This window comes from Lactuca serriola, chromosome 5, assembly GCF_051521515.1.
Source record: "Lactuca serriola cultivar US96UC23 chromosome 5, Lser_US96UC23_V15, whole genome shotgun sequence".
NCBI lineage: Eukaryota > Viridiplantae > Streptophyta > Magnoliopsida > Asterales > Asteraceae > Lactuca > Lactuca serriola.
Window position 1 is genome coordinate 238501660 of NC_136412.1, and position 72089 is coordinate 238573748.

The window sequence follows — 72089 nt, forward strand, 5'->3', positions numbered from 1 at the left end:
GCCTAGGCTCTGAAACTACTGTAGGGTTTTAAGAATTCTAACACTCCTATGGTGTGCATGCAACCTTAGAAACCTTGGATCTAAGTTCTCTCTATTATACATGCAAACATTCATTTTTCCAAGGTTTCATCCTAACTAGCATATCATGGGGTATATGTAATACAAAACTCTAGTAGAGTGACATACCTTTCTTGTAGCTTTGATTCCTTAAGACTTTGTGAGCCTAGCACCCCAAATATGATGCCTCAAATGCTTGACACAACACCACAAACAATTGGAATAACTTGAGAGAAGAACACTTGCTTCACAAATCGGCTAGTTCTCACTTCTTATCACTTAAAGGTGTCATTTCATGAGCTATGAGGCTTCTTATATAGTGTGCACATTAGGGTTACACCATGTAACTCATGACTTTCCAAATTCCTCATGATCCATAGGTTTTAACCTCCATGGAGTATCCATGGGTCACCATATGGGTTAAGCCCAACATGAAGAACTATGGATCATAAGCCCACGTTATAAGAATGAATGATTTACCAAATCAATCCCCATTTATTTAATTAGTCCCTTTTGATCGAAAAAAATTAATTGCAAACTAATTCTTGATCAATACTAATTAAATAATTCATATTAATATATTATAACTTATAATATATTAATAAATCATAAATATCCTCTTCTCACAAAAGTCTATCTAAATTGTTCTGATGCCATGCAACCCAAATGGACCATGCTAAATCGAGTCAATTACATACCAAATATAGTTATGGACTTAGACACCTTATCCAACACCTGGTTCATGTAAAGGATGACCAGGTTCTGCTGACGATAATTGGAATGAATTTGTTGACAGAGTTCATACGAGACATCTGGAGTTGACTTGAGCTCAAGTTGAATCCACTCTCATCTCCATGCAAAAATGGGCCATTCACAGCAACTTGTCGTTCATTGCTCCCATATATGAAGAAACAGACCAAGAGTTTATCTCTTCGGATCCAACCCAGACCATTGCCACAGGAAAAGCTCGTGCCTTCCAAACGCCCTCGGATGAAGAACACTCAATCGAGGTGAAACATAAACAAATCCCTCTCATTTTGAACCTCAAGGGGATAAAGGTGGTGATGATGATGATTCTACGAGTTCCACCTCGGACACTGGCTCATCAGATGACAATATTGCTGATCCATTTTCCCTTCTGGAACTCTGAGACAATGTAGCAATAGTTTTCTCAAAGTTCGACTCACTTGATAAATCCGTGGCACAACTAGACTCTAAGCTTGATGAAAAAGTCTCAAGCCTCGACTCAAAGCTCGATCTCATACTCAAATCTGTTTCCGAGATTAAACAAAGTTGGTCCATCGGAAGCTGAAAGAGCGGATCAACTTGATCATCTCATCTCCATACGTTTCAAGCATACATTGGAAGAAGTAGAGCAATAGAACAATGACAACCTGGATCACCACATCTCTACCACCACTACCATGTTAAAAATCCATGACGACATGATTAGCCCAGCAAATGAGCTGATCAAGCAAACTTATGTGTGTCATGAGAAACTAATCCAAAGGTTAGAAAAAGAAATCAGGAAGATGGATGAACTCAACCACATCATGCAACATGTCCTAATCAAGTTACTCTGAGCTTGTTGGAACATCGTTGACGTTCCTAACAACAAGTTCGGCGAAATGCTCTCCATCTTGGGAACCTTGTTTGATCATTCAAAAGTCCAAGCCCCCACAGCTGAAGCATATGATGCTCACTCTAAGCAAATCAATATGAGCTTTCAAAAAGTATTCGAAAGATTGTCTGAAGTTCAAGCCACTTTTAGACTTGCCTCAGATACAGAGCCTTTCGAAGCAAGAGAGGGAGAAGGACCTAGTCGCAAGTGTCAAACTATTCAATGGAAACCTGCCTCAGAATTCACGCCCCGAGATAAATCTGATGATGAAGACTTAATACAGGTTGAATCCATGGACCCTCAAACAAAAGATGAAGAAGAAGAGGAAGAAAAAGATGACGACTTAATCACAAATGCTTTTGTAGGACTTCAAGCTCCTTGGAAATATTTGAAAAAGGTTCTATCAGCGGAAAAAAGAAGGATATGGTCTTCTGTCACTTGGCCATCATCCTTGGTAGACGTACTTCAAAGAAGCCATGAAATGGATAAAATCAAGACTAAGCTCACCGTTGATGGATTCATAGCTACTCAGTCTATGCTGCCTCCTATTCCATCTCCGAGAATCGTCCCACTTGATGAAGGTTCTCCTGCCTAGAAACCAAACGATACTCTAAAAGAGTCGCTGATCACACCTCCTCGAAGAACCAGAACTCAGATACATCTATCTAAGAAAGAAGACGAAGAAGAAAGAATTCATCTGATTCTTGGATAAGAATATCATTCCTTCATCCATTCTGCAAAAGTTCAACTCCAATGCTCCCAAGATTGATTCTCATGGGCATGTGAAGAATAATTTTATCAATCACCTCAAGTGGTATTTAGAAGTTCAAAGTTGTCTCTAACGTGCTTACCTCTTCATATCCGAAGAAGTCAACTAAGTTGATTGATTGCCAAGTTTACTTAAGGGGAGATTGTTAATACATGAAAAGTGAACCTCTAGCAATCCGAAGCAATCAAGATCCAAATTCACCGTGTTTCCGAGATGTGAAATGTTCCGAAACAAGAGGAATTCCGAGATCAAGTACTCAGAAGTCAGAAGTTTGTACTAGTATTAAATGCTTTTTGTCTTTATATTGATGTAATAGTTCTTAGGACTATATCGTGTGAATCTTTTAAGTGTTAGATTGTTAAACACTTTGTTATAACCAGTCCTTAGAATGTGTCAGCTGTTTGTAACAAGTTCCTCATTTTCTATTTAAGGAGTGAGTGTTTCATGAGTTAAACACAAAGAACCAAGAATAGAACTATCGATATTCTCTTCACATCAATCTATTATCTCTTGCAAGTAAAACTTCTTTCATTTACATTCTTTTTGTCTTAAATTGTCTTTGCATTGATTATACTCAAGTTTACTTCATTTATTACTTTAGTACTTTGTTGATTAATTATCTTCAAGTCTTGACTGCTTTACCATAATTAACTGAAACTATTTATTAAGAGCAGAAATTAATCTTAAAGATTAACTCAAGGTTTGAGTTTTCAAACCTTGTCCTTGCACATTGATTCTTGTTCTCACACATTGATTCTTGTTCTCACACTAATTCTTTTTAAAGGGCATATTTCATATATTAGGGTTTATAACCTTATAGTTTTGACTAAATCATTGTTCGTTAGATTTACTCGCAATCTCACTAACGGGTCTGTAATAGCGCCATATCACGAACACTCGTAACATATACTCAGGTATATCAAGTCTAAATATCTATCACATATCATAATTAGAATTTAATGGGTAAAAGATACCTCAAGGTATCTTGTAACTCGACCTCATATCTCCCATACAATCGTATAATTTCACCTAGTAATCTCATGTAAATGACTCCTAAGCAACATCTCCAATCCCGCATGCCAAAACCTCTCAAAATGACACACGACTCACGTATTTATACTCTGCAATGCGCCATGTTGTGGCCATAAACATACCACATCATGGTGATTAAGTAAATTTCAATTTTGCCACGTGTCTCAGTGACTTGCCACATACCACATCATGGTGAATCTACTACCACGTCTTGGTCATCAGATAGACTCCATCTCGCCATGTGTATTCATGACTCATGCATGTCTATTTCATGGCAAGTATACCACCACATCATGGTAATCAAAAGTTGACCGTTAACTTCACTTATGTTGACTTTCTCAAAATAGCAAAATTTACTTTCGTCTAAATCTTAAAAATGATCATAACGTTTTCATACAAACTTCATTTTTGACGATTTTTATTTCTACACGTTTGTCTCAAAAAGATTTATCACTTTCTCAACTACATTTTGCTAAAAAAAAATATCCAATTTAAGCAAATCTAAGTTTTATTTCACATACTCGTCTCACACCAATTTACATCTTTTGAAATAATACATGTTACGAAAACAAGTGTTATATTATTTTAACATTAATGTCTAATAATAATATTTATTAAAATATTTTCTATTAAAAATATGATGTTTGTTTAAAAATGACTAATTAAAATGGAGGGGTGTCAGATCCCCAAACCAAAACGGCGGAAACGTCTGCAGGTGGATGACTTCATGTACAGTATCATAACACTTGAATAATAGCAATAAAAGCATCAATACCATTGTATTGAATATTTAATAAGTTACATTGTACTCAAAAACATCATTTACATGATATCAAATATATATGAAAAAAATAGATAACGAGATGCGGTGAGGTCTCATCCACCCAAAAACTCTTGTAGTTACCTATTTACTGATTTCCTGAGAATACAAGTGATTTTGAAAAGTGTCAACAATTAAGTTGGTGAGTTCATAAGCATTTTGTATGAGAAGGATTTGAAACTATTTCTTATAAAATGATAGTGTATAGTTCTAGAAAATCCAATATTTTCTTATTAAAATGAACTGTAAGTCTTAATCTAAAAACTAAAAATGTAAGTAATGTTGTACTGGGAAAATTAGTGTTATGAAGTTTTATCTCTATATAAAACTACTTGAAGGTATGTTGAACTCGTAAACCAATTGTTTTTTTTCAAATGATATGTGAGTTATTATAACCATACTAATGCGACTAGTTGCCTGAATGACGTTCTTCAGGCGTCGGAACTGTTTACAACATTTGTCACCCCAGAACTGTCAGTCTAACTATAGCTAACAGTTTAGGTACAAGGTTTTCAATCCCATATATATATATATATATATATATATATATATATATATATATATATATATACACACACACACACAAGTGTCACGCTCTCCTTCCAAGAGACTCGAGTTATAATGCAGGTCTTAGTTGTGTACTCTGGTAGGTACGATGAAGCTACATGTCTCACAACCCGTATCAACCAATTTACGTGAACTGAAAACTCCTTTTTCTTATAAGTGAAATAATTATACTTTTAAATAACTATATGTTTCTTTCGAATGACAATAAAATGTTTGTGACTCTTAAACTATACCAATTATGGTTTATCTTGTTTGTTTGTTGAAACTATTTATATAATCTTTCATAGAAATACAAAGTTGTTATCTTGTCTAGTTTCCAAAATTTAAGGTGAAACACCATATTTTTGGGTTGTAACCCACAAAATAGTGAAATAACTAAAATATACTAATTTTTGTTAGAAAACTATATTATGGTAAAAAGTTTCCAAGAAAAACTTATAGTTTTGCAAATCATAAATTTTCTCATGATTTTTATAACATAGATCATGTTTTATTTTTGTTAGTTTTGCATTTGAAACTAATATATCACAAATATTTGTATCAAAGCTATTAATAATCACATCTTATGCAAATAATGACTTATACTTTAACATAAAGATAATACATGCAAGTATTTGTTGGGTTTTGAGCAATACATCATTCTTATGGTGTACATGCAAACCCTAATAGCTTTTGGATCTAGTTTGTCTAATGAACATGCAATTGAATATCCAAAGCTATAAACCCTAGATCTAGCATACCATTAATCATATTAACATAAAATAGGGTTTAGATCTTACCTTGATTGTTATGTAGCAATAACAATCTCAAATCCTCCTTTGTAATGGCTTTAGAAAGCTTAGAGTCACAAGTGTCACTCCTCTAATGGCTCACAAACACCAAGAGCAAGAGGATGAAGAATTATAAGAGAGGAGGCACCCAAAAACGTGTAGAAACCCTAAGGAAACTCTTGGCCATGTTTTGGTGCTCTAGGGGTCCTTAAACAGTGAGGCTATTAAGGTTATCTAACAAGGAAACCCTAATTTAATTGAAAAGGCCCTAAGCAACCCATGGACTCCCTCCTTAGAGGCCTTGGACGATTTCTAATGGGTTTCCCCATAGAATTCGTCCACTCCATCCTTTATGGAGTCCATTAGCCCAATATTTAACTATCATACAATTGACAGTTCTAGTCCCCTTTATTTAATTAATATATTTTAGCCACAAAATTAATTTTTATTAGTTCTTGACTAATATTAATTAAACAATATGATTTCTCCTTTAATATATTATTCTCATAATATATTAATAAATCAGAATTAATCCTCTCTCTCCATAATTCATCCTATCAAGTTGCTTTGGTGAAGGCAACCCAAAAGGACCATGCACCATCGGGTCAAGTACATACCAAAATAGTTATGGACTTAGACACCAATCCAACAATATTTGTGTGATAAACAATTTTTGACTTGTATTCCCCCCTAAAACATGAAAATCTCGAAAATATGGGGGTATGAACTCACCTTGAGTGGATTTTGTGGGTTGTTTGAGGAGATGGTGTGAAGATATCCAAGCCTAAACTCTTGAATGGGTTGATGAACTTCCTTGGAATTTTATTATCCTAAGGGTTTTAACACATAATAATATGTGTAAATAGGAAGAAACTTACATAAAAATGTATAAGCACACTAGATTTTGAAGGAATGCTTACCAAAATACTAAGAACAAACTTGGGAAATTCTGAACTTGGAAGATATCTTGGTCTTGGTTCTTGAGAGGATTTGGTGTAACAGGAAGTAGAAATGAAAGTGGTGGGATGATTTTATGGTGAACTCGTTCTAAGATAAGAAAGTACTGTGTGTTGATATTTTCTTGGTAAACTGGTGGTTAGTTGCTTGGATAAACATTGGGTATTGTTTTTCATGGGAAAATAGTGAAACATCACTTGTTAAAGTCAACTATCCTTATCTCTTTCCTTCCTTAAACCGAAATCCCATAGAAAACTCACTAGAAGACACCCAAAACACATGTGATTTCGGCCCATGCTCCAACCGAAATCACATGTGATTTCGGTCCTAAGGCAAACCTAAATCACATGTGATTTTGGTCTAAGCATGACTAAAATTCGATGTGTTGGGTCCTAGACTGAAAACACTTAAAGGAAGTGGTCCCGTCTTGACTTATTCTTGCTTGTTGAGTTTTCAAAGGTTAATTACGTATATGGTTTGCAATACACACACACACACACACATATATATATATATATATATATATATATATATATATATACCTGTATATATACAGCTAATGTCCTTTTTATTTTCAAAGTTTATATATATATATATATATATATATATATATACATACACACACACACACACACACACACATATATATATATATATATATATATATATATATATAAACTTATACAACCAATTCCCTTTTTGGCTTCCAAGTTTTATTGTAACAAGGTTACATTGTGAAATCAAATGTACACTATTGTATTCTTGACTCAAAATTTGTAGTTTTCATATCATCCCCCTGTTAGAGGGAATTTCGTCCTGAACTTTTGCATCTTGGATGGGTTCTTGCAACTAGAGGAAAAGTTGTGTGTATTTCATCTGATCTTCTTGCTCCCAAGTGAATTCAGGCCCTCGCTTGGCATTCTAGCAGACCTTCACTATTGGTATACAACTTTGTTGCGTTCTCTTGATCTCCCTACCCATTATTTCCACAGGTTCCTCTAAGAAGTGTAGACTCTCGTTTTCCTCGATCTCGTCGAGTGGGACCACCATAGTTTCATCAGAAAGGCACTTCTTCAGGTTGGACACGTGGAACACGGGATGTACATTGTTGAGTTCTTTTGGTAGTCGAAGCTTTTAAGTCATCGGGCCTATTCTAGCAAGGATCTCGAATGACCCGATATACCTTGGTTTTAGCTTTCCACATTTGCTTAAACGTATCATTCCCTTCCATGATGAGACCTTCAACAGTATGCGGTCGCCAACCTGGAACTCCAAGGGTTTTCGTCGCTTATCAGCGTAGCTCTTTTGCGGATCCCGGGACGCCTTTAATTGTTCGCGGATCTAAACAATCTTCTCCAATAAAGTTTTTTATATGATCTCTGGGCCGGTGAGAGTGCTATTAGGCACTCGTCCTCTTGCTAGTTGTGTGTCACCCAGTTCAGCCCATCACATAGGTGATCTGCACTTACGTCCGTAAAGAGCTTTGAACGATGTGACCTTGATACTAGTGTGATAGTTATTATTGTATGAGAACTCAACAAGTGGTAAATGGTTATCCCAATCCTTACCAAAGTCTATCACACATGCTCTCAACATGTCTTCTAGCGTCTGGATGGTCCTTTCGCTTTGACCGTATGTTTGAGGGTGATAGGATGTACTCATGTCGAGTTTGGTCAAAAATGAGTTTTTTATGGAAGATTATTTAGAAGTAATAATCTTAACCAAGTGTTAGTATATGTTACAAGGGTTCCATACATATAAAGAACGTTGAAATCCGAGTTATAACGAAGAAGTTACGGCCCGTCGAAGTTTTACGGCAAAACCAGCACGGCACCGGGAGACATAAAAAGTGAAATTACGATAGATGGCTTTTTATCCTTAGTGATCTAAACAAAATTTGTAGTATACGTTAAGCCGAGAACATATAAAAAAAGAACGCCCATATCTGACTTCGTATGAGGAGGTTATGAATTTTCTAAGATTTGGCATAACAGTGCACGACCTGAAATTCGAATTTTAGATCGATCGATTTTTGGCCAACGCAACCTAAATGAGAATTAAAGATCTCATTAAAGTAGCGCAACGGTAACAAGACAGACAAAAACGGACGTCGAATGAAGAAGTTATGAATTTTTAACGGACTTTTCCTGTCCCGACCTGTTAAAAATCTAACTTTAAAAATAAATTCAAAATTAGCCGAAGGAGTCTAAATGAAAGTTGTAGAGTACATCTCCACCTACGCGTGGATATAAAGAGCGTCAAAAATGGAGTTCGTATGAACGAGTTACAAATTATCATAGCATATTTACGTATTAAAATAAAGTATAAATCATATATACGAACACACACACACACACACACACACACACATATATATATATATATATACATATGTATATATCATTAGAAAGGTATCGACGATGCGGTCATTATAAGACTAGTGTTGAATACTTTTGATATTAGTTTAGTACAAATATCGTTAAATCTATTTAAAATAGTATATAAAGGGGTGTTTAGTTGTTTATATAACTATAAGGTCATTAAGTAACTATGAGAGTAGTTTTTGAAATTTCAATTACTATAAATAAGAGCCTTGGGCTCTCATATTTCTTGCGGCATTCTCTAGAATCAAGAGTCTTTCTCTTCTTATCCCCGAGCATTTCGGTCCCTCGTGATTCGACTTCTCTTTCTGTAGTTTTAGTATAGTAAGGTGAGTGTTGAAGCGTTGTACGAATCTTTCTTAGAAAGATTCAGCGACGAAGTTCTGCCCCTGCAAAGCCCGACTCCTAGCTAAAATCCCCTTGTAAGTAAGTTATGCTTACCCTATTTTAATATAGCTTATATTTAAAATTAATATTGTTATTATGAACTTATAATAAATATTTGGGCTATTATTATGAATTATATAAGTGTCGTTATAATATATTTTTAACTACTCGCGACACGACGAATCTGGTTTAAAGGGCCGCATAGGGTTGTAGATTTCAGAAGTGCTATATGCCAAAATGGTCATTGCCTCCGGTGTTTTATGTCTGGCCCCTGTCTGTACATAGTGGTTGGAAAATATTTTTTAAATGCTTATATAATAATAATAATAATAATAATAATAATAATAATAATAATAATAATAATAAGACTAATAATTAGTCACGGTAAATATTAGACTAAAATCTAGTGGTAATAATACTAGGTTTCATCGAAGGAAATTATTTTAAAGTAAATGAAGCGTTGTTCAAGTACCGAGACACCACCTCATCAAGTGAGTGCATAGTTACTTTCATGTTACACATAGATATGAAGTAATTTATATAAACTACATGCTATGTGTGCATATTATCTGTATCCTTGCTATTTATGTTGGATGAACTATTTTATACAAGTTTTATATGATTTAAACTGTATATGTATTTATATCTACATAATATGTTGGGTAAAACATAGGTAGATGAAATATGAGTTGGATGATGAGTTGAGAGGTGATATAGACCATGAGGTAAGGGTGAGAGGTGGACGATGTGAGAAGCCTTGTTCCCAAATGTCGGCCCCGTCATCTAGCAGAGTATGGATGACAACCACGGACTATTCTAGATAGTCCAGTGGAACACTAGTAGGCTCGCAACCTATAGGTGTTGTGAACGATTTTGTTCACCGGTGTACTCTAAAACCCCATTGACATGTATTGTGAGTGGACTCTCGAAAACGATACTTTTAATAAACAAGATAAACCCGGGCGACTATGCAGACTTACTGCTCGAATCCTAGTGACTATGTAGACTTAGTGCCTAAACCCTGGTGACTATGTAGACTTAGTACCTAAAGCCTCGTGACTATGCAGACTTAGTGCCTGTTGTATAAACCCTGGCAACTATGCATACTTAGTTCCTAGACTCGGTGATGATGGACTTCGTGCCAATTCCTTAGGATGATCCTTAGGAATGAATGAATGAGGAATAGCTGATTCTTAGGTAAATCCTTAAGAGTAAATACAATAATGGGGATGGGTAAGTGGGTTAACTATTTGATGAATAAACATAATAATTATATTATTTTGGGTTGAAAACCCTATGTACTCAACATGTTTCCCAACCCGACCCACTCCAACTTATTTATATCACAAGTGTTGATATGAAGTCACATTACACTGAGAGATTAAGAAGATATAAATCACTAGTGATAATGAATATAAGTTTTGTTTATGCTTATGTTTCTGTATTGATGATGACATCCCAAATGTTTTAAAATGAATAAAAATACTTTTCTTTGGAAATGCTTTGATAACGTATTTATCATGTTTTACTGGGAACAAATTCCGCAACATTTTTATTAAAAGAGGTACTCGGATTTTTATAAAGCATAAACAAAATCGAACTTTTATGTCCGTGAAAACGGGGATGTCACAGTAGATGATGTATATTGGCACCCCATGTAGTTGTTGGATTAGTGTCTAAGGCTGTAACTATATTTGGTAAGTACTTGACCCGGTTGTGCATGGTCCTTTTAGGTTGCCTTCACCATAGCAACTTGACAGGATGATTTGTAAAGAGAGAAGAGATATTATTGTTAATATATTATGCGAGTAATATATTAAAGGAATAATAATATTATTTGATTAATATAAGTCATATATTAATTGATAATTAATTTGGTGACTTAAAGAGGTTAATTGAATAAAGGGGCATAAACTGTCAACTGTGTGATAGTTGTGTTTTGGGCTATGTATCCTTATGGATATTAGGGTGGATGGATTTTAGGGTTAGGATACCTTAAAATCGTCCAAGCCTCATATCGAGGAGGATCTTTGGATTGCTTAGGGCCTAAGTTATTCAATTAGGGTTAAGGGTGTAACCCTAGTATCTCATAGTATAAATAGAACCCTTGGGTGAGGGAAATCGGCCATACTCTTGCTAGGAAGAACCCTACAGCCGATTTCTCACCTCCTCTCTCTCTCAAGATCATCCTCTTGCTAGTTGGCATTTGTAAGCCATTAGAGGAGTGAAAATTGTGACTCTATGCTCCAAGAACAAGAAGTTTCAAGCAAGAAACTTAAGGTATTCTTCTAGATCTGATTTCATATGATATGATTCAATTGTTTACACTAGATCTAGAACTGTAAACCTTGGATACATTGCATGTTCAATTAGAGAAACCTAGATCCAAGCATTAGGGTTTGCATGCGCACATAGGAAAGTTCTTATGGCTCAAACCCATCAGTGGTATCAGAGCTTTGATTGATTTCTATTGAATCGATGCTTTGGTTAATTGTTTGTTGCTTGAAAAATTCGATTTTTATGCTTCTGACTGGTGAACTTGGCGAGTTCCAATGTGGACTCGGCGAGTAGCTCCAACTCGGCGAGTTCACAGAGGAACTTGGCGAGTTCTAGCGCCAGAAAGAGTCAATTTCGGGATTTCTTGCTGTTTTGCTTGAGGATACTTGCCTTAATTGTTTTGGGTCATTAAAATGCGAATTTTATGATATATTGGAGTATATTCTTGACCAAACAAAAGATAATTACCATTAAATTGAATAATAATTTCCTTATATGATAATAATTGATTATTTGAATTAAATTGGTGAATTGTCTTGCAAGTAATATTGATTAGATCAAATTTAAATAATCTAATTAGTTGATTTGTATTATTTACTATTTGATCCTTATGTTTTGAAAAGTTTAAAACTTGTCCTCAAGTTTTGAAATTTAAGTTTTGTGATTAAAAGTTTAATTTCAATAATTTAAATTTCAAACCCTAGAATTTTACAAGTTTAAAATTCAACTCTATACTAATATATTATTACAAGCTTAATATATATATATATATATATATATATATATATATATATATATATATATATATATATATATAATTTAAAAATGCTAGTCTTACCGTTAGTAGGCCTCATTCACGAAGCCAGTCTATAAGGTAGGTATAATGTTGCTGCCTATAAAATGGCGCTTAATGGGTGTACACTCACACCCACTACTTGCTTGACGGGTGGAGGGTCGTTAGCCGAACGGGTAGGATAGGGCAATCCTCTCCTCATTAATAAGTATAATGTATCTATATAAAGTAACTAAATGTATTTCATAAAATTCCCAATCTTAGTTACTTTAGGAAAAGTGAATTGATGCAATCCCATGAAATTACACTTTGCACCCTTGTTAAGATATTAGTGGAGCATGTGTGGTTAACCGGCACACTAATTGGTTCAAAGCAAAGGTGGCAAAGGGTGATTCATTGTTTGTCATATTTCAATGGAGCGTGTGTGGTTTACCGGCACATCGAATAGATGAATGTAACAATGAAGGCACCATGTAGATTTGCATGGTTATTCACACCCGCTTTGTGATCCTCGGCATCCCAGTCACAAACTAGAGGGGCATATCGAGATTTAAACATGCCATTGAAAAGTTTGATGAATCTCAAAGAAATCTAGGAATTCTCAATACATTTATAACTTAAGCTTGTGTTTTTCATGGTGAAAAATTAGTGAATCGTCATTCACTTACCTCCAAATTATTGCATGTTGGATCACGACATCCCTTTTCTAATGTGTAAATAATGTTGTTGGGTCCTAGCCCTAATTTTTCTTTTGGGTGTTAATTAGGGACTTAAATCTAATCAAACTTTGTTCCTTTCTATTTGTAGATGTCTATCGCGAACAACGTTGTTGCTAGCTCATTCACGTTAATGAGCCTTTGTCAAAAAGTGACTTTTGACGGATCGAACTTTAGCGAATGGATAAGATACATTCGCACGATCGCGCGTTACGAGGACAAAGAGTATGTTCTCGATGAAAAACTCGAGAAGATCAATCCATAAATTGCTACTCCCGAAGAAATGGTTGTCTTTGAGACCCATGAGCGTGATGCAACGAAAGTCCATTGCATCATGCTAGCCACGATGAACTCCGAATTCCAAAAGTCCTATGAGGACATTTATCCTTATGAGATGCGTCTAGACTTGATGGAGAGATACCACCAAAGCGCGAGGCAAGAGCGCTATGAGATCATAACGAATATGATCACTGCTAAAATGGGAAGTGGAGAGTCTCTAACCGTGCACTTGCAAAAGATGCACAGGTATGTTGATCGTCTTCGCAAGTTGAATGTCAACTTTGGGGAAGATTTGGCTATCGACATTGTTATTCACTCCTTGCCCTCATGCTACAACCAATTTAGGATGACCTACCACATGAACAAAGAAGAGGAAACCCTAAGCAAACTCCAAGGGCTCCTAAGGACTGCTGAGAGCAACCTCAAGGACAAGTCTGTTGCGCTAACTCCCAATCCACCCACTGCTCCTGTTTTGGCTGTTGGGCAGGGAAGGGGCAAGAAAAGGAAGGCTTCTTCAAAGAACCATCGCAAGGAAAAGTCCCAAGATGGTTCCTCTTCTAGCGGGACCAAGGTTGATCTTGCTAAGCCCAACCCAAACCCAAAGGAGGCAGAGTGCCATCATTGCCACAACATAGGGCATTGGAAGAGAAGCTGCCCGTAATATCTACAAGCCATCAAGGATGGGAAGATCAAGCCATCTTTTGCAGGTATTTACACAATTAAATCTAGTGATTCATCTCGTGCTATTTCTTGGGTTCTTGATACAGGATGTGGATATCACATTTGTTCTGATTTGAAGGGACTAGGAAGAAATAGGGATGTGGAGCGTGGAAGAATAAATCTAATCATGGGGAACAGAAGATCATCGCCTGTGACCAAGATTGGAGTGTATTCTTTAGTGCTTAGTAATGGATTGAATTTAGATTTAAATAATTGTTGCTACTCGCCAGATATGGAAAGAAACATCATTTCTTTTATTGGTTTATTTAGACAAGGATTTAGATATTCATTTAATAATGAGAATGGTTCAATTTATGCTTATCTAAATGGTGTTTTATATTTTAAAGCAATGCCTTTTAATGGAATTTATGAAACTGTTATGGTTGTAGATAACCTAGGAAATGATGTGTTGTGTATGGATTCTTCCAATAGTATGGATAAAGCATCCTTGTGGCATTGTCGTCTTGGGCATGTCAACAAGAAGCGCATAGCCAAACTCCAAAAGGATGGAGTGTTGGAGTCATTCGACCTTATGGAAGATCACACGTGCGAATCTTGTTTACTTGGAAAGATGACCAAGTCACCCTTCACTGGCACTTGTGAGAGGGGTAAGGGTTTATTGGATCTCATACACACCGACGTGTGTGGGCCCTTTAGATCCACCACAAAGGATGGGAACCACTTCTACATGACTTTCACCGACGATTATAGTAGATATGGGTATATTTACTTAATCAAGAACAAGTCAGAAACGTTTGAAAAGTTCAAAGAGTTCAAACATGAAGTGGAGAATCAATTGGGCAGGAAAATCAAGATGCTTCGATCCGATCGAGGAGGAGAGTACCTAAGTCTTGAATTCCACGACTATCTCAAGGAATGCGGAATAGTTTCGCAATTGACGCCACCTAGGACACCGCAGTTGAATGGTGTGGCAGAAAGGCATAATCGAACCCTGTTAGACATGGTTCATTCTATAATGAGTCGTGCTTCACTACCTATCTCTTTCTGGGGGTATGCCTTAGAGACTGCCGCCCATATCCTTAACCAAGTCCCTACAAAAAGGTTGCCAAAACACCTCATGAGATGTGGACAGGGAAAGCTCCCTCGTTGGAACATATCAAGGTTTGGGGCTGTGATGTTTTCATAAGACGAGAAACTCACGTCAAGCTTGAACCTCGTAGTGAGCGGTGTATTTTCATCCGCTACCCGCAAAAATCCTTTGGATATCTCTTCTATAGACCGAGTGACAATGTTGTCTTCGTTGCGAGGAGAGGGGTTTTCCGAGAGTGAGAACTCATAAGCCAAAGGGACAGTGGGAGGCAAATCGATCTTGAAGAGATTCAAGAGTCGAGTGATGAAGGAACCTCTAACGTTGGCGCTCAACCCGAGGAGGAAACTCCGGTTGAACCAATTAACGAGTCCTTACCTCTTAGACGTTCCGAAAGAATTAGAGTTCAACCCCAGTTTTATGGCTTTCATATTACTACTGAAGGGGACACGTATATTAGTGATGGTACACTAATAAATCTAGATGAACCTAATAGCTATAAGGAAGCCATGGCATGCCAGGGTCTGCAAAATGGAAAGAGGCAACGGACAGCGAGATCCAGTCCATGTATGACAACCAAGTTTGGAATTTGGTTGACAATGTGCCCGGACGTAAGACGATTGGGTGCAAATGGATCTTCAAGAAAAAGATCGACGTGGATGGGAATGTACACACATATAAGGCACAATTGGTTGCGAAGGGCTTTACTCAAACTCCCGAAGTTGACTATGATGACACCTTCTGACCAATTGCTAAGATAAAGTCTATTAGGGTGATGCTAGCCATTGCTGCATTTCATGATTATGAGATATGGCAGATGGATGTCAAGACCGCTTTCCTTAATGGCAAGTTGGATGAGGATGTTTACATGGCTCAGACAGAGGGTTTTGTCGATCCGAAACATCCCAATAGAGTGTGCAAGCTTGAGAAGTCCATTTATGGACTTAAGCAAGCATCTCGCAGATGGAATCTTTGCTTCGATGAGAAATTCAAAGAGGTTGGATTTGTACGAAGTGAAGATGAATCATGTGTATATGTCAAGGCCAGTGGGATTATAGTTAGCTTCCTCGTTTTGTATGTCGATGACATACTGCTCATAGGAAATGACATCCTGACTCTGCAGGAGGTTAAGTCCTGGCTCGAGAAGTGCTTTGCTATGAAGGACTTCGGAGAGGCTTCCTATATTTTGGGAATAAGGATAGTGAGAGAACGAAGTCAGAGACTAATAGGACTTAGTCAGAATACTTACTTGGATAAGGTACTAAAATGTTTTAGTATGGAAAACTCGAAGAAGGGAGAACTACCGATACAGAGTAATGGCAAATTGAGTAAGCCTCAAAGTCCGAGTACAGAAGCTGAGATAGCTGAGATGAGTCGAGTACCCTACACTTCCGCAGTTGGCTCAATCATGTATGCTATGACTTGTACTCGCCCTGATGTGGCCTTTGCTTTGAGCATGGTCAGTAGATATCAAGGGAACCCTGGCAGAGCTCATTGGATTGCGGTCAAGAATATACTTAAGTACCTTCGGAGGACCAAGGAATGGTTTTTAGTCCTCGGAGGGAGTGATGACTTAAAGGTGCGAGGGTATAGTGATGCAAGCTTCTAGATCGACAGGGACAACTACTGTTCGCAGTTGGGCTGGGTCTTTACCCTTAATGGAGGAGCAGTGACTTGGAAAAGTTCCAAGCAAGAGACCGTATCTGATTCAACGTGCGAATACGAGTATATTGCAGCGAGCGAAGCGTCAAAGGAGGCGATGTGGTTGAAGAACTTCATTGGTGACCTTGGAGTTGTGCCTGTAATAAAGGAGCCTATGGACATTTTCTGTGATAATGAAGGATCGGTTGCCTTGACCAAGGAACCAAGGGATCATGGTAGATCTCGGCATATCGACAGAAAATATCACTTTATTAGACATCGAGTAGAAGAAGGACACCTCGTATTAAATAGGGTATCGTTAGAAGATAACCCAACAGATCCGCTTACGAAGGGACTGAGTAGGGTTAAGCATTTGCAGCACGCTAGGAGCATTGGGCTGAAAGACGATATTAGTTTAGATTAGATAGTTTGGAAACATGTAATAGATAAATGTAATTGACATTTGATGATTAATAAAGGAGTATTATTTATAAGTAAAGCTACTGTCTCATGTTAATTGTTTAACTATTGTTTCACTTTGCATGTTTTGACTTCCTGAATAATTGAGTTATTAAGAATAATCGAATTATTCGAATGGTCCACAATCGTTCATATGTTGGAAGTAGGTATGAATGAAGATTGTCATGAATTGGTGTGTAGATTCTCTAAAAGGTATTAGACATAGCAAAGGTTTGCTGCAACGTTCATGAGTGCTTATGAACAAGTTTTGAGCATTGGAATAAACCCGCGCTTGCTGGAGTCACTTTATGGAACGTAATGCAAGTGATCGCAAGACGATAATATCATATGGTATTAAAACCAAGATATATGGTTTATTTTTTATTAATTGGTTGTGCATTGACAGTGCGAAACCGCATCAGTAAATTGATGTCATAAAATGCATTGTTGTATATAGTTGATTAGTAAATAGTAAATGCATATAAGTCGAAGTTTATCTGTTACTTTTATCCTGAGAGGGTAAAAGCGATATCAGGGCCCCTCGATGATTTGATTTGACTTATGTGCCGGGCACGGTCAGGAATGATTGATGTGTTCAATTAAGTTCTATGTCAAATGAATCTGAGATCGAGAAACCAACTGCTGGACAATAAGTTCCATAAGATTGTCCACACAATTTCTAAATAGAGGACTATACGATCCCTTATTTAAAGGATAGGATACTGATAAGATAAGAGTTTGACAGCGTCTTTGAGAGCTACGATTGCTAATCAGATTGTGTTTACATATATATTTACTAGACTTATCCAAGTGGGAGACTTTTGGATTAGTGTCTAAGGCTGTAATTATATTTGGTAAGTACTTGACCCGGTTGTGCATGGTCCTTTTGGGTTGCCTTCACCATAGCAACTTGATAGGATGATTTGTAAAGAGAGAAGAGATATTATTGTTAATATATTATGAGAGTAATATATTAAAGGAATAATAATATTATTTGATTAATATAAGTCATATATTAATTGAGAATTAATTTGGTGACTTAAAGAGGTTAATTGAATAAAGGGGCATAAACTGTCAAATGTGTGATAGTTGTGTTTTGGGCTATGTATCCTTATGGATATTAGGGTGGACGGATTTTAGGGTTAGGATACCTTAAAATCATGCAATCCTCGGATCTAAGAGGATATTTGGATTGCTTAGGGCCTAAGTTATTCAATTAGGGTTAAGGGTGTAACCCTAGTATCTCATAGTATAAATAGAACCCTTGGGTGAGGGAAATTGGCCATACTCTTGCAAGGAAGAACCCTAGAGCCGATTTCTCACCTCCTCTCTCTCTCTCAAGATCATCCTCTTCCTAGTTGGTGTTTGTAAGCCATTAGAGGAGTGCCAATTGTGACTCTAATCTCCAAGAACAAGAAGTTTCAAGCAAGCAACTTAAGGTATTCTTCTAGATCTGATTTCATATGATATGATTTAATTGTTTACATTAGATCTAGAATTGTCAGCCTTGGATATATTGCATGCTCAATTAGAGAAACCTAGATCCAAGCATTATGGTTTGCAAGTGCACATAGGAAAGTTCTTATGGCTCAAACCCATCAGTAGTCGCACGACTTCTTTAATATACGTCCTTGTGAGCTTCTACATCTTGTCGGTCTCCTTTATTGGTAAGAAGTGTGCGGATTTGGTTAACATGTCAACAATCACCCAGATGGTGTCAAGTCCACCCGTTGTCTTGGGTAACTTGGTTGTGAAGTCCATGGTTATCTGCTCTCACTTCCACTCGGGTATGTCCGGTTGTTGAAGCAAACCCAATGGCTTTTGATATTCTACCTTGACTTTGGCACAATTCAGGCACTTTCCCACATAGGTAGCGATCTCTGCTTTCATGTTCGGCCACCAATAAAGTTTTTTGAGGTCCAAATACATCTTGTCTGAACCGGGATGAACGGAGTATTTTGTCTTGTGAGCCTCGTTCAGGACAACATCTCTGTACCTTCCGAATCTCGGTGTCCAAATTCGAGTCATGAAGCAACGAGTTCCATCATCCCAGACCTCGAAGTTTTTTTCCATTCCTCGCAATGTTTCACCTGTGATGTTATTGGGTTTCAAGGCTTCTAACTGTGCCATCTTGATCTGCGCGGATAGGTGTGAATGGATGGTCATGGTTAGTGACTTTACTCGGCGACCCGAGTATTATTTCTGAATCAGGGAGTCTGCTACTATGTTGGCCTTTCCTGGATGATAACGAATTTCACATTCGTAGTCATTTAGTAGTTCAACCCATCGTTGTTGTCTCATGTTGAGCTCCTTTTGATTGAGAATGTGCTGAAGACTCTGATGATCTATGAAGATGGTGAACTTTGTGTCGTAAAGGTAATGCCTCCATATCTTCAGGGCAAATACCACTTCTCCGAGTTTGAGGTAGTGCGTGGTGTAATTGACCTCATGAGTCTTGAGTTACATTGAGGCATAGGCGATGACCTTCCTGTTGGATTTGGTGTCTAAGCCCATAACTATAACTGGTACGTACTTGACCTGATAGTATTATGCTCCTTATGGGTTGCCTTCACCAGTGCAATTTGATAGGATGGTTTTATGAGAATAAGGTTATTAACGATTTATTAATATATTATAAGTATGATATATTAATATGGTTATTTAATTAGTATTGTCCAAGAATTAATTTAGAATTAATTTTGTGGTCAAAAGAGACTAATTAAATATGGAGGGATTGATTATGCAAATCAATAATACTTATAGTATGGGCTAAGTGATCCATGATTATATAAGTGGGCTAAACCAATAATATAACCCATGGATAGTCCATGGAGGTTAAACCCATGGATCATAGGAATGTGGAAAGTCATGGATCATTAGGGTTTACAAAGTGTAACCTTAGCACTTGCCACAACTATAAATAGCCCCCTCGATGAACCAAAATCGGTTGCACCTTCAAAAGAGTCAAGTAACTTATTCTCTTAAAACCTCCTTTGCATATTGGTGTTTATGAACCATTAGAGGCATCAAACTTGAGGTGCTCAAGTTTCCAAAGGTCAAGAACTCTACCCTACTCAAGAGCTATGCATCCTAACTATGTTTTAATTATATATAGCTTCAATTGTATGCTAGCTAGGGTGAATGCTTTGGAAAAAGAAAATGCATGTATAATTAGAGAAAACATAGATCCAAAGCATTTGTGGTTGCATGTGCACTTAGGAAGTCTTATAGTGATGATGAAAATCCAACACTTCCCTCATTGCATAAGCATACATCCTAGGCCCTGCTTCGATGCATCACAGTACACCACAAAGTCTGCGGTCCCTTCTGGGAGAGACAACATTGGAGCACTGCACAAAGCTTGTTTAAGCGTTTGAAAGGCGGCTTCTTGATTATTCCCCCAACTGAATGTCACTCCCTTCTAGTTCAAGGTAGTGAGTGGCTTTACAATCCTGGAGAAGTTTTGTATGAATCTTCGGTACTAGCCAACAAGACCCAAAAACTGGCGGATCTATGTCGGTGTTCTTGGTGTTGCCCAGTTTTTGATCGCCTTGACTTTTGAAGGGTACATGTGTATCCCTTCCTTGCTGACTACGTGCCCCAAGAAGTCGACTTTTCGAATCCAGAACTCACACTTTGAGAACTCGGCGTATAGTTTTTATGCCCTTAACATTTCTAAAACTTGTCGTAGATGCCGATTATGTTCCTCCTTGCTTCGTGAGTAAATTAGTATATCATCGATGAATACTATCAAGAAATTATCGAGATAATTCCGGCACACACGGTTCGTTAATTCCATGAACATCATTGGTGTTAATCAAGCCAAAAGGCATCATCACAAACTCATAATGACTGTAGCAAGTTCTGAATGTCGTCTTTGGAATGTCTTCCTCATGTATCCGCAGTTGATGGTACCCCGACCTCAGATCGATCTTTGTGAAGTAGCTCGATTTTTCCAACTGATAAAATAAGTGGTCTATTCGAGGTAGGGATAATGGTTCTTCATAGTGAGCTTGTTCGGTTCTCGATAATCTATGCACAAGCAGAAAGATCTGTCCTTCTTTTTCATGAACAAGACCAGTGCTCTCCAAGGTGAGAAGTTCGGTCAGATGAATCCTTTGCTTAGCAGCTCGTTTAGCTAACTGGACAGTTCTTGCATTTCTGCCGGTGCTAAGCGGTATGGGGATTTGGCCACGGGGGTGGCTCTTGGTATTAAGTCGATTCTTAACTCGACTTAGCGTATGGGTGGGATTCTCGGATGGTCTTCTGGGAATACATCAGGAAAGTCGTAGACCTCGGGAATATCTTTGATGTATTTCACTTTTTGTTTCTCATCCACTATGTGGGCTAGGAAGGCGTGGTATTCCTTACGTAGATACTTCTGAGCCTTTATGCATGAGATGATTTGTAGATTCATGTCGGGTTTTTCGCCATAAATGACGAGGGCTTCGTTATTTGGTAGGTTAAGGCGGGCTACCTTTTCGTAACAGAAAATATCAGAATGGTGACGGCTCAACCAATCCATGTCAATGATGACATCAAAGCTACTTATTGTGACCGACATAAGGTCGACTCGGAAGGAATGATTGTTTAGAGTTAGTGTGCATCCTACAAATATATCCTTAGTGCTTTATGTCTTTCCATTGGCCGTTTCTATTGTGAATGTTTCATTTAGTGTTTGGGGTTTTTGTTTCCGTAAGTGTTTAAACAGGTGCCTCATGAAGCTTTTCTTCGCACCACTATCAATAGTATGCATGCATATGAGTTTTTTAGGAGGAACATACCAGTAACCATGGTGGGATCCCTCACAGCCTCCTCATGCCCCCATCGTTAGAACCCTTCCCATGGTCCCACCATGTTCGTTTTGTGCCTTCAGTCAATCCCTCTTGAAATGCCCAGTCTCACCACGACCGTAACATGCGCGACTCAGCCCAGTATTAGCGGCTTGGGTGGTTTGTTGTGCAATTGCTCTGCAGTATCGAGCGGTGTGTCCTTTCTTGTTGCAGTTGTTACATTTTCTATCTTGACTGGCACCATGGTAGTGGTAGCTACACTTGTCACACTTCGGAAGAGTCCCAGCGTATTGCTTAGCTGGAGTAGGAGCGGTGATGGCATGGACAGCCACAGTTTGTTGCTTCTTGGCTAGGACTTGAGCGGATTGGCCTTTCTTTTTGTTCCGAAACTTCCTCTGTTGTTACCTCCTTTTATTTGCTCGGGTGTGGGGGTTATAATACCTTGACGAACTCCCTAGTCGACAAGAGTTTGTGCCAGGCGCTTGGTATTGTCGAGGGTGCTCGGGTTGGCAGATATGACCATCCCCTGTATCTGAGGGGATAGTGCCCAGATGTAAAGCTCCACTTTCTTGGCCTCTGGAGTAACCATTCTCGGGCACAAAGTTGCCAATTCGTTGAATCGGGAAGTGTAAGTAGTGATATCAGAACCCTTCATGGAGTGTTCCCACAACTCCTGTTCAAGCTTCTGCAACTCGCTCCTTAGACAATATTCCTCGAGCGTCATCGCTTTCAAGTCCTCCTAACTCATGGAGTTGGCAACAACTAGAGTCAAAGTTTTAACGTGGTTGTTCCACCATGAAAAGGCTGACTCTGCAAATGAGCATGCGACATACTTGACCTTGAACTCGTCTGGGCAGGTGCAGATCTCAAAGACAGACTCGGTTTTCTCGAACCACCTTGTCAGGGTAACAACTCCGTCGTCACCATGGTACTTCCTGGGTTTACAGTTCATGAATACTTTGTATGAGCACATCCGCGGGTGCCCTTGGTTTTCTCCCTGATTGGAACTATCAGTACCTGTTCCGCTTCTGTTGTTGTTGTTGCTGCTGATTTGGGCTACAACGGCTGTTACAGCAGCCTGGAACACAGCTGAATCCATTTGTGGAGGTGGTGGCGGTGGTGGGGCTGTTGGTGTGTTTTTCTTGCGCATGTTTGACCTCCTTGGTGGCGTACTTTTGCCATAAAGTTTAAAGGTGGAATGACGATAAGTTTTCAAGAAAGTTATGAATCGGGCATCACCGAAATGAAATGCCTTGTTTTGTACACCGAGTCTAGTTGTTATTGAAATTTGAAAGCAACTCATAATGAATTTTACTATAACAATTAAACAGTTTTATAACAAATAAAACATCTAATGAAATAAAAATCCATACTCAATTCATTAATATTACAGTACTAGTACATTGTTTTTGAAAATTTGACCTTTAATAAGGTCTACATGAAAGAGTAGCACTAACGCTTTCTCATAAATGAAACAAGATATGAGTAGTATATGTACTACCCACGGTGGATCGTCTCCTGTGGGTCAGAGGTTGAAGTCGAGGCACCCTGTAACTTTGCTATTCGACGCTCAGCTGCAATCACCCTTTCCTCGAGAGTCGTGTATGTCTCTCGATACTCTCGTACTTCTGCTCAAGCGGTGGTAAGGTCCTTGTAGAGACTGTCAATGAGATGGCATGTCCAGGGGTAGTCCCTCTCCAGAAATCAAGTTAATGCGTTAGTGGCCTTAGCAACGGCTCCTAGCTCCATGATCCGGTTGGCCAACGCCCTAGTCTGATCTTCGAGGTGTGTGATTCGCTGAACCATGACAAGGAGGTCCCTGACTGTCGGTCCTCCATGGCTGAGGTTATAGAAACCTCGATGCATGTCGTATGGCGAGCGTTGGTGTTGCTGCCTGCTCCACCTCTCCAAGTCTCCCGCCCAACGGGGCATAGGTCCATGGTAGCCCAAGCGGTATGCGGGAACTCGGGCGACGTAAGGAGGATATATGACTTCGGACTCTGCATCTGAGTCTTTCTCTTTCTCTTCCTCATCTTTTTCTTCCTCCACTTCTGGATCCTCTTCGGGTTCTTCCTCGGGTTCCTCTTCCATTAGTTCCTAAGGATCCTTTTCGGGATCCTCTTCGATCCACCCACAATTTCCCTGGTTAGGGAAATAGGGGTCTCCGAGCATGTGAAATCGTGTCATGATGTCTGTGCGAGAATGGAGATATGAGAAATACATGAAACTTAAGTGTATTATTTTGTAGTATTCTAAAATACTCCTATAGTATTTTAAATCTTTATGTTTGATTCTAGGGTTTTAGGGTTGGTAAGTTTTAAATTCGTTGCCAACCGTGAATATTCCTAAACACATGTTGGTCATATCTCGTATAAATATAGTTAATCAGGCTATATTATCCCATATATGATTACATAACTGCCCAGGCTTAATCGTAGTGTTTAACTTATCTGAATACTTATATATATATATATATATATATATATATATATATATATATATATATATATAATATTACGATGTTGTCCTAGTATGTATGCATGTATGTATACTCTTACAAAAATACTTATATTTTAAAAGTATACTTTTAGTCATAGTATTTTAGCCCCATTGTATTTATAGTTGTATATCTTACATGGTTTGATATACTTAATTCACTATAAACAATACTCTGATACCAATCTGTCACACCCCCAAAACAGAACAACGGAAACGTCTGGGGGCAGATGACTTCATGTACAATATCATAACAATTGAACAATAGCAATCAAAGCATCACAACCATTGTATTGAATATTTAATAAGTTACATTGTACTTGAAAACATCGTTTACATGATATCAAATGTACATGACAAAAATAGATAACGAGATGCGACGATGTTCCATCCACCGAAAAACTCTTGTAGTTACATGTTTACTGATTTCCTGAGAATACAAGTGATTTTAAAAAGTGTCAACAATTAAGTTGATGAGTTCATAAGTGTTTTGTATGAGAAGGATTTGAAACTGTATCTTGTAAAATGATAGTGTATACTTCCAGATAATGCAATATTTTCTTATAAAAATGAACTTTAAGTCTTAATCCAAAGACTAAAAATGTAAGTAATGTTGTACTGGGAAAATTAGTGTTATGAAGTTTTATCTCTATATAAAACTACTTGAAGGTACGTTGAACCCGTAAACCAATTGTTTGTTAATACGCTATGTGAGTTATTATAACCATACTAATGCGACTAGTTGCCTGAACGACATTCTTCAGGTGTCGGAACTATTTACGACATTTGTCACCCCAGACCTGTCAGTCTAACTATAGCTAACAGTTTAGGTCAGGGTTGTCAATCCCTTATAGATTTATACACAAGTGTCACACTCTCCCCCCAAGAGACACTGGTTATAATGCAGGTCTTAGTTGTGTACTCTGATAGGTACAATGAAGCTAAATCTCTCACAACCCGTATCAACCAATTTACGTGAACTGAAAACTCCTTTTTCTTGTAAGTGAAATAATTATACGTTTAAATAATTATATGTTTCTTCTGAATGACAGTAAAATGTTTTTGACTCCCAAACTATACCAATTATAGTTATCTTGTTTGTTTGCTGAAACTATTTATATAATCTTTCATATAAATACGAAGTTGTTATCTTGTCTTGTTTCCAAAATGTATGGTCAAACATCATATTTTTGGGTTGTAACCCACAAAATAGTGAAATAACTAGAATGTACTCCTTTTTGGTTAGAAAACTATGTTATGGTAAAAAGTTTCCAAAAAACCTTAAACTTTTGCAAATCATAAATTTTCTCATGATTTTTATAACATAGATCATGTTTTGTTTTTGTTAGTTTTGCATTTGAAACTAATATATCACAAATATTTGTACCAAAGCTAGTAATAATCAAATCTTATGCAAATAATGACTTATACTTTAACATAAAGATAATACATGCAAGTATTTGTGTGATAAACAATTTTTGACTTGTATTCCCCCTAAAACATGAAAATCTTGAAAATGGGGGGGGGGGGCGGGGGGGGGGGGTGTGAACTCACCTTGAGTGGATTTGTGGGTTGTTTGAGGAGATGATGTGAAGATTTCCAAGCCTAAACTCTTGAATGGGTTGATGAACTTCCTTCGAAATGCTATTATCCTAAGGGTTTTAACATATAATAATATGTGCAAACAGGATGAAACTTACATAAAAATGTATAAACACACTAGATTTTGAAGGAATACTTACCAAAATACTAAGAACAAACTTGGGAAATTTTGAACTTGGAAGATATCTTGGTCTTGGTTCTTGAGAGGATATGGTGTAATAGGTAGTAGAAATGAAAGTGGTGGGATGATTTTATGGTGAACTCGTTCTTAGAGAAGGAAGTATCGTGAGTTGATATTTTCTTGGTAAATTGGTGGTTAGTTGCTTGGATAAACACTGGGTATTGTTTTTCATGGGAAAATGGTGAAACATCACTTGTTAAAGTCAACTATCCTTATCTCTTTCCTTCCTTAAACCGAAATCTCATAGAAAACTCACAAGAAGACACCCAAAACACATGTGATTTCGTCCCATGCTCCAACCGAAATCACATGTAATTTCGGTCCTAAAGCAAAGCGAAATCACATGTGATTTCGGTCTAAGCATGACCGAAATCCCATGTATTAGGTCCTAGGCCGAAAACAATTAAAGGAAGTGGTTCCATCTTGACTTATTCTAGCTTGTTGACTTTTTAAATGGTTAATTACGTATATGGTTTGCAACACACACACACACACACACACATATATATATATATATATATATATATATACTTATACAACTAATGTCCTTTTTGTTTTCAATATATATATATATATATATATATATATATATATATATATATATATATATATATATATATATTAACTCATACAACCAATGCCCTTTTTGGCTTCCAAGTTTTATTGTAACAATGTTACATTATGAAATCACTTGTACACTGTTATATTCTTGACTCAAAATTTTCAGTTGTCACAAAGAGGTTATATAGAACATATTAAATAGATAAACATAGATAAGGTAAAATTAAAGAAAAAACTATTTGAAAAGGTTGACCATTAAAAATGTTATTTAATTTTAGGTTAAAGCTAATAAAATGATGAAATAACACATAAATTAATTAACTATTAGAGATGCATTTAGTAGAAATGAAAATAAATTATATTTTACCAATTAATTTTAAGTTTCATTATCATAATGGCTTATTTTTTCACATATATTTTGCCAATTTTAGAGCCAAAACATAAGAACATTTATATATGGTTCGTGACATGCCCTTAAATTGTCAAGTATTATCATTTAAGTTGAATAAAATATTTTTGAATAATTAGACAAATTGCATAAAGTACATTAAGTTTACATAAAATTTCAAATTTGACATTGTATTTTTTTTCTCAATTAAGTCGGTAACTTTACACATTTTTTGCACATTTAATCAATCAAACGATTTCGTTTCAGAGTTTCATATTTCTCACTTGCTAACTACGCAACAAAATGATGTAGCTTCAACATATGATTCTAGTTGTTAAACATATTAGCTAAATTAAAACTTTATGTAAATATATACTCACTTCCCCTAATTTCTTCTTATTTTCCTCTCTTGGAAGTTCATGATTTTGTGAAATATCTTCCTAAGGTCGTTGAAATGATTCATCGTCTCATAATGGTGTAAGCAATGTAGGAAATGTTGTCCATGGTAACATCTCATAAAGGAAATCTTCTATGTCTTGCTTACACAACTCTGAGATAATAAACCACCGGAGAGAACTTGAAAAGTCAATTCTCAAAATCATGATGCTCTAAAAGGAAAAATAAATAACGGAAAATGAGTACAAATCTATATAAGAGTTCAGTTGAACAGAAATATTTTCCAAGAACATATATAAAAGTTACATTAGTTTTTTTCATAATCAGCAACTGAGAAACATTAAATACCTGAAACAACCATGTCGATTGGTTAAATTTGCAACAAAAATATAAATTTAGTGTCTTAATTTAGAAAAAATAGTATTACAATTACAATTTTATACAATTTAATGTCTTTCATGCAATTTGCCTAAACAATTTGTGTTCTAATTATGGATTGAAAGTTAATTTTAAGTATTTTAACAAAATGATCATTGGAATGTATGATTATTAACTAATTTCCATTTGACTCCACTCAAAATATATATATATATATATATATATATATATATATATATATATATATATATATATATTTTAACAAAATGATCATTGGAATGTATGATTATTAACTGATTTCCATTTCCATTTGACTCCACTCAATATATATATATATATATATATATATATATATATATATATATATATATATATTAAAAACCATAAACAATGGAGTTTAGTGATTTCTAGTTTTTGCCATAGCTCTTTAAGGACTTTCACGCTTTTGGTCGTTGCAGTTCATTTTTTGATACTTGTACAACCTGCACAGTGCACAAGCGGTGACTCCTAAGAGCATTTGCATCGCGTCTTTCAATTTAATTTGCAATGCCATATGTCAATTTGCCGCCAGCTATGTTGCCATGGTCTTTCAATATATGAAAGCATTGCAAAGAAAATTAGTAATCATTGCTTATTGTATTATATTTAATATCATATATATTTATTTAAATTTTTATTAACGTATTCAGTTATATAACTATTAAAAATAATTAATAGCTAGAAATGGAAATTATAATTAATATGATAAACGGGCATAGTAACTTCAAAAGAAATTGCATATAACAAATATCATTATATCATTTATTTAAGTTATCCTTACTATATATATATATATATATATATATATATATATATATATATATATATATATATATATATATATATATATATTGATGTTGTAGTGTGACTATTTTTAAAAGACAAGTGTTATTGTATTGATATAAATAGTTATTATAAACCTATGTCACAATTGAAAGATTAATGACATTATCCTGATATGGATGTTATTATATAGTTATTAAATTATTGTTTCCTTGTTTCTTGCCTATAATAGCAACTTTCCCTAACAAAACAAATAAAAAAAAATCGTTTTATAATTAGCAAATCGGATTTTAGTGTTGATTTGTAAATAATAAGAAAAGTTGTTCTCTTTTACCTTTTTAATAAAAAAATAAAAAAGTTTCGGTTATAATTTCTTTTAAAATAAAGCCGTGTTTAATTTAATATATTAATGACCACGTACCCATATACGGTGGTGCCCCTATTCGATTTTGATTCCATTAAGTAAGAAGCAAATTACGTGTTTGTTTCATGTGTAGAAAAACATTATTAATCATTATAACACACATTTGCCGATTTTTAATATAATTAGTTTGTTTTCTTCTTTTTAAATAGTTAATAAACAAGAAAAATAATACAAAATGGACTTTTGGATGTGGAAGAAAGTAATTGGCAAATGTATTAATCAAATTATTAAAAAAAAATGATGACTATATATTATTAGTCAATCGTTGTTTTTGGAATATCATAATTTCGATCAATTTATTTTGTATGATCTATTTAATTAATATTTATTTTTAAAAAGTTAACTAAAAAAATAAAAAAATATACAAATTGTAAACAATATCATTTGAAAGACTTATTCCGAACTCGTTCTAAACATTAATCATGGATCACTAATTAGTGAAAATTTCGTACATAACCTTACAAGCTTTGTATATTACTTCTATGTTTTTACAAACTTTAAAATTACACATATATCCGTCTAAAATTATAAAACTCACATTTATATCCAAACTAATAATTTATTTAGAACTAGAGCAATTTGATATTAGAAAGCATATCTAAAATCTAAAATTATATATGATGTTACTAAAATGCCCTTCACAAATTAAAGATTATAGTTAAAACAATTAGTTACAATTAAAGGAGAATTTCATCAATCAATTTAATATTGAAAGCTTCAACTTACTATATGTCGTTTCCATGACCATCATCGGTTCGTTTTCGATCATGAACATTTAAACGAATGGGAATCAAATGAAAACTCCACAAACTCGTAAAATATTAGAAGCAACAACAAAGAACTTCCAAAGCAGCCATGAATCCCAATTCGCACACGCTTTACAGGGATTCCCCATGAGCAAAAAAAAAAAAAAACAGAATTTGCATAAGGGACACAAGCAACAACAACCAAATCAAGTTGGACCCTATTGTCTCACATTCACCTTGAGAGTTTACCATGTTTAGTAAGAAAAAGCCACTTTTGATGACAACAAGATAAAGGGCAAATTTATCAAACTCATAATTTTGTAGAAAATACCCCCGTAATATATATTGCACCTTTAGATTTCCAATCAGGTTGAGGTAGACCTGGCAATGGGCAGGTTTGAAGCGAATCGACCTTGATCCAAACTCTTTTAACAAATTTCAAAATCCGATCCAAACCCGCTCCGTAACCCGCAGGGTTTCAGATAATCAAACTCATACCCTTATCCACCGAATCAACAGATATCCAAACCCACCCCGTAACCCGTAAGTGTTTTGAATAATCAAACACATTTTATTTAAATCATAAAATCACATTTATTTAATAAAACTAAGTTTTGATTTAGAAAACACATTATGTACTCGAGGACTTTCTATGGAATTATAATCATTATTTCAGTTACTTCCAATTAGTTTTTGATCGTCGATTGCATTGACAGAGAATAACAATTATAAACTTTCTTTCGGTTGATAAATGACCTTATTGACTTATAAATGAAATTGGTGTTACATGATAAAATATAAATGAAATGAAATCATGACTCTTGGGAGAAGACTGGAAGTCTAGAAGTTGAGTCGTCGAGTCCTATGTAAACACAATTTAGTCTTTGGCCTTTTCTCTTTGGACTTCTGATTGAAATTTAATGTAAAATATAAATTTGGGCAATATAAAATATAAATTTATATTTCTAAAATTTATATGGGGCGTGTTATAAACGGAGCGGATCGGTGATAATCAATACCCGACCCTTTTAATAAAATGGTTAGCGGGTACGGGTCGTTAACGGGTAAATGGATCAAAAACTATGCTCCAAACTCATATAATTGTTAAGGGTTTGGATCGGATCAGGGTCAAGACCTGCCCCATTCTCAACCTTTTTTATTTTCTCAATTGAACCCACCTCTCTCTCTCTCTCTCTCTCTATATATATATATATATATATATATATATATATATATATATATATATATATATATATATATATATATATATATATATATACAGTGCCGGCCCAAGCCCAGGGCGAGAAGGGCCATGGCCCAGGGCAGCAATTTCTAATGGGGCATCAATTTTTCATAGCCTCTTATAGGTATTATGTATTAGGGTATATTTGGGCCTGTGAGGCTGTTAAGAAGACTGAACACTAGTCCAGTAAACCATCACGTTCAAGACTTGGGGCAACAAATTTTTGGAGACCTAATAGCAGCAACTACAACGCTACAACAATTACGACTCTTCGATCTATACTTCTAATAATTGAAGATGAAGAACACGAGGCGTCCCTAGCGTCCCTGCTGGAGAATGGAGATGGACAATCAAGATTTAGTCTGCATCAATTCAATCGCCTACTGCCCTATTATCTCTTCCAGTCTTCCGATTCATTGCTTCAACACTCAACAGTTCAGCACTTCTCTTGCCCTCTCTCTTGATAAATCGACTTCTCCAGTTCTCATATATTCTTCTTTCTTTCTTTCTTGAATCGTCATCTACTGAATGTCTGAATCGTCCCTACTAGTTTATCTATTGCTCTAATTCTATTGTGCTAAAGACTTAAAGTGAAGATTCAAAGGTGGATACAGTGATTGAATGAATACTTCTCCTCTTAAGGTCCTAATCCGGTAAGTTTTTTCTAGTATTTCAAATTTCTTGCATAACCTACTTGAATACTTTATGTTTCGAAAATTTGATAGTGAGTATTGGTTAAATTTTTTGAAATTTCAGTTTTTTTATTAAGGTTCCTGGAGTCTAGAGAAGTGAAATTTTCGGTCCAACTCATCCAAAATTGCAGACTTGCATTGTTGTTCATCTTGGATTACACTAAGCTTCATTATTTCCAGGTAATTTCTTTCTTCTCTTGTGATTTATGATCAAATTAAGTTGCTGATTTTAATTTTTTTTTATATAATAATATAAGTTTTGTCTATTGTTGAATGTGATATTTTTAGTTAATTTCTGAATTAAGTTATCACAATTGCTAGAAATCTGATGTAGTGATATGTATGAACCTGATTTTGATTTTTCTGAGATGTGAATTCAGAATTCTGAATAATTGGATTTATATAAGCTGTTGATTTCTGAATTTTTGAAAATCTGATGGTTTTCTGAAATCTGAATAATCTTATTGTGTTTTTGATTTCTGAATAATATCTTAATTTAATTTCTGAAACATTGTGAATTTGTGATATATATGAATCTGATTTTGATTTTTCTGAGAAGTGAATTCAGAATTCAGAATAATTTGATTTATATAATCTATTGAGTTTTTTAAATTCTGATTTTTGAAAGTGTGATGGTTTTCTGAAATCTGAATAATCTGATTGTGTTTTTGATTTCTGAATAATATGTTAATTTAATTTCTAAAAATCTAAAAGATACTTTTTTTTGTTTAGGTTGTGGATATGGATTGTTAACTTCAGGCTTTGGATACGGATGTTTTTGAATTTTATGTATGATTTTGTTTCTGAAAATCTATTGAGTTTTTTTTTTTTTTTGAATAATAGATGTTTTTGATTCAAAAAATGCAAGGAGACATCGTTTTAGATGAATTTTATGTATGATTTTGTTTGTATAACCTTGTTTTGGTTTGACTGTAAAATTTATTTCATTTTTGCTATTTTTTTTAAATAAATAAAGGCATTAGTTTATAATCTCGCCCCGAGCATTAAAAATCAATGGACCGACCCTATATATATATATATATATATATATATATATATATATATATATATATATATATATATATATATATATATATATATGAATTGACTATTAGTTTTGTAATAATTAATTCAACAAGAATGGAGACAATTGTAGTATTTAAATCATTTATAATGGGTTGTCAGCAAAGTTTAATTTTTTAAGATTTTAAATGAACCAATAAGGAGCCAACAACACTCTTAAAAGTGCATGGCTATAATCTTTTTAGAATTTTTAACTCGTTAATATTTTATCCAAAATATATATATCATAAAGTAAGGAATATGTTTATTTAATCAAAGGCATAACCATTATTTGTCCACAAAGGAAAAGGGAATAATTATAATATTCCTTAAAAAGGTGACTGCATTAAAATTAGCATACTAGAGTACAAAATAATTAACTACCAAACAAGTTTATACATGATATATTACTTAAGTTCGTTTACGTTTTATAAAATCTTAGTTGTAAGATCGAATCGAACCGAAATTTTTTACCAAAATAAACTCATATTCAAAATTTATAGCAAGATAATGGTTGTGAAATTCTCCCTAATAAATCAATTTTTTTTTGCCATATGTCTTCTTCTCTTTCATTTGGATACATGACATTTTCTAAAATTTTGAATATTTCTATTTTTCATTTGTCATTTTATTGTATTTTTCATTTTATTTTTCATTTTATCAAATTAAAATTTCACATTTAATATGTAAGTTAATATATGTATAAGGTATTTATTAGAAAATGTTTATATATGTAATGTATTCAATGTATTAAAGTATCTTTAATTTTGATAATTCAAAAATTTTCTCATTTTTCTTATAAATTCAAATTTCTCTAATTGTTAAAATTTCATATTTAATTTTTTAAAAATAAACTCATTTAATAGATAGGTCTCACACCTAATATACATTATAACTTGATGTTCATTAAAACGTCAATAGTGTAATCAAATTTAACTTTTTAATATGATATATAATTTATGATGCTACAAACCGTAAAAATTAAGAAGTAAACAACTTAAGTATATATAAAAAAATCATTTTGATCATGTATGACTAAAGACATAAGATCACAAAGGGATTATTACGAGTTTGATCTGTTTCATTAAAGATCTGTACCTCGTCATCTCAGATCTATAAATCATTTATCGTCTTCAATGAGCTTTAAGAAATTTCTTTGTTTTTCTAGTTTTTTTTTCTCTAAACCCGCTAGTAAGGTCATCTTCTTTCGGCAACTTCATATTACTCCAACGATTTGGTGGATATGTTTGAAGATCAGACTTATAATGAAAGAGAGGAACTTGGATATACAAAACAATAATTATTAAATAATTTTTAATGGATTAAACATTTAACAAACAATATTTTTAATAGATTAATCATTAATAACTAATAAATAAATCAAAAATAATTAAATAAGGGCAAAACGGTCTGTTGATATCCGAAGGGATGAGGTATGAAAGTGTTAAATAAACGAGAGCTGGTCCAAGTTAATTTTAAAAAAAATAGGAACTAAACATGCATTTTGGCACTTGCACGAGGGACGATTCATGTAATTTACTAAAAAAAATTTGATCTCAAAATCTAGATCTAACGTATAGTTCTCATTTTTCTCATAAGATGCAATGATGAAACTCTTTATTCCCTCCCCCCTTCTACGACCAAAAACCACCTACTATCGTTGTCGTCGTTGTCACCTTCCACTCACATAGTTGTGTTCTACTGCCACCCATGCCTATCGTTGACCCCCATAAGTCATCATTTTGCATCAGATCTGGCATGAACCATCACCTCCGATACATACGCTTTTTCCAATGTCCGATGAAACACTACCATATTTGCTTCCTCGGCCGCATTCTATTAACCCATATCATTCTCTCTGATATTTGGCGAAACACCACCAAATTTGATGTGTGTTTAATATTAGATCTACGACAAGGCCATTAGATGTGAATCATCCTTTTTCTAGATCTGTGATCTTTGATAGATCTACGATCTCTAGTGACAGATTTAAGATTTTTACTTGTAACGTTCCATTTTTCACAACAATTTTTTTATATATTCAGAAAAGAAAGTCATTTTCTTAAATCATCATCATAAAACCATTGTTCCAAAAGTTTACATTCCCAAAATCAAAGTAAAATCATAAATGTGGAAATACGAAACACGAAGTTGTCGATGTGTGTACAGTCACGTCTTTGCCTTCCCACGATCATCTGAAGTACTTGAAACATTTTAATCCACAATTGTAAGCCAAATCTTAGTGAGTTCCCCGAATACCACATACAACAATTTACACGCAACATACATGCAACCATGTCCGCACAAATCCAATGGATGTCTAGGCTGACAAATCTTCAGTTGATCTTGCCATTAACACGACCGATGTAAATATCTTGAGTCACAACACTTCATGTTGGTCTTGTCATCAATTCACCCCTTACTGTCCCTCAACCTATAGTTATACTACCCACTTTATTAGCCATACACATAAAGTTGGATGCCTTAGCCCTTCACAAATATGTCGACATATGCATAATTCAGATAAACAGACAATTTTGCAACACACGTAACGATCTACAAGTCTACCTATCTAACAACATACCAAAATCTAACTATATCCTAGCACACTAGGATACATACTGTAATATATAGTATAGTGAGAAATTCACATGAATTAATGTGGAATCTTAACAACGTTACTAACGGAAGCTAGATGAGCTTTTCCCTCTTCGAGCACCTACTTCCTAAGCCAATAACTATAATTTAGATTATTCCTTGATAATATGTAACTTGCATTTTATTTATACTTTTATACAAGTATAAGGGTATATGTCTTTCCAAACTCTTAGGTTACACACCAAGTTCACAGCAAACACGTACACACAAAACCCCAAACTGGCTTATTTCTCACTTTAAGCATTCACATCAAACTAAACTTTTGACACATGATATGGGTTTTGTTTTAATCACAAAACTTAGTTCAAATAAGATTTTATGGACCAAAGCACTCCAAAATTAGAGCTCTTCGATCTAGGGTTTTTAAGGCAAAAACGAGACAAAAGATATTGTTTTCTTGGTTCTGTAATTCAAAAAAACCCAAGAAAGATCAAGGGAACTCAATAGTGATATTAGAAACCTTGAACATGCCATAAAATAGATCCAAAGACATGAAAAAGAATCATACTTGTTCCATATTCAAAATCCCAAAATATGTGTGTATATGAAGTTTTTCAAGCATTTGAGACTATATTGTTGATTCAAACTGACACACTTGATCTTAAGTGTTAAAGGACTTAAAAGAAATCATTTAGGACAAAAAAAAGTTTACAATCCATTAATCCCAAAAACAAAGTCCTCAAAACAAAAATCAGTCATATGTTCGATATTGGGAGTTTACATGCATTTTTTGGGTTATTTCCTTGGTTCTAGCAGCCTACTCATGATATGAAGTGTTAAGGGACTAGAAAATAAACCGACAACAAATTCTTGGTGATTTTAGTGTCATCATGTCATTTATGTAACTAGAACTAACATGTGAGCTAAAGGGCTTCATAATTTGTACTCTAATATATGTACGGGTTGGTGCGGAGTGCATGCATGTATAAGATCAAATTAGAAGCCGGTTTGATAACAAGTTGGGGGTCCAGGGGAAGCGAACCTGGGTCCGAGGTTTCCATAGGGGCGGCGCCCCTTTGGTGTGGTCTAGGGGTAGCGCCCCTAGCGAGTTCCAAAAGGCAGATCCCCTGGCTGGGGTCCCGCTAAATCCTCATTAAAATCCGGATTACCCAGACTTGCTTCAAAAGTAACTAATGACAGCCCAACCCTAATGAAACCCTAATATCATTTATTATATAAACGACTCTTCCTTTTGAGAAGACACACACGAACATTAGCTCTCATTTTCTTTAAACTTTCGCAAAATCTTTCTAGCAATTTGGCTTATGATTTTTGTGCCTAGAATCGTAAGTGTTGACTTGGATCATCCTAGGCTGCATTTCTTGCAACCTAGGCATAAGGTAGAAATATCAATTCGGAAAGTGTTCTCACGATCCAATTTGGTATCCAGATCTCCACTACAAACTCTACTTGTTCTAACATTCGAACTGATATTCTCTGTTCCTGGAGATGATTGACTCAATCCGCGAGATGACCATTAAGTTTGCCAAGATAGAGAAGTTCGAAGGTGTCAACTTCAGGTGTTGGAAGAAGAAGATAAACTTCATGCTAACTACTCTAAAAGCAGAATACGTGCTGACTACTCCAAGACCAACGGAGGCTGAAGAAGGTGCTGCTGAGACAATTGAAGAGATAAGGAGGATACATAAGTGGGACAACAATGACTACATCTATAAAGGTCACATTTTGAACGGTATGTCTGATGCTTTATTTGACATCCATAGTGAAGCCTTCTGTACCAAGGAGTTTTGGGACAACACTAAATTGAAATATATCACCGAGGATGCTTCTGGAAAGAAGTTTCTAGTTAATGAATTTAACAATTATAAGATGGACAATTCAAGGTTTGTTACTGAACAATACAATGAACTCCTTGGCATATTCGGTCAGTTTAAACTGCATCATATGAATATGGATGAATACATTACTATGTCAACCATCATTGACAAGCTGCCTCCATTCTGGAAAAACTTCAAACACAACTTGAAACATCAAAAGGAGGAACTTTCTTTGGTTCAACTTGCTAGTCACATTCGTATTGAAGAATCTATTTGTGTGAAGGAAAGTGACAAATCTAAAAAAACCCAAAGGAAAAGTTGAATCTAGATAGCCCTCGGTTCATATGTTTGAAAACAAAACAAGGAGCCAAAACCACAAAGGACATGGAAAACATATGCATGAACATGTCCAAAAAAACTCCAACAAAAAGAGAAATGATTTGGTTTGTTGGAGGTGCAATCAAGTTGGGCATTGTAAGCGTGATTGTCGTGTGAATTTAGGCAACACTGATGTTGGAAACAGTGGAGCCAATGGAAAGTAAATGTGTCTTCGGGCCAAGTTAAAGGAGGTTAGTTTTTTACTAACTTTGATGATTCTAATCAGACTTATGTTTACTATGTTTCATTCATTCTCGAATCATTCTATGTACATGATGATGATGTTGCTTGGTGGATCGACTTCGGGGCAACGAACCATGCATGCAAAGATAAATGGATGTTTGAAACATTAACTCCGCTTGAAGATGGGTTGGTGCTAAAAATGGGAGACAATTCTTTTATTCCTATTTGTGGTTTAGGTGTCGTGTGTTTTGAATTTACTTCTGGAAAGACAATTAAGTTGTTTGATGTTTTGTTTGTTCCCAAGATTCGCAAGAATCTTGTTAATTCTAGTTGTTTGAATTCTAATGATTTTAAACAAGTTATTGAGTCGGATAAGTTTATTTTATCTAAGGGTGGAATGTTTATTGGCTTTGGATATTTAAATAATAGAATTTTCGTTTAAATATTGTTGACAAATTATTACCTGTTCAAAATTCTGCATTTGTATCTTCTACTTCTAATGTTGATAAATCTGTGTTTTGGCATGTAAGATTAGGTCATGTCAACTTTAGAAGGATGCATGTGATGTCAAAAGATGGATTAATTCCAGTCTTTCATATGACGTCTGATAAATGTAAAACATGCTTGCTTATAAAAGTGACAAAACAGCCATTTCCTAGTGTTACTAGAAATTCATCTGTTTTAGAACTTGTACATAGTGACCTGTGTGATTTTCACTCCACTCCTTCTTTGGGAAATTAAAAGTATGTAGTCACTTTTATTGATGACTGCACTCGATTTTGCTATGTGTATTTGTTACATTCTAATGATGAAACCTTAGATAAATTCAAAATATACAAAACCGAGGTGGAATTGCAATTGGGCATTCCGGTTAAATGTCTTAGGACTGATAGGGGAGGTGAATATATGGATCCCATATACTTCCAATCAGTGGGTATCATTCATGAGACCACGACACCTTACACACCCTAACAAAATGGTATTGCTGAACGAAAAAATCGAGTTTTAAAGGAAATGGTAAACTCGATGTTGTCATACTCGGGATTGAGTGAAGGATTCTGGGGAGAGGCCATGTTAATGACCTACTATTTATTAAATAGGGTTCCAAATAAAAGGAAAAAAACAGTCCCATGTGAATTTTGGTTCAAGAAAAAGCCGAATTTGAGTTATTTTCAGGTTTGGGGATGTCGGACAGTTGTAAAACTCACCGAGCCCAAAAAAGAAAATTTTGGGAGAACATGGAATTGATTGAATATTCATTGGATATGCTGAACATTCCTAGTCATATAGGTTTTATGTAACAAAACCTAATGATTCGATTTCGATTAACACTGTTATCGAGTCACGGGATGCAATTTTTGATGAGATGCATTTTTCATCAATTCAAAGGCCTAAGGATATGACTTTTGGTACTAATAAAGTGCAAAATTCAGAAAGTCAAGATGGTGGTAAAGTAAAAGAATCACAAGAGCTTAGTAGAAGAAAAATAGGCCAAATTGCGAAAAAAATTGGATCCGACTTCCAAGTGTATTTGGTGGAAGGTTCAAGGGATGAAATTAATCTTGGATACTCTTATTGCTATAGTATTGAAGATGATCCTAAGAAATATCAAGAGGCCATGGAGTCTCGTGATAGTGCCTTTTGGAAGGAACCAATTGATGATGAAATGTCATCAATTCTTGAGAACAACACATGGGTGTTGTCTGATTGGCCTCCAGGTTCTAAACCACTTGGTTGCAACTGGCTTTTCAAAAAGAAAATAAATGTTTCTAGGACTATTGACAATTTCAAATCCCGGTTAGTCATTCAAGGTTTTAGACAAAAACTCGGTGTTGACTATTTTGATACGTATGCTCTGGTTGCACGTATTTCTACTATTATATTGTTCATTGGCTTGACAAGTATCCACAATTTGGTTATTCACCAAATGGATGTGAAAACAGATTTTTTAAATAGTGATCTTGACAAGCAAGTTTACATGAAACAACCAGAAGGTTTCATTATGCCCGGTAAAAGAGCATATGGTTTGTAAACGTGTCAAATCTTTGTATAGGTTGAAACAAGCCAATAAACAATGGAATAAACAATTTGATGAGGTTATTTTGTCTTCTGGTTTCAAGACAAGCCAATGTGACAAATGTGTTTATAATAGATTTGATGATGCTACCAGAGCTGGAGTGATCATTTACTTATATGTAGATGACATGTTGATCTTTGGTACTGACCAAAATCAAGTGGATGAAACAAGAAATTGTTATCATCCAAGTTTTCCATGAAAGATTTAGGAGAGGTTGATGTAATTCTTGGAATAAGAATTAAAAGGATGAACAAAAGTTTGGTAATAACTCAAAGTCATTATATTGAGAAAATTCTCAAGTGGTTTAATTTTACCCATTGTTCTCCCGTGAGTACTCCTATGAATCCAAGTGTGAAACTAATGTCAAATAATGGTGTTCCCATTTCATAGTTGGAAGACTCTAAGGCTATTGGTAGCCTGATGTATGTCGTAACAAGTACCAAACCCGATATTGGTTTTGTTGTGGGTAAATTGAGCAGGTACACTAGTAATCCTCGTGCTCAACATTAGCAAGCAGTAAATAGAGTGTTTAAGTATCTCATGGGAACCATGGATTATGGTTTGAGTTACTTGGGGAGTCCTTCAATTTTAGAAGGTCATTAGAACGTAGGTTGGATAACAAACATGGAGGACCATTCCTCAACTTCTGGTTGGGTATTTTTGCTTGGGGGAGGGTCCATTTCTTGGGTTTCCAAGAAGCAAGATTGCATTACAAACTCGACAATGGAATCTGAGTTTGTTGCTTTAGTAGTTGCTGGTAAAGAAGCAGAGTGGATAAGGAATTTATTCTATGAGATTCCTTTGTGGTCTAAACCGATAACACCTATTTTTATCCTTTGTGATAATACAACCGCTTTGTCTAAGGCAGAAAGCCAGGTTTATAATGGCAAGTCTTATAACATCCCAAGTTCCAAAGCAAGAGATCGGGGGTGTAAAGTGTAAATGGAGGTTTGAATTCAGCGAGTTGGAAAGGTAACTCGGCGAGTCGAGTCGAGAATGGATCGCGTGAATAAGTAACCCGACTCGGCGAGTCGGAGGCTAGACTCGGCGAGTCGGTGCTGGAATAAGAAACCCTAATTTTCAGGGTTTGTACCATATTTAAAGAATGATATGCCTTCATTTCAGCCTCTATCTTCTCTGAGTATTCTGAGAGAAACCCTAAATCGTGAGAGGCTCCATTGTTGAGAAGATTAAAGCTTGGAAGGAGAAATTTGTGAAGAGAAGTTGGAGGAAATTGAGGATAGCATCAAGAGGGCTTGTGGATCTGAAGTCTACATCAGTTTAGACTCATCTTTGGGGTAAGAAGCCACTGCCTTAAGCCTTTTTCCTTATTGTCAACCATGGTGGTTGTTTTGGGGATTCTTTAGCTTGGTTGGGATCCATTTCGGGTTTAGAGGTTGGATCTGAGGTTGCAACTTTAGATCTAGGTTGTATTGGAGCCATAAGGGCAGAAAGCATCCATCTTTGGGCTTGTTTGAGAGTGCCTTTGTCCCAAAACCTTCTTGTAGCTTGGTTGGAGCTTGTTGAGCCTTGCATGCACGTAAATTTGGAAACTTTACGTGTGAATCTGGCCCTAGGAGTCCATATATATGTATTGGAAGCAATGGAATGGCCTGTAATCGTCTGAATGAAGATGTCATGTGTGGACTCGGCGAGTTGAAAGAACGACTCGACGAGTCTGTTGAAGATAGCCTTGGACTCGGCGAGCCTGGTTGTGGAACCCTAGCCCTTTCTGGTTAAGTTGTGTCTCGTTGAGTTGAGGGACAACTCGGTGTGTTGAGCAGGATGAGACTCGAAGATCGTTGGACTCGGCGAGTCTTGGGGTGACTCGGCGAGTTGAGTCGTGATTGGGAGTTTCTGAGTATAGGGACTCGACGAGTCAACGGGTGGACTCGGCAAGTAGGGTCAACCAGGAAGGTTGACTTTGACTGAGGACTTTGACTTGGACCAAGGGCTGACCAGTTTGACTTCCAAGGGTACTTTGGTAATTATTGGATTTGGTTAATTGGTAGTGTTCCATGGCGGAGTTCGCGTCGGAGGTCGGAGCAGCATGATCTTATCTCTTCAGTCAGCTATAGTAGGTGAGTTATCCTCACTATATCAATAGGGTCTATGGCACCAAGGCCGACCCTTTTATCGGATTGAAATCCGGGTATCTGTTTGATATGTTATTGCTTGCTATGTTTGTATCCTGGTTATTAGGATGGTGTATGTTCGAGACCTAGTTAAGGTCGTTATCCTGGTATATTGGATGGTGTATGTTGAGACCTGGTTAAGGTCGGTATCCTGGTTTATAGGATGATGCTATGTTAGTGACCGGTTAGGTCGGTATCCTGGTTAAGATGTTGTTATGATATGTGATCTGCTAGATCGGTTTGATTGGATATGAATTGTTATATGATTATATGTTTATGTGCACATGGTTGTTTGGACTAGGGTTGGTTTGAGGCGGGTCCTGCTTTATGCTGTAGGCCAACATACCCAGGGCGGACCGGTTAGGCCGAAGGCCCGGCGAGTGGTCCGGATATGCTGAAGGCCCTAAGAGGGCGGACTAGACGTGTCGAGGCTCGGAGAGTGGACCAGACCGACTGAAGGCCCGGTGCGGGCGGACCAGTCATACCGTAGACTCAGAGAGTGGACCAGGTGGACTGAAGGCCCGGAGCAGGCAGACTAGTCATACTGTAGACTCGAAAAGAGAGTGGACCGGGTGGGCTGAAGGCCTGGGGTAGGCGGACCAGCCACACCGCAAACTTGATATGCATGGTTGTTTTGTTTTTGATATTATATGATATGTGTATGTTATTGTGGTAGGTATTTTGGGGTTAACTCACTAAGCTTTCGGGCTTACAGTTTCAGTGTATTGTTTCAGGTACTTCAGGAGACCGTGGCAAGGCGAAGGCGTGATCGTACCGCTCCTCATGTTTATGATTTTTATGATATGGTTCTAGGAGATTCTCTAATGTTTAACTATTTTGAAAACAACTGTATGAACTTATTGGTTTTAAATGAATTAAAATGTTTTAATTTGGCTCGAGTTTTATGGGTGTTACAAGTTGGTATCAGAGCCTTGGTTTGAGTGAATTGGAGGAACATTCGTGTGAATCCAGTCTCAAATCAAGGAAAGGTTTTCAAAAATGTTTTAATAAATTGGTTTTCAAAAGGTTTTTTGAAATAAGTAAAGGAGGACGCAGAGGGTACGATCAGCCGGAGCCAGTTAGTAGACCCCAAAATACCATACAAGTTGTTTGATTATGTGATATGTTAGAACAACATGCTAGTACTAGGCTAGGGATCTTCAGGAATTGCATGATAGAATTGCTTGATTATATGATGCCTGTTAGCCTAGGTTTTCCTTTGTATGAAATTGACATCATTACTGTAGTTATTTAGTGTATGCATCATGGTTATACATAATTAAAATCTTATAGCCTGAGAATGTTTGATTTGGCCTTATGTTCTGTTCTTGTATGATTGGGAGCTTAGGGTAGGATTGGATATTCGAAAGTCTATAGGGTCCAGCGTTATGTATGACTAGAATACACTAGTGCTGCATGGTTGGTGGAAATTTCATGGATGGGAGGGTTGCGTGAGACCGGTGGGTCGGTTATGGGATAGTGGTGCTCCTCTAAGAGTCGAGTGTTCGTTATGTATATGCTATTGTTAGGGTGTTGCGATAATACTTAATACAAATATAGGTAGGTGTGGAAGGTAGTATGGGCCCGTACTACTGAAAGCACAGGACCCATACACGTATCAAGGAAGTCACAACCCCTAGGGTTTTGTTGGGAGCTAGTTCTCGGGATTATTATGAGGAATGCCTAATATTCTTGTGGCGTATTTTCAGTATGGCGATTACGAGACGTCTCGGTGCAGGATCCGGTTCGGGATCGGGATCAGGAGAGGGTGGTCAGGATGGACCAGTACTACCCGAGGTCATTGGTCATATGAGTACAGATGAGTTGGATGCTAGGATTCATGGGATCCTGCATGATGAGGTTGCTGCTATGTTCCGGGCTGAGTTGTCAGAGATGTTTGGGTCGATCAAGACCGCCATGGTTGAGTACTTTGATGAGCGCTATGCATCTCTTGCGGAGGCAGCTGCCATGACAGCTACAACGGTTGTATCAGTGGCAGGGGGAGGAACTAGTCGAGGTTTTCAGTATCGGGACTTCGATAATACGAAGCCCCCTAATTTTGATGGAGTTTAGGATCCGATCGTTGCTATGAGGTGGTTGTCGGACATGGAGGGTTGTTTCTTCACGTGTTCATGCCCTGTGGATTAGAGGGTGTGGTGTGCTTTGAACCTTTTATGGCTCGGCGCAAAGGATTGGTGGAGGTTGACTACGGGATCGTATTCTGATGCGCAATGGGCTGCAGTTACATGGGATCAGTTCCAGGAGATGTTCAATACTCGATATGTTCCGAGAGTTGAGAGAGAGAGGTTGGCTCAAGAGTTCTTGGAGTTGAAGCAGGGTTCAGAGTCGGTGACGGAGATCACCAGGATGTTCATGGAGAGGTCAATGTTTTGCCCCAATTTTGCTTCAGAGCAGGCTCAAATGTCCCCATATCTTAGTATGCTCAAGAGGGATATCAGGTAGTTTGTGTCTACGTAGAGGTGCGAGACCTTACTGGAGTTGCAGGAGGCCGCTCGGTGGCGTGAGTTGGAGATTGAGTTACAGTTGAGAAAGCAGAGGCAGTCCCCGATGCAGTCGCAACCGGCGCCGAAACAGTCCAAGACCGTTGATTCCGGGTTGGACAGTCAGAGCGGCCGCACTTGTGAGAAGCGTGGGAAGGGTCATACCGGAGTTTGTAGGTCTGGTGGTGCGTGCCGCAAGTGCGGGAGAGTGGGGCATTATGCGAGGGATTGCCGTCAGTCAGCCCCAGTTCAGGATATGAGGATTTGATATCAGTGCCATCAGGTTGGCCACATGAGGGCCAAGTGTCCACAACTAGTTTCCAGGCCAGTGCAGGTTCCAGCACCGGCCACTTTGAGGACTACTGGTGGGGGCCAGGGTGGAACGGATCCTCCGAGGGCTCAGGGGTGCGCCTTTCAGCTCACAGTAGAGGAGGTCAAAGCAGATCCGAATGCGATTGCGGGTATGTTTCCATTTTGTTATCTTGTTATCTTGTGGTTATTATGGAGTATTGTATATCTGCCAGTCTTGTTCGCATGATTCATAGTATTGTGTTTGTTCGTGTTTTTGGCTGCCTTATCATATGATTGATGGTTTTGGTATTGGGAGTCGTAGTTGGTTAACATCCAGGAGGATGGTTTACGGGGAACTAGGCTTTTCGGTCTGGATGTAAGGTATAGCAATTGCTGTTGGGTTTTGAGCAATCTAACACTTCCTAAGTGTGCATGCAACCCTAATAAACCTTGGATCTATGTTTGTCTAAATACATGCAAAATAATAATTTTCCAAGGTTCATAACCTATCTAACATGGCATGAGGTACTTTTAAACATAAAAGAATTAGATGAGGTTACATACCTTTTGATAATGAGTTCAATTCCTAAGGAGTTTGAGGGCCAAGCACCAATAGTGTGAATGCCTCAAATGGAATCACAAATCACCACAAACTCTTGGAAACTTTGAGAGAGTGTTTACACACATAGAAATCGGTCACACACAAACACACATACTCTAGTAACACTAGTCACACTAGTCACACTAGTGGCCATTTCATGCAACATAAGCATGCTTATATAGTGTACATGATTAGGGTGAAACCCTAATAACCCATGACCTTTCCTTTTCCAAGGATCCATGGGTTAAAAGCTCCATGGATCATCCATGGACTTCCATATAAGCCTAGCCCATTAACAAATGAGTGTTAGCCCACACTATATAAAACCAATAGCCCATAATCTAATTAGTCTTCCTTTTAATCTCTAAATTAATTCATAATTAATTTAAGACTAATACTAATTAAATAACATAACTTCATATTAATATATTATAACTTATAATATATTAATAAACACATGTGTATAACTCTCATAAAATTATCCATAAATAGTTCGGGTGAGATGCAACCCAAATGGACCATGCCGGGTCGGGTCAAGTATATACCAAATAAGTTATGGACTTAGACACCTTATCCAACAGACTCCTACTTGGATAAGTCTAATAACTATATTTGCATATGTTACTTCAGGAACCAACCAACAATCGTAGCTCTCGAAAACTCTGTTGAACTATGAAGCGCCATTTTAGATAAGTGATCAAATAATCCTTTGTTCTCATGATATCAGCCGGACAAATACATGGAACAAGGTCGTACTTATTGTCCAACAGTTTGTTTCCCGATTTCCGATTTGTTTGACAAAGAACTTAATCGAACACATCAATTTTAGTTCTGACCGGCCGGTACATTGGTCACAACAAAATCATCGAGGGGCCCATATATCGCTTCTATTTCTAGAAGGAACAGATAAACTTCGGCTCATATGCTTGTTCTACTACTTGTTGAATTGTACACAAAGGCACGTTTTATAACATCAAGTTATTGATGCGTTTACGTGCAATCAATGCACAACCAACTCATAGGTAACAACTCATATCTCTAGGTTTGAAGATTTATATGATATTACCGTCTCACGATCACTCGAGATAAATTCCATGAAGTGATACAAGTGAGCGTGGGTTTATTCCAATACTCATAACTTATGAGCACTCATGAATGTTGTAGCAACCATTGCTATGACTAAACCCATTTAGCCATCTACAAACTCGATTCATGACAGTCTTGATTCATACCTACTTCCAACATATGAACGACTGTGGAGTGTTTAAATAACTTAGTCATTCGGAAAGAATAACCTAGCTATTTTGGAAGTCAAAACATGCAAAGTGAAACACAATAATAATCGAATCCACTATGGTCTCAGAACCATTTTGAATATAAATAGAACCACCTTTTATTTATCACCATATTGATTACACATTATTCATTGTATAATGTTTCAAACAATCAACTTAGGACTTGAATAAAAACAATAGCTTTCCCATGCTCCTGGCATGTACACTTTGTTTTTCTAAACAATAGTTATGCCATACTCCAAGTATGCACACTATGTTTGTCTATGATCCTTACATTGTGATGTAGATCAATTGAACATGATTCCAATGATACTCATTTCACAATCCCAAATCCTTATTGTAAATGTGAGAATCCCCGATTCCTATCATTTACCAAAAAAACTGTTAGATTTTAAACTTTTATGCAATGTTCCTCTTCTAATGATTATGCACAAAGTCACCAAAACCTTGTCACCAGTCATTACAGAGTATTCCAAAGAAGGTCAACTTCTATGGAACGGAAGTCTCATATTCAAAGTATATTGCTTTGAACATTCTTCTTGCATTAAGGTTTGCTAATCTTACATAGATTGAATAACTTCCACCTATGGAGACATTTCAATAGTCCCATTTTGACTATCACTTCCGAACAAGAGTTACTTCTTTTCAGAATATGTCAATATGGTCCTTTCCGACAACTTACATGATACTTCCAACTGTCCCTGAGCAACCAATCTTTGGCGAACCTCAGATTTGTCCTCGACAATTGCTTAATCACTTTAGTCATATCCAGTTCCAGATTTTTCCCTTCTCAATGCCTTAAGCATTTGGAAAATTTAGAAAAGATGAATATTATAGCACATGCAATCAATCCTATATCCGAAGCATATGGGACACGATTCATGATGTTTGACATAAAGACATGATACCAGACCAGTCTTTTGCTACAATAACTTTTATTTGCCATATTTTCAAAATTTAACTATGAAGAGGGATGCCGTAATCATAATCGAATTTTGAAAACGCAATATATATAGAATTTCTTCAAGTTGAACCATTCCAACATAAAATTCATATATATTTCCTTGACTAAAGATGATTAAAATCTCAATCTAAGCTTCTACAATTGAAATGAAGTATAATTTCCTCTCCCTTAATTATAGCAAAACAACTTTTCAACCCCTGCAACTTCACGAATTGAAACTTTGTTTCTATAATTAACATTGCTAACTAGCAACACTAAACGTAATAATCATGCTCCCACTAACATGATGATTATCAGCATAACACTTATGCTCCCACTAGCTCTGACATATTTCCAGAAATTTGTTGGACTTCTGAAATTTAGATTCATACACCCTTTCTTAGATAGCTCACATGTGTGTCTAAACAATATTCAGGACTATGAAAAGGGATGCCGTAATCATAGTCTCAATTGCTTAGGCATTTTCCATTTCTCACAACTCCATGTTACTGTGCCGGTTAACCACACGCGCTCCACTAACGACTTTTGAAAATGCAAATAACACAATTGATATCTGCGTAAAATCTACTTAGTGAAAGCGTTTCCTCACCATCATTTTCATGAATCAGAGAGAAACCTTATGACACTTAGATTTCATAGTGTATGAGTTCCTATCCATGTGAATTTGTCAAAACCATAATCACAAGATAAGATTAGTGACAAATTCAGCCTTACATCGATTAAACTTGTTCAGTCTTAGTTTCTTGTCACCTTGGTAGCACAAGGCCTACCAATGCTTCCAAGTTGAACTCTGATAACTCACATGCAAATTCAACTTATTTGAAGTAGGTACAGAAATAAGAATTATGTCAACACGATAGGTTGCAAACCTTAAGTTGTGTGCTAGTGATAAATTACAGGTTTTACTCTTGATTAAATCTTGAAACTCTTTCAGGATCTTTAAGGCTCCCACTGTCCCCTTGACATATAAGTTTCCCCAGTCAAGAACCATTCCTTGACAAAACAAATATTCAAGGGACAATGCGGATTCTTATCAAGACTAACACTTCACACAATTGATCTTAGTTGGTCTTTGTCTCATCCAAGACATCACAACTTACCAATCTCAAATGTACAAGAGTAGAAAACATTTTACTCTTACATTTGACTAGTGTTAATTAAATCTTCCTTTATGTCACTCAAAGCTACAATCTTGGAGTATGACTCTAAGAATTGTTTTGGAACGAAGTATGACTCATCTTCTTGATTTTAACCAGTCCAACAATTCATGACCTCTCTTCTTAGCCATAACAATACACTAAGACGTCCTTAGAGTATGAATTTGTGATATGGTTTCATAATCATTAAGATGATCATGAAATACGATACTAAAGTGCTCTCCCATCCTTTCAGATTTGAGAAACTTTTATCTTTCTGCCTAATTTGATTCTTCTCATTTGTTTTGTCATACATTGTAACCTTTCCAATGTTACAGAATTATACTTAACCTTATAAGTAAATCATGACAAACCAATCTTTGTGGTGGACCTTGACCAGCGCACACCCAGTGTACCTAATTCCTTAGTCCTTCAATTGACTCACATATACATGTGATCAAAGAATTAGTCTTAATTTTCAAAGATGAAAATTCTCATTCATCATACAATACAACTTGTATGATTCCAAGTTTCTGTCCAATTGAAACTTGGGTGATGAAAAACTTTCTTCATTCGGTAAATTTAGACACTATCACAAATGAAAGAATCAAATCCACTTTCCAATATTGCTATTACTGGAAACATATAAGCAACAATTTTCCACAGATGCCATTGTAAGGATATTTTTAAAATAAATAAAATTAAAACCCTTTTTTCTTTTATTTTAAAACTTTGCGGAAAAACTTATCCTTACAATCCACATGAAAACCTTGTTGTTATCTATTCATAAGCAATATATTATAACTCTTAAGTAACAACTCAAAATTCTGATTGCCGAACCATGCGATCGAAACCCACCTTTGCAATCAGAATCAACATATACTTACTTTAAGATTCCTATCTTTTCTTTGATTCTTAAAAACATCAGCATGTGACCCATTCACATTATGTAATAAGAATCTCCAAATAGGAACTTAATAGAGTTAGACAGTGGACTTTACCCGAAGTAGAGTCAAACCTCTTGACTTGATCAACCTTATGACCTTTCAGGTGAATAGGGCAACTTCGCAACCAATGCCCCTTCCTTTGGCAACAAAACACATGGACCCTTTGGTAATGGCACATGAGACTATCTCAGACTTAGCCTTTCTCTTTACCATTTGGTCAACCGAGTTGACTATGGCCGATCCCTTTCCATTGGGAAGAGAAATCATTTTCTAGATATCCAATGCTACCATTGTCAATGTCCATTTAAGACTTGGGAAGTTGTTCTTTTAATCAAATTTGCTTTACTGGTGTTCCAAATCATTGCTGGTTCCACAACACCAAGCAAATAGATAACATCATTAAGGGTCATGTCATAGTCTGCCTCATAGTAGTCCCAAAGAGACTCACTATGTTACTAAGAAAGTGATTGAACATCCAACTTTCACGAGACTTTGACACCCAACTCTCCCGGCTTGTCAATATGTGACTTTATCTCCAAGATGTGAGCACACATAGACTATGCTTGCCAATAGGGATTGAGTGACTTTAAATTTTTCAAGAACTTGTGGGTGAGGGAGAATAATTGGAGGAGGTGGAGGAAGTGAAGCATGATGTTGAGGGACACCATCTTCAAGAGATTTGGGAAGATCATAGTTGTTTGAACCAGACATCTATAATGGGAGAAAATCAAGTTAGTTGATTCAAAGTCCTTAATATAACACCCAATATGAAATATTAAGGCTAGGACCCAACACAATATTTTATAATTTGGAAGAGGGATGCCGTAATCCAAGCTATAAAATATTTGAAGGTAGGCGAATGACGATTCACCAATTTCCACCATGAAAAACAAAATAATTTATTAGGTTTTAATTGGATTTGAAATTCCTAGATCTTTTGAGATTCATTGAGCTTTTCAATGGCATGTTTCAATCTCGAGTGTGCCCTCTCAAATTTTGTGACTGGGATGCCCAGGATCACAAAACAAGGTGTGAATAACCATACCAATTCACTTGGTACCCTTAATATTATCACCTAATCAATGTGCCGGTTAACCACACACGCTCCATTGATCTATGACAAACATTAAGTCACCCTTCGTGATCCTTACTAGTCCAAGTTAGTGTGCCGGTTAACCACACACGCTCCACCAACGACTTGGTAAGGTACAAAGTGTGAATTCAATGGGCTAGCACCAAATTCACATTTTTCCTAAAGTAACTAAGATTGGGAATTAAATAAAAAATATTTAGTTACTTTATAATATTCATTATACTTTTAATGAGAATTTAAAGTCATTGTTCTACCCGTTCGGCTAACGACCCTCCACCGATCAAGCAAGCGGTGGGTGAGAGTGGACACCCATTAAGTCGCCATTTTATAGGCAACAACCTTATACCCACCTTATAGACCGGCTTCATGAATGAGGCCTACTAATGGTAAAAACGACTTGTTCTTATACATATATATATAATAATTAACCATTAATCTTATAAATAGTATAGGTGTTGAATTTTAACTTTTAAAATTCTAAGTGTTGGAATTAAAGTTTATTAAAGTGTGTGAAACTTTTCCAAATTCCAAAACTTGAGGGAAAGTTTTGAAACTATTCAAAACTAATTAATTCCATGATTTATGTGTTTAAAGTAGTTTTAATCCAAAAACTCTTCAAGTTCCATAACTTGAGGACAAGTTATGGAAGACTTTAAACTAATAAAAGAATTACTTTTCTTTATTTTTATAACTTATGGAATTAATTAAGGTTACACTTTATTTATATTTATTAATGAAGTGACTCTTGAACCTCCATAACTTAAGGACAAGACTCTTCATCTTTTGTAACCATCCAAGACTTTTCATTTCATAACTTATGAATTAAAGGTTCATAAAAATGAAGACTCTTCATTTTCATGTAACTTATGTGTTTTAAGTGTGTGTTAAATAAAAGTGACCTTTGGATATCCATAACTTGAGGACAAATTATGGACTCCATTAAAACACATAAATGATCAAGAATTAATTCTAAACAATTCAGCAAATAATTCCTATCATCTTCTAAATTCATAAGAACATGAACATGATCATCAAAATTTCAAGAATTATATGAACACATAAAATCATGGAATTTTGATTATAACTTTGAAATTGGTCCACCATCATCATTACCACATCAAAAACAGGTTTTATGAGTCCAAAACAGTTTAAGGTAATGATTCTAGACCAATTCCAGCACCAAAACTCGAAGATATGTTGTCTGGGGGTCCAACTCGTCGAGTGCATGAACCACTCGCCGAGTTGGATGAGTTTTGCCTTGGACTCGTCGAGTCCCTTCATGGACTCGGCGAGTCAGCTGTGCAGACAGCATAAAATCTTCGATTTTCAGCAATTTGCATCAAGTATTCAAACAAGCAAGCCTAGGCTCTGATACCACTGTTGGGTTTTGAGCAATCTAACACTTCCTAAGTGTGCATGCAACCCTAATAAACCTTGGATCTATGTTTGTCTAAATACATGCAAAATAATAATTTTCCAAGGTTCATAACCTATCTAACATGGCATGAGGTACTTTTAAACATAAAATAATTAGATGAGGTTACATACCTTTTGATGATGAGTTCAATTCCTAAGGAGTTTGAGGGCCAAGCACCAATAGTGTGAATGCCTCAAATGGAATCACAAATCACCACAAACTCTTGGAAACTTTGAGAGAGTGTTTACACACATAGAAATCGGTCACAGACAAACACACATACTCTAGTAACACTAGTCACACTAGTCACACTAGTGGCCATTTCATGCAACATAAGCATGCTTATATAGTGTACATGATTAGGGTGAAACCCTAATAACCCATGACCTTTGCTTTTCCAAGGATCCATGGGTTAAAATCTCCATGGATCATCCATGGACTTCCATATAAGCCTAGCCCATTAACAAATGAGTGTTAGCCCACACTATATAAAAACAATAGCCCATAATCTAATTAGTCTTCCTTTTAATCTCTAAATTAATTCATAATTAATTTAAGACTAATACTAATTAAATAACATAACTTCATATTAATATATTATAACTTATAATATATTAATAAACATATGTGTATAACTCTCATAAAATTATCCATAAATAGTTCGGGTGAGATGCAACCCAAATGGACCATGCCGGGTCGGGTCAAGTATATACCAAATAAGTTATGGACTTAGACACCTTATCCAACAATTGCGTTTTGAGAAGTGTTCAGCGGAGAGTCGAACTCTCTTAGAGTTTGTGATGTGCGATGCAGGGAAGTGATTTTGTGGAGGTTGCTCGTGTAGAGGGAATCAGTTCATGGATAAGGGGAACATGTGAGTAGGGTTATTTAAGTGATGCCGGTTGGGTCACCGGTGGTTGGAAGTCAGTGCTTTAAGTGGGGAGAATTGGAAAATTCTCAGGAGGATCGATAAGCATTAGAGTTTGATTAGTTGTTTGGGATCCAACAGTGTTTCAGTCAGCCAAGAGTGTGGGCTGGTATGAGTAAGTGACAGACCGATGGGGCGGAGTACAGACCAAGGATTTCGGAAAAGAGTGATTGGTTGTTGTTGATGGGTTTGAGCCATAAGAACTTTCCTATGTGCACATGTAAACCCTAATTGCTTCGATCTAGGTTTCTCTAATTGAACATGCATTGAATCCAAGACTTACAATACTAGATCTAATGTAAAAAATTGAATCTAATCATATGAAATTGGATCTAGAACAATACCTTGGATTACTTACTTGATACTTCTTCTTCTTGGAGCTTAGAGTCACAATTGTCACTCCTCTAATGGCTTACAAACACCAACTAGCAAGAGGATGATATTGAGAGAGAGGATAGAGTGGGAAATCGGCCCTAGGGTTCCTTGCCTTGCATGAGTGGCGATTTTCCTCACCCTATGGGTCTATTTATACTATGAGCTACTAGGGTTTCACCTTAAACCCTAATTGAATAACTTAGGTCCTAAGCAATCCAAGATCCTCTTAGATACTAGGCTTGGACGATTTTAAGGTTCCCAAACCCTAAATTTTGTCCACCCTCATATCCATAAGGATACATAGCCCTAAACACAACTATCACACATTTGACAGTTTATGCCCCTTTATTCAATTAACCTCTTTAAGTCACCAAATTAATTCTTATTTAATATATGAATTATATTAATCAAATAACAATATTATTCCTTTAATATATTATTCTCATAATATATTAACAATAATATCTCTTCTCTCTTAACAAATCATCATGTCAAGTTGCTATGGTGAAGGCAACCCAAAAGGACCATGCACAACCGGGTCAAGTACTTACCAAATATAGTTATAGCCTTAGACACTAATCAAACAGTTGTGAGGCCTAGGATTAGGCTGGGATCTGAGTATATGGAGTGGAGTTAGATTTCGGAACCCCTATAGGGCTAGAACAGTATGTATGGGAGATATTCCCAGGAGGAATAGTTTGGGATGATGTATGATAGTTTGAGCGGTCCAGACAGGCTGAAGGCCCTGGAGGGCGGTCCAGATATGCTGATGGTTGTGAGAGTGGTCCAGATATGGCTGAAGGTCTGGTAAAGCGGTCCAGTCATGCTGAAGACTCTGTAAGTAGATCGGTATGCGGAAAGTGATTTGAGAATGCTGCTATGCAGTAGCAAGCAGTGAGTCTGGCCCTGGGTATTGATCATGTTAGTGGAAGGCAATGCATGGACCCGAGAGTCCTTGCAAGTAGATTCAGAGCATGAGCGATGCATGGAGTAGCGGCAACTCTACAAGGGATAGTGTAGAGCGGGGTGTGAGCACCGTGGCGCTTGTCCGAAGTGGCAAGGTTGGCAAGTAGATTTCCTTGGATAAGGAAAGGGAAATGTATGTAACTTCGGGAGGGAGTGTTGGTTCACAGAAGTGAAAGCAGTAGTGAGGATGAATGATTGAGAGTATTTCAATTATGGTTTTTGAGCACTGTGATTGTGCCAGTGGTATGGAAGCGCATCCGGATTAGGTGTCTGTTGAGGTTGTGGAGGAATTTCCGGTGGTATAGAACTAGAGGAGTTCGGAAGGGATGCAAGGATAGAGCCTTGGATTTCCGGTATGGTTGTGATCAGGAGGTTATGTATGTAGCGTTAATTCATCCTGGGGATGTTTGGAGGTATCGTCAGTGTGTCGGGTTTTTCCAACCCGAGGATGTTAGAGCAGGTTCAGCACGTGTATGTGATTGTAGAGGAGAGCTCATGGGAGTTGCTTAGGAGCTGAAGGATGAGTTGGATTCGGAAAGGAAGCGGGATAAGTCCCAGAAGTGATTTTGATAAAGAATATGCCAGTCGAGGAAAAAGAGGTAGCGACTTGGTACCGAGTCAGGACCCAGTGGTTCATGATAATATCTAGTTTTGTAAGAGACAAGTGATTGTGTGGTTTAGAATGATGGAAGTATCAGCGGGTGATCATTGGTTGATAAGTATGGTTGTCAGAGAAAGAAGTCGGTGGTCGGCTTGAAGCAGTTGTCATGACTATGTAAGGAAAGAGTTGTTTTTTTAGGAACCCGATAGTAGTATTGGAAAAACCAGAGTCAGTGTGTGACTAGGGGCTGCGTTACGGGAGTGTTATCCGGAAGGGTATGTTGCAGCAGGCTTCGAGGACGAAGCCTAATTTAAGTGGGGGAGAACTATAACATCCCAAGTTCCAAAGCAAGAGATCGGGGGGTGTGAAGTGAAAATGGAGGTTTGAACTCGGCGAGTTGGAAAGGTAACTCGGCGAGCCGAGTCGTGAAAGATCGCGTGAATAAGTGACCCGACTCGGCGAGTCGGTGCTGGAATAAGAAACCCTAATTTTCAGGGTTTGCACCCTATTTAAAGAAGGATATGCCTTCATTTCAGCCTCTATCTTCCCTGAGTGTTCCAGAGAAACCCTAAATCGTGAGAGGCTCCATTATTGAGAAGATTCAACATGGAGGACCATTCCTTAACTTCTGGTTGGGTATTTTTGCTTCGGGGAGGGTCCATTTCTTGGGTTTCCAAGAAGCAATATTGCATTACAAACTCGACAATGGAATCTGAGTTTGTTGCTTTAGTAGTTGCTGGTAAAGAAGCAGAGTGGCTATGGAATTTATTCTATGAGATTCCTTTGTGGTCTAAACCGATAACACCTATTTTTATCCTTTGTGATAATACAACCGCTTTATCTAAGGCATAAAGCCGGGTTTATAATGCCAAGTCTTATAACATCCCAAGTTTCAAAGCAAGAGACCGCGGGTGTAAAGTGTAAATGGAGGTTTGAATTCAGCGAGTTGGAAAAGGTAACTCGGCGAGTCGAGTCGCGAATGGATCACGTGAATAAGTAACCCGACTCGGCGAGTCAGAGGCTAGACTCGGCGAGTCGGTGCTGGAATAAGAAACCCTAATTTTCAGGGTTTGCACCCTATTTAAAGAATGATATGCCTTCATTTCACCCTCTATCTTCTCTGAGTATTCCGAGAGAAACCCTAAATCGTGAGAGGCTCCATTGTTGAGAAGATTGAAGCTTGGAAGGAGAAATTTGTGAAGAGAAGTTGGAGGAAATTGAGGATAGCATCAAGAGGGCTTGTGGATCTGAAATCTACATCAGTTTAGACTCATCTTTGGGGTAAGAAGCCACTGCCTTAAGCCTTTTTCCTTATTGTCATCCATGGTGGTTGTTTTGGGGATTCTTTAGCTTGGATGGGATCCATTTCGGGTTTAGAGGTTGGATCTGAAGTTGCAACTTTAGATCTAGGTTGTATTGAGGCCATAAGGGCAGAAAGCATTCATCTTTGGGCTTGTTTGAGAGTGCCTTTGTCCCAAAACCTTCTTGTAGCTTGGTTGGAGCTTGTTGAGCCTTGCATGCACGTAAATTTGGAAACTTTATGTGTGAATCTGGCCCTAGGAGTCTAGATATATGTATTGGAAGCAATGGAATGGCCTGTAATCGTCTGAATGAAGATGTCACGTGTGGACTCAACGAGTTGGAAGAACGACTCGGCGAGTCTGTTGAAGATGGCCTTGGACTCGACGAGTCTGTTCTTGGACACAGCGAGTATGGTCGTGAAACCCTAGCCCTTTCTGGTTAAGCCGTGTCTCGGTGAGTTGAGGGACAACTCGGTGTGTTGAGCAGGAAGAGACTCAAAGATCGTTGGACTCGGCGAGTCTTGGGGTGACTTGGCGAGTTGAGTCGTGATTGGGAGGTTCTGAGTAAAGGGACTCGAGGAGTCAACAGGTTGACTCGGCGAGTAGGGTCAACAAGGAAGGTTGACTTTGACTGAGGACTTTGACTTAGACCAAGGGTTGACCAGTTTGACTTCCAAGGGTATTTTGGTAATTATTGGTATTTATTGGATTTGGTTAATTGGTAGTGTTCAGTGGCGGAGTTCGTGTCGGAGGTCGGAGCTGCGTGATCTTATCTCTTTAGTCAGCTATAGCAGGTGAGTTATCCTCACTATATCAACAGGGTCTAAGGCACCAAAGTCGACCCTTTTATCGGATTGAAATTCGGGTATCTGTTTGATATGTTATTGCTCGCTATGTTTGTATCCTGGTTATTAGGATGATGTATGTTCGAGACCTGGTTAAGGTCGGTATCCTGGTATATAGGATGGTATATGTAGAGACCTGGTTAAGGTCGGTATCCTGATATATAGGATGATGTTATGCTAGTCACCGGTTAGGTCGGTATCCTGGTTAGGATGTTGTTTTGATATGTGATCTGCTAGATCGGTTTGATTAGATATGAATTGTTATATGATTATATCTTTATGTGCACATGGTTGTTTGGACTGGGGTTGGTTGAGGCGGGTCCTGCTTTGTGTTTTTGGCCAACATACCCAGGGCGGACCGGTTAGGCCGAAGGCCCGACGAGCGGTCCGGATAGGCTGAAGGCCCCAAGAGGGCGTACCAGACGTGCCGAGGCTCGGAGAGTGGACCAGACAAACTGAAGGCCCAATGCGGGCGGAGCAGTCATAATGTAGACTCAGAGAGTGGACCAGGTGGACTGAAGGCCCGGAGCAGGCGGACTAGTCATACTGTAGACTCGGAGAGAGAGTGGACCGGGTGGGCTGAAGGCCTGGGGTAGGCGGACCAGCCACACCGCAGACTCGATATGCATGGCTGTTTTGTTTATGATATTATATGATATGTGTATGTTATTGTGGTTGGTATTTTGGGGGTAACTCACTAAGCTTTCGGGCTTACAGTTTCAGTGTATTGTTTCAGGTACTTCAGGAGACCGTGGCAAGGCGAAGGCGTGATCGTACCGCTCCTCATGTTTATGATTTTTATGATATGGTTCTGGGAGATACTCTGATGTTTAACTATTTTGAAAACAAGTGTGTGAACTTATTGGTTTTAAATGAATTAAAATGTTTTAATTTGGCTCGAGTTTTATGGGTAATACAAGTCTAGACACGTAAGTGTTAGACATAGTATGATTAGAGAGCTAATCATAAATGGTGTAATTTCAGTTGAGTTTAGGAAATCTGATGTGCACAAAAGTACCCACTAATTTTAATATTTATAACCTAACAAACTTAGACTAACTATGCACTTATAGGCAGTGTACATAGTCAGATTACAGTATAGCTTAGGTAAGTCGGGTGTCGATCACAGGGAACGGTGGTGAATTAATTTAAAGTATTTGATTATAGGTTACAGGTCACACGAAAAGAATAAAGAAATAGTTTAATAAATCTCAAACTAACAATTAATTAATAACTTTCGATAAACTGACAGGAAAGCAAATCTCTTCAGGTACTTTGGTTTAGATAAATTACACCTTAAAAACATAGACAATTGCATACACAAACTCATTTATTCATGTTCACCGATTCCTAAAATGAGTAGATTCGTGTTCACTATAACTAATCCTTTAGCAAACAAGTCAATTTAAACAGTGATCAGTTGAGTAAACTAACATGCTTCCTAGTGTTCAGCTCGTATCAAGCAAGACTTGTAAATATAGTTAATCAAATTACTAATTCAATTTAACCTCTTGTTGATGTTCATCTAACAAGGCTCACACATTAACTTACTTATTCCCAAGTTAATCCTAGTTTCACATTCGTTATTCCTAGACTTATAATCTCGATGGTCATCAAAATCATAAGAGACAAGCAATCAAGCAGATGTCCATACAACTCAATTTACTTAACAATTAACAGAAAATAATTATCATTAACACATAAGGATCTTTTAACAAGCTTGACAAGATAAATTAAACATAAACAAACAATTCAATATAGCCATTAGTCTAATAATCAAAGTTTCATTTAATCATAAACGCAAAGTAACAGGTTTTCACACCCAAGTCAGAAACTAAATACAGAATAGTAACACAATGGAATGCTAAACATGGTCACGTTAACAACCTATATGATTACCGACATGTATCTGATCTCCATTCCTGTTAGCTTAACGGCCTTCCGGCCGCCTTCTAGACCCTCAAAACGGCTTAACAGAAGTTTAATATCGACTAAATTAGGTTGGAAGTCGAATCCCCCTCTCTGGTTGGCTGGTAATCGACTTTTATAACCCTTGTAACCGACTTATGTACGCTGGGCAAAAGTCGGATTACGCTGGGTGTAGTAAAGATTTATACGTGATTGGAGTTATCTGATTCCAGCCGTTACACGGGGCGTACACTTATATTACGCGGGGCGTACTTTGAATTTAGCCATTACGCTTAGTGTACTTGTGAATTACGCGGGTAGTAATCGTTCCTCCAGCATTTTCCTTTCTTTTAGCTTCTAAGCCCGATTTCTGCTTCAGTCTTTTCTTTCGTGCTTTATCGTCAACGAATAGCTGGAAAACATAATTCAAAGCATTATGAGTACTTTTTAGTTCTAAAAGAGAATAATAAAGGCCAAAATATTAAGATATAATGTATAAAAATATATATAAAAATACACATATCAAAATACCCCACACTTAGCCTTTGCTTGCCCCCAAGCAAATTTACTTTTATTTTACCAATTTCACACTAAACAATCCATTTAAAACTCAGCCATTATGCCAAGACCTCAACGCATGCATTTGTGTCTAAAATTTTCCTAAAGTACCCCCCATACTTTAAATACTCACAATCTTCATAAACACTCGCCCACTTTTTCCGAACAATGCTCATTTTATGCAACCCTCCGAATCCATCCGCAGAAAACCTCCTTATCCTCAAGGTATTTTAGTTGAGCAACCTAAGCATACATAATCTAGAATTACAATTTATGATACTACTATGGAGCTCTTTTGGAATTCTTCACTTCCTTGACATTTGATCTTTGATTTCTTTGAATTCACCACCTTATGTGATTTGATTTCTGGTATCTTCAACTTTTTGAATTTCTTGGAATTTTGATCTTTTGATCTTCACTTTATTAGCTCCAAAATTCTTCAAACTTTTCTTGCAATTCTCTCTCTCTCTCTCTCTCTCTTTTTTTACATGTACCTCTCTTTTTTTCACTCAAAACCTACATGCTTAAGCATAGGCGCTCAACCTCAACCTTTATTGGTTAATGATGATAATTTTCCTAGATACATTTCAGGTTTAGGCTGCTAAACATATTGCATCCCTCAAACCAAGCGGGGTTATGTTTTTGTTCCATGATTTCACTAAAATAAGGGAGGCCACAAATACACTATAACGTATATTGGCTCAACTAAACATTTGAGTTCTCATCGGATCATCTCATACAATATTAGCAAAATTTAAATTATCACTAAATTTTTCTAAATTAAACTATTATTTCAAGTTTTAAAAAAAATTTAAAATTTCCTAAATCTAGCAATTTCATTTTTCTCTTAATTTTAATTTACTTTTACCGACCCCCTACCCCACACTTATTTCATACAGTGCCCTCATTGTATGCTAAAACGAATTAAGAACATAAAAAAGAGAAAAAGGAACAGACTCCCCTGGGTAGTTGTGGCGAGATCGAATGGGGCTGCTACAAGTTGCTTCAAATATTGTTGAAAGACTGAAAACTGGAACTGCTACTTCTGAATTTGCCGAAAAATAAAATCAAGACTGACGACTTCAAAAAATGTGGTGCACAAGATTGCAAACAAATGTAATGTGTAATAACCATGACGTGGGAAAGTGTCGACCACGTCGTCTCTTCAAGAATGACATCATCTTCTCGCGTTGAAAAATCCCCCACAACATAGGAAAGTGTCAACCATGTCATGGCAGCCGGGATGTTACTTCTTCCTCGCGTCAAAATAAAACTCTATGGTGTAGGAACAACTTATCCATATCATAAGAGTCAAAATATCGTAAAAATGCCAATCTTCGAAATAATCTCTCACGAAATCAATATGCACCCCACACTTATGACAAATTGTGGGTCTTAACTATAATCTTCGAACTCTCACACGGCTCTCTCTAGCAACAGTCGGACCTAGCTGCTGAACTTACTGCCAGCTTTCTAAGAGCGAAAATTCTGCAGAGATCTAAACAACCAAAGAGCATCAACATGGAAAACAAAAACAAAACACTCTAAATTAAACTTTAATTACATACCAAAATAAAAAAAAAAACTAATACTAAACTAAAAAAACACAAAAATAATAAAAATTAAAAGGATAACTAAATCACTCATCATCTCCGTCATCATGCTGCTGTGTCCCAGAAGTACCGGCCCCATCATGTCGTGGCTGGAATGGTGGAGGGTAGGGAACCAAATATTGAAACCCCTGGTGGGAAAAGAATGCGGTCAATGCATCCCCATACCACTGTTGTTGCCTATCCACATGTGCCACATACTCACCAAGGTTCTGAACCATCATGTCAAGACGGTCAATACCCTGAGCTAGGTACCGCATATCAATCTCCGGCTCAGGTCCCTGCTGCGCTCCCCGAGGAAATGGTCTACGCCGCTGGACCCATCTCGGCTGTGGCTCGACGACACCCTCCTCGTCTGCCACGTCATCTGCTCGTACTCGCAAGACACCATCTCCGCCCCGCTCGAGTACACGCATCGACTCTAACAACTGAAGGCTCATCGTCCTCATATCATGGAACACCATCAATCTCGTGATCTCACGCGTCAATAACTGATATGATCGGGCTAATCGTGTGATAAAATTCCCTCCGCAAATCGGGCTATCCTCCTGAAGTCCCCTGGCCCTCCGTCCCAAATATGCAGCTAAGGCAACTAGAAGGTTCAGGTGCCTCCCTAGAGTAACAAGCGCCCATAGGAAATACAAGTCTATCGAAGGCACTCTCTCACAGTTCTTGTGGTGCATGAGAGACATAGAAATCAAACGGTGCAGCAGTCTGTATGTAGTAGATCGAATCATCCTACCCCGTGCAGTAGATGGCGTATAAACTCCCCCTGTAATCTTGACCCAAAAAGTGTTCTCGTTATAGTCATCTGGCCGGTCTGTGAGACAATCAGCAAGGAATGCCGGGAAGTGGACACTCCTCGTCTCATCTGCTGTGTATATACCCACTCAAGTCGCAAGCTCTATGACACTGCACTCCCGACTCACACCCCCCAGTCTAAAGGCAAAAGATGTCCTATCATCGGGTGCCTTCCTAGGATCATAGGAAACTGTAGCGTAAAACTCCAGCAAAAATTCCCGATAAACAGGCTCCTGGATCCTGAACAATCGTGCCCATCCATGACATACGAACAAATGCACTCCATTCGCGTCCGAGTGCGTGTATTGCAAAAAATCCTGGATCAGTGCAGCAAGTCCAGTCCGGGTCGCCAATTCCTAGTCGAATGATGGTGCTATATCGATCTCCTTGGTGAGAAGTAAACTCAAACTGTTGACATATCGGGCCCGGGTTGCATCGTTTAGAGTTTGCGGAAATTGTAAGAACCGTAAGAACCGGTGATCGGTCACATCCTCGGGTGGGTTGGTCCTTTGAGTTCTTTGGGCCATACTCTGCACAAATAAACACAAAACCAAACAAAATATAACAGCATGAACAATTTTTTAAAACAAAAAAAATGGTCTTGGACTTGGTCTGTACGCTGGGCGTACGTCCAGGTTTCACGAATCTGTGTTTAGGTTCCCTTGCTTGTTCTAAAGTCATAACTCATATCAAAATATTCAAATTAAGTACATCTGCAAGCAATAAACACAGCAGGGGCAAACACATGGGGGCATATCGAGCATACAGCTTGCGTGGTCCAAGACAGTAAAAAAAAAACGGGACCTCCTTTAAAAATCAATCCCCTGTAATCTCCTTGTCTATTCAAAATTAGCAAACACTTAACAGGGAAACTGCATAGGGCAGTCACGAATCAAATTCAATAGGGGTTACGCTAGGCGTCCGTCCCCGAGCTCAAATCGATGGGTCTATCACATGATTAAGGACAAATTAAGTCCTAGGGTTTAGTCCATTGATGGAAATCGGTCCATTCAAGCCCTAATCAAAACATACATTTGTGAAATCGGCCCTAATTCAAGAAATGTACAAACCCTAGATTTCGAACAAAGGCAATATGCAGCCAATTTCATCGATTGAAACATAAATTCAAGCCATTGAGTACCCGAAAAACATACCCATGTGTCGAATTTTACAAGAAAAGAAGCACAATCGAGATTCTTTGAGAGGGTTCGTCCATCATAGCTTATGCGGCGAAAAAGAAGTGTTTGAAAGAATAACAAAGAAGTCAAATGGTAAACAGATAAAACTCGATTTACGCTGGGCGTAACCCCAACTCCGTAAAAAGTCCATACGCGATCAATGGTTTATTACGCTTGGCGTAATTAAAATTACGCTGGGCGTAACTAAAACCGAAATATTCCCTTTTCTTTATTTGAAATTCTTTTCTTTTAACTAATTAATTTAGGGACTTATTATAATTAATTATTTTTCTTTTTAATTCTTTCAACAACTGATGACTTTCTGATGAGTGACATAAAAAAATGAGACGTCATACTCACTTATCTTTGTCGAGATCAAACAACAACGGTTGATAAAAAACCTTCGCACGCAAGAATTGGTTTGCGAATACAACCACTTTCGGGACCCGTTAGAATATTTCCTTTGTTTTCTTTTCACTTTTAACTAAAAGCGGAACAAGAAGTGACCTAACTAGTCAAGAACAGCAAGAGCTCAGTCTTCCACTTAACCACCACAATACGCCTTGCTATACTACGCCTCATGGATTGAGTTGGACAAATCAACAAAGTAGTAGGCCAACCAGGTCAAGAATTCCCTAATCGCTTGCATTCTCGAAACCCATGCAAAAAGTAAAGTCAAGCTATGTGTACAATCCCAAATTCCTGCAATTAACAACAAGAACCTTCCCGACAAGTCAAATGATATCAACGAAAATCAAACTAAAAATAAAAACAAATAACGAATAATCAAATAAACTAAATTAATGATAAGTCGTTCCCCGGCAACGGCGCCAAAAACTTGATGTGCACAAAAGTAGCCACTAATTTTAATATTTATAACCTAACAAACTTAGACTAACTATGCACTTATAGGCAGTGTACCTAGTCAGATTACAGTATAGCTTAGGTAAGTCGGGTGTCGATCACAGGGAACGGTGGTGAATTAATTTAAAGTATTTGATTATAGGTTACAGGTCACACGAAATGAATAAAGAAATAGTTTAATAAATCTCAAACTAACAATTAATTAATAACTTTCGATAAACTGACAGGAAAGCAAATCTCTTCAGGTACTTTGGTTTAGATAAATTACACCTTAAAAACATAGACAATTGCATACACAAACTCATTTATTCATGTTCACCGATTCCTAAAATGAGTAGATTCGTGTTCACTATAACTAATCATTTAGCAAACAAGTCAATTTAAACAGTGATCAGCTGAGTAAACTAACATGCTTCCTAGTGTTCAGCTCGTATCAAGCAAGACTTGTAAATATAGTTAATCAAATTACTAATTCAATTTAACCTCTTGTTGATGGTCATCTAACAAGGCTCACACATTAACTTACTTATTCCCAAGTTAATCCTAGTTTCACATTCGTTATTCCTAGACTTATAATCTCGATGGTCATCAAAATCATAAGAGACAAGCAATCAAGCAGATGTTCATACAACTCAATTTACTTAACAATTAACAGAAAATAATTATCATTAACACATAAGGATATTTTAACAAGCTTGGCAAGATAAATTAAAAATAAACAAACAATTCAATATAGCAATTAGTCTGATAATCAAAGTTTCATTTAATCATAAACGCAAAGTAACAGGTTTTTACACCCAAATCAGAAACTAAATACAGAATAGTAACACAATGGAATGCTAAACATGGTCATGTTAACAACCCATATGATTACCGACATGTATCCGATCTCCGCTCCCGTTAGCTTAACGGCCTTCCGGCCGCCTTCTAGACCCTCAAAACGGCTTAACAGAAGTTTAATATCGACTAAATTAGGTTGGAATTCAAATCCCCCTCTCTGGTTGGCTGGTAATCGACTTTTATAACCCTTGTAACCGACTTATGTATGCTAGGCGTAAGTCGGATTACGCTGGGCGTAGTAAAGATTTATACGCGATTGGAGTTATCTGATTCCAGTCGTTACGCGGGGCGTACACTTATATTACGCGGGGCGTACTTTGAATTTAGCCATTATGCTTAGCGTACTTGTGCATTACACGGGTAGTAATCGTTCCTCCAACATTTTCCTTTCTTTTAGCTTTTAAGCCCGATTTCCGCTTCAGTCTTTTCTTTCGTGCTTTATCGTCAACGAATAGCTGCAAAACATAATTTAAAGCATTATGAGTACTTTTTAGTTCTAAAAGAGAATAATAAAGGCCTAAATATTAAGATATAATGTATAAAAATATATATAAAACTACACATATCAAAATCGCAACAAAATTTGGCAGATCACTTGACTAAAGGTCTGACAAGAGACTTTGTGCGCAAGTATGTAATCGAGATGGGATTAAAGTCCATTTAATTCTGTAATGATGAGACGCACAATTCCCTCCGAATATAATCTTAGGAGTTGAATTCAATGTGGAAAGCTCATACTTATAGATTGGAACACATGAAGTATTCATCCCAGGTATTTTTTTCAGTTTTGCGAGTTAGCCTAGTTGAAGTTTAACTTCTTGATAAATCCTTTGATTAATGTATGTGCAAATACATGGAAAGGAGTTACATACGTGGTTCTGAAGTGTGGCTGCATTTCAAGAGGTTGTGGACTTGACCTTGATATGATCAAGAGAGGATTGGGGCACATGGTTTTATAATAGTCTCAAGTTGTATTTTGCTAGAAATTCAATAAAATAGTATGTATTTTACTTCCTGGTATTCAAATGGGTTGATGGGTTCAATTCTTAGAACACCCTGATTTTCGAGTATTTGCAAATGTATGATACTAAGTGGAAGTTCAACCATTTCGATGTTTTCTTTATGTACTAGTTTGGTTTGTTTGATAAGGTTATGTTTGTTCAAGGGTTACATTAAAATGGGGAGGATTGTTGGTGATTTTGGTGTCACCATGTCATTTTATGTAACTGGAACTAACATGTGAGTTAAAAGGCTTCATAATTTGTACTCTAATATATGTATGGGTTGGTGCGGAATACACGTACGTATAAGATCAAATTAGAAGTCGGTTCGACGACAAGTCGGGGGACCAGGGGCAGTCCCCTTGGGTCTGGGGTTTCCAAAGGGGCGGCGCCCCTTTGGCGGGGTTTAGGGGCAGCGCCCCTAACGGGGTCCAAGGGGCAGAGTCTCTGGTTGGGGTCTCGCTAAATCCTCATTAAAATCCAGATTTCCCTGACTTGCTAGAAAAGCAAATAATGACGGCCCAACCTTAATGAAACCCTAATCTTGTTTATTATATAAACGGCTTCCTTTTGAGAAGACACACATGAAAATTAGCTATCATTTTCTTCAAACTTTCACAGAATCTTTCTAGCAATTTGGCTTAAGATTTCTATGCCTAGAATCTTAAGTGTCAACTTGGATTATCCTAGGCTGAATTTCTTGCAACCCTAGCATAGGGTAGAAATATCAGTTCGAAAAGCGTTCACACGATCCAAGTTGGTATCCATATCTCCACTACAAACCCTACTTGTTCTAACACAAATACCCTCAAACAGAATTATTTATAAGTTGCTAAGTTCCAACCTTCACAGCGCTGATGCAACCTCTTAGGACCATTGGAGATAGGGTGGCAAAGGTATTTTTCTACCCTGAAAACTTGGTTTGAGCTTTACAGAATAAAACCTTTGCAAACCTAGCTATGGAAGTCAAGAGGGAAACTCGATCTTGCTCACAGGATTTACAACAAAAATGTGAAGGATTTGAACTGTAATTCAAAAGGGAAGGGCATCTAAGGGAGTGGAAACACTTACTTTAACCTATTCGATTTTTGTAGTCACCAAAACAGGAAAGAAAAGGCTGGAAGTCTTGTGTCGTTGAGCCAAGGAAGAAGGCGATTGATTGTTGATATTGATAGAAATGGTCCCTGATGTTTAGGCATGTAACTGATTCCTATCCCCTCATGTGATTACTTATTTAAAAACACAAGTTTTCCAAAATGACGTGATACCCCCTCTATTTATAAACCTAACAATTAATAAATTTGATTTGCTTAAATATTATTATTATTATATATATACATATATATATATATATATATATATATATATATATATATATATATATATATATATATATATATATATATATATTAAAAGGGACCATCGTTAGGAACAGTAAAGTTCCTAAGGAGTTGACATATTTGGTCCCTTGTTAATTTTTTAATGGTCAATTGTGACATCCCCATTTTCAAGGTCAGAAAAGATCGATGTTGTTTATGCTTTATAAAAATCATAGTACCTCTATTAATAAAAATGTTGTGAAATTTGTTCCCGGTAAAACATGATAAATACGTAATCAAAGCATTTCCGAAGAAAAGTATTTTTATTCATTTTAAAACATTTGGGATGTCATCGTCAATACATAAACATAAGCATAAACAGAACTTACATTCATTATCACTAGTGCTTTATATCTCCTTAATCTCTCAGTTAATGTGACTTCATATCAACACCTGTGATATAAATAAACCGAGTGGGTCAGTTTGGGAAACCTGGTAAGTACATAGGGTTTTCAACCCACAATAATATAGTTAACTTGTTTCTTCACATAATACATCTCCTATATCGTATTTACCTCTCATCTCTTTACATCACATTCCTTATATGTTTGTTCCTAAGGACTTTTCCTAAGGATCATCGCCTACATCACACAGAAAACAATGGTTCGGGGATTACTCCCTCAATACGCACCTAGTAAGGATTGGAGTATCATCGCATGAATACGTAGTTACAACATCGCCTGAACTCGTAATTCATAGTAAGGGTTAGAGTATCATCACATGAATACGTAGTTACAACATCGCCTGAACTTTTAATTCATCACCTACAGGTTATGAGCCTGCTGGTGTTTCCCACGGGGTTGTCTATAATAGTTCGTGATCGCCATCTATAATCTGGTAGATGACTACATCTCCAAATTGTCGTACAAGGTTATAGTATCTTTCATCCTATATCACCGATTCATCATCACCTGTCTATCCTCACTCTTTTATCATCACCTATCTCTTATCATTTTATTTCATTACACGCCAACTATTTCATCTACCCATGTTTTATCACAAAATATTTGTAGATATAAAATAAATATATAGTTTAAATCATTTAAAACATGTATAAAATCATTCATCCAACATAGACAACAAGTATTCAGATAATATGCACACATAGCACGTAACTTATATAAAATACTTCATATCTATGTGTAAGATGAAAGTAACTACGCACTCACTTGATTAGGTGGTGACTCGGCACTTGGACAACACTTCGTTACTGTTAAAATAATTTTCCTTGAAAAAACCTAGTATCAATATCGCTAGGGTTTAGTCTAACGTTAGACGCGGCTAATTAATAGTCTAGCTATTATTACTGTTATATAAGCGTTAACACAATACTTTTCACCCACTATATACATACGAGGCCATACATGGAACACCGGAGGGCAGGATCATTTTGACATATAAGCACTTCTGAATCCAGCAACCCAAGCCGCCCTCCAAACCAGATCCCCGTACCGCGAGTGGTTAAAACAATATTATAACGACACTTATATAACTCATAATAATAGCCCAAATATTTATTATTAGGTCCTAGTTACATTACTATATTGAAACATAAGCTATACTAAAGATAGGTTAGGCGTAGCTCACTTACAACAGGTTTTTCTCAAAACCGGGCTTCACTGGAGAAGCATTCCCGAGCCGAAAGGCTCTTCTTCTCGGAGCCGTCAGGTGCTTCGGGGCTTCCACCTCGTGCTAAGGAGGTTCCATAGGCTTTTCGGGAGGTTTCGGGGCTAGAGAGAAGTTCTAGCGGGAGAGGGAAGTGAGGGGAGGTGTGAGGAATGAAGAGAGCTTCACCTCTTATTTATAGGAGGCTGGAGGGTCACTCACATCGTGAGTTTTAAGGTGCTCACGTCGTGAGCCAGCCTTGCTACAACCAGGCATAGCCTGGTGCTGACACATGACATCGCACATAGGGTGGAAATCAGCTGATTTTCAAAAATTCATAACTTTTGCATACGAGCTCCGTTTTCGACGTTATTTCTTTCATGCGTATGTAAAAACAAGATCTACAACTTTCATTTAGACTCTGTTGGCTAATTCTCGACCGATCTTAAATTTAATAGTACGAGGAGATTAGACTGTTAAATGGCCGCGAAGAATTCATAACTCCTTCATACGGAATCCGTTTTCATCTGTCTTTTTACCGTTGAGTTCCTATTAATGAGATCTTCAAATCTCATTAAGGTCGCGTAGGCCAAAAACCGCTCGAACTAAAATTCGAGTTTCGGGTCGTACACTGCTAAGCCGAAACTTCGAAAAATTGTAACTTCCTCATACGAAGTCAGATTTGGGCGTTCTTTTTATGGACGCTCTCGGATTAACGTATACTATAACTTTGGTTTAGATTACTAATGCCAAAAATTCTTCTATCATAAATTCATTATTTTACGTTTCCCGGTGTCGTGCCGGTTTTGCCGTGAAACTTCGACGGGCCATAACTTCTTCGTTATAAATCGGATTTAGGCGTTCTTTATATGTATGGAAACCTTTATACATATTCTAAAACTTGGTTAAGATTATTTATTCTAAATAATATTTTGCTGAAAAGTCGTTTTCGACACTTATTGCCACTAAATTGCATAGCCCGGATCAACGGGCATTACAATTATCTCCCCCTTAGGATGAGTACGTCCCGGAATCATCAACGAAACAGGGCAGTATAATGAGTCCATACGCTATCTGTTCATCCTAGGTAATAATCGTAACTTCCTTGTTTCTTCGAATGAGTATCTAACTCTTGTACTCCTTGACTGCAGGTGGTGCTCGATCTTGCACTTGCTCCCTATCTCACATTAGACTCCAAATTATGACCTTCAAGTCAAAATCTCGATCCTCACTGGATACGAACTTAAGAAAAGTTCTTTTATTACTACAATGGAATGATGTGTCATATTCTAATGACCTATCATCGTATGTTGCAATGCTGAGACTCAGGTCTCTTAGAGTCTTCCAGAATAGACTATACTTTCCTTCATGTTCTAATCTCATCGTATAAGGTAGCATTTCTAGCTACAAGAAACCGTTGCAATACCTCTATTGATCACTTTGATTAATTCTTCTGGCTTAATTCAGGTGCTACATCGAACTTGGTTCTCGGAACCACGTAACATACTTGTCGTAGTCGGACTCAATTTGATATGACCACTAGGGTCGGAATAACAATCATCTTCTTAGTCATTACCGAAATGATGGTAACGACATAATTAAATAAAATGGAATCAGTTACTAGCTTCTTGGTAACCTTGTGGCTTTCCCTGGTCCAAGCGTGAGTCCTGTGCTTCTGGTAGTATAGGCCTCTACTACCATTCACACCTACTCATACTCATCCCAAGTATTGTCTCGCAGTTTTCCGATTAACCATACAATAAAATCACATAACAACTTGACACATCAGATAATCAAAATGAGGGTTTATATTATTTCTTGAAACTATTACATAGGTGTTCAAGTTTACCCTATATCATGCCTCTAATAGGATACACTTCCTAATACTATCCACATGGCTACTTCATATCTTGATCTTTGAATATGAAGTCCTCATCCTTGGTTCCTCACATTGTTATCTACTTCATCGAGGATCATGTGGAATGCCCTTGGCTTTGGCAGTGCATTTGGTCTTGCTACTTCATTTTTCTTTGGATAGTTCTTCGAAATATGCCCATCATTTCCACATTCGTAGCACTTCTTGTTGTCGAATGTACAATCTCAAGAATAGTGACCGGTCCGACCACACTTATAGCACGTCACTTCTCCATCGCATCTTCCAAAGTGCTTCTTTTTGCACTTTTTGCACCATCTTGCCTCATTTCCTCTTTCTCCTCCAAACTTCAGAGATTTGCTCTCCTTGTTGGACCTTGAAGATCCTTCAAAATTCCTCTTCTCTCCAACTTCAAACTTGTTGGCGGCTCTTCCCTTGATCATATCCTCAACAGACTTGGCAGCCCAGATAGCTGCCTCTGGAGTAGGTTCCTGACGTACTGGCACCGCATACTCCCAAGGAAGTCCCTTCACGTACTTGTCGATTTTTGTCAGCTCGTCTCAGACAAGACGCAAGGCAAACTCCAATTTCTCTGTGAAGTTGTTGGTGTATTCATCGATGGACATGCTTCCTTTCTTCAGAGTCGGGAATTGGTTCTTTACGGGCGTTACATCAATTGTTTCTGGTCTTTCATGTCAATCAAAATTGCCCCACTTCTTTCTTCAAATTACAATTTTATCCCTCTAAGTTTTTGTAGAAATCTTATGCCTGGGTCGGTGTGGGGGACAGGTGTTCGACACATGTTCTGTTTCTGGAATTCTCATCATCATCAACATCATCATCATCATCATCATTATTATTCTTTTTTAAATAATAATAAAAAGAACCACGTACCGAAAATGGAAACAAATATTTCAATTCTCC

General features: G+C 37.1%; 1 protein-coding gene and 1 long non-coding RNA gene across 2 annotated transcripts; both read left to right on the top strand.

Annotated features, from left to right (window-relative positions):
• Positions 1 to 31604: 31604 nt before the first annotated feature.
• On the top strand, positions 31605 to 32879 carry LOC145051505 (uncharacterized). Its single transcript, XR_013683663.1, has 3 exons — positions 31605 to 31977; positions 32081 to 32196; positions 32749 to 32879. It is a non-coding gene; the product is annotated as an uncharacterized LOC145051505 (long non-coding RNA).
• Positions 32880 to 37206: 4327 nt separating this feature from the next.
• LOC145050292 (uncharacterized) lies at positions 37207 to 37836 on the top strand. The gene has a single exon (XM_078998568.1). The coding sequence runs from the start codon at positions 37207 to 37209 to the stop codon at positions 37834 to 37836; it is 630 nt and encodes a 209-aa protein (XP_078854694.1).
• Positions 37837 to 72089: the final 34253 nt, after the last annotated feature.

What these genes read in the sequence shown, in the direction of transcription:
- LOC145050292 (XM_078998568.1), top strand. Translation starts at nt 37,207, where the DNA reads ATGACCATTAAGTTTGCCAAGATAGAGAAGTTCGAAGGTGTCAACTTC.